The 71,723-nt window shown below is 43.0% G+C and overlaps 6 protein-coding genes and 2 pseudogenes across 6 annotated transcripts; 5 read left to right on the top strand and 3 right to left on the bottom strand.

Annotated features, from left to right (window-relative positions):
• The first annotated feature begins 312 nt into the window (after window positions 1-312).
• LOC134405444 (olfactory receptor 14A16-like) lies at window positions 313-1,293 on the top strand. The gene has a single exon (XM_063136689.1). The coding sequence runs from the start codon at window positions 313-315 to the stop codon at window positions 1,291-1,293; it is 981 nt and encodes a 326-aa protein (XP_062992759.1).
• Window positions 1,294-6,361: 5,068 nt separating this feature from the next.
• On the top strand, window positions 6,362-7,306 carry LOC134405234 (olfactory receptor 14A16-like). Its single transcript, XM_063136456.1, has one exon. The coding sequence runs from the start codon at window positions 6,362-6,364 to the stop codon at window positions 7,304-7,306; it is 945 nt and encodes a 314-aa protein (XP_062992526.1).
• A 3,889-nt stretch (window positions 7,307-11,195) lies between these two features.
• On the bottom strand, window positions 11,196-12,176 carry LOC134405443 (olfactory receptor 14A16-like; annotated as a pseudogene).
• A 4,697-nt stretch (window positions 12,177-16,873) lies between these two features.
• Window positions 16,874-22,462, bottom strand: LOC134405442 (olfactory receptor 14A16-like; annotated as a pseudogene).
• Window positions 22,463-31,982: 9,520 nt separating this feature from the next.
• LOC134406883 (olfactory receptor 14A16-like) lies at window positions 31,983-32,924 on the top strand. Its single transcript, XM_063138517.1, has one exon. The coding sequence runs from the start codon at window positions 31,983-31,985 to the stop codon at window positions 32,922-32,924; it is 942 nt and encodes a 313-aa protein (XP_062994587.1).
• Window positions 32,925-45,394: 12,470 nt separating this feature from the next.
• Window positions 45,395-46,336, bottom strand: LOC134405441 (olfactory receptor 14A16-like). The gene has a single exon (XM_063136687.1). It carries the CDS (start codon window positions 46,334-46,336, stop codon window positions 45,395-45,397), a length of 942 nt encoding a protein of 313 aa, XP_062992757.1.
• Window positions 46,337-53,134: 6,798 nt separating this feature from the next.
• Window positions 53,135-54,063, top strand: LOC134405440 (olfactory receptor 14A16-like). Its single transcript, XM_063136686.1, has one exon. The coding sequence runs from the start codon at window positions 53,146-53,148 to the stop codon at window positions 54,061-54,063; it is 918 nt and encodes a 305-aa protein (XP_062992756.1). The 5' UTR covers window positions 53,135-53,145.
• Window positions 54,064-68,696: 14,633 nt separating this feature from the next.
• Window positions 68,697-69,677, top strand: LOC134405439 (olfactory receptor 14C36-like). Its single transcript, XM_063136685.1, has one exon. The coding sequence runs from the start codon at window positions 68,697-68,699 to the stop codon at window positions 69,675-69,677; it is 981 nt and encodes a 326-aa protein (XP_062992755.1).
• Window positions 69,678-71,723: the final 2,046 nt, after the last annotated feature.

The raw sequence follows: 71,723 nt of genomic DNA, 5'->3' as shown, positions 1-71,723 counted from the left end.
CATCCACACAAAGTAATGAGTCTGCAAGTGAAATAGTAACAACAACAACAACAACAACAACAACAACAACAACAACACTTCGACTATTAATACTAGTAGTAGTACTCATCATTAGGGCTGTGCACTGCTTTGGATCCAAATCCTGAATCCGAAGCGAATCAGGGTGATTTGGACCGCCCTAAAACAGATCCGAAGTGAATTGGGGGCCCCACGCACAGCCCTACTCATCACCATCATCATCTAAAGTTCTACTTATGACAATACTAGGCTCTCATTTTAACAACAGCCTCTCTGCTTCCTTTCACAGGCAACATGGTTCTTAAGGAGCAAAGTCTCATTAACCAGTCTTCTCTGGAAGAGTTTCTTCTCATGGATTTCTCAGATGTTCGAGAACTGCAGCTTCTACACTTCATGGTATTCCTGGTTTGGTACCTGGTAGCTGCAACAGGGAACCTACTCATCATCTCTGCTGTAGCCTGGGACCACCACTTGCACACCCCCATGTACTTCTTTCTGATAAATTTGGCCATACAGGACATTGGACAAATTTCAGTGATTATCCCCAAATCTATATTTAATTATCTCTTAAATACCAGACACATTTCATATTTTGGATGTGTTGCTCAAGTCCTTCTGTTTGTCTTCTTTTTAGCGTCTGATTTCTCCCTTCTTACAGTCATGGCATATGATCGCTATGTTGCCATTTGCAATCCATTACAATATGAAAAAGTGATGAATAAACAAGCCTGCATTCATATGGTTATTGTTGTATGGATTTTCAGCTTTTTCTATGGAGTGTTACACACTGGAGGCACCTTTGCATCACCCTTTTGTTCCAACGTTATCAATCAATTTTTCTGTGAGATCCCACAGTTACTAAAGCTTGCCTGCTCTGACTTGTATTTGATTGAAATTGGTGTTCTTTCCTTCAGTGCCACAGTTGGCTTAGGCTGCTTTGTTTTCATTGTCGTGACTTATGTGCACATCTTCAATGCAGTGCTGAAAATCCCTTCAGTGCAGGGGAGGCAAAAAGCTTTCTCAACCTGCCTTCCCCACCTCATTGTTGTCTCCGTATTTTTATCCACTGGATATTTTGCTTACCTCAAGCCCACCTCTACTTCCCCCTCCCACCTGGGTTTGGCCCTAACCATGATGTATTCCATGGTCCCACCTTTGATGAATCCAGTAATCTACAGCATGAGAAACAAGGAGATAAAACATGCTCTGTCAAAACTACTGGGCTTGAGATACTCTCCTTGGAATACCTTCTCCATTCTTGGTCTGCAAAGATGAATTCTTGGTATGAACATCCCACATTGAAATCCTGTACTCTCTGTGAGGATTTACTCTGTGTGTGTGTGTGTGTGTGTGTGTGTGTGTGTGAGAGAGAGAGAGAGAGAGAGAGAGAGAGAGAGAGAGAGAGAGAGAGAGAGAGAGGCCCTCCCATCCCCACTGCATTAATGACCTTCAGATTTCATATTTTCACTCTACTAGAGGCAGGGCCATTTTTGTAGTGGGTCTGGTGCTCTGGCGTTTTCTCCCAAGATATTTTATTCAACCTTCTCCTGTCTGTCTGTCTGTCTTTCTCTCTCTCTTAGTGGAATGGTGGTGGAGATAGCTGAATGCTCTTTTTTCAGAGGGTCTATGACATTTTGATGCTGTCTGTCCTTGTGCTATTTGTTGTTCTGTTTATTTTGCTGCTTCAGCTGCTTTTTTATTAATTTGCTTTATGTCTGTTATTGGATTTTTTTTTACTGTTTTATAAATCCAACAATCTTCCTAATAAAATGAAATGAAAGCCATCCCTGCCTTCCTTCTTAATGATTTAATCGTAGGCCATTGCATCCTATGCTATGAAACTGCATGCAGAGCTGTGGAAATGTGCAGCTTGGTATTACTTGACTGGTTATGGAAGGGTGGTGTTCTTTACCTGCTCTTCCCTGCTGAGATTAGTGTTGCAACAATACAGCCTGGTGAAGGGAACTTTGGTCTCAGTCGATGTCACAACTAGGGGCTGCCTATACGGTGCCGGTTTGCTGCTATCTTAAGCAAACCCCCAAGTTTTCTCTTGAGCAGGGTGATGGCGACTGATCCGGAGGGATGAAGTGGGATTTTTTGGCAGCCATTAGCCTGTAGTGCCCAGCCTTTGCCCTTTGCCCAGCGGGATGGCAACCAGTCAGTGAATGTCATCTGCAGGGAATATATTTACTAAATCTAGCATTATTCTTGGTGTAATTTTCGATTGTAATTTTAAGTGTTTATATTTTATGTTGGTTTATGGTGTACTATTTGGTTTTCATTTTTGTGAACCACCCACAAAACTTTAGTTGTTGTGTGGAATGAAGGCATAATAAATAAATAAATAAATAAATTCCTGCCTGTGAGCAGGTTTGTAAAGTGCACATTTGGTGAATTCATATGAAAGTGTAAATGCAACTAATTTCTCACTCAGCCCTATCCATAACAGACACCAGGAAAAATACTGCCTATTTAAATGGACATAGAACTATTGCTGATGTAGGAGATGTTTACAAAAGCCAAGATCATATCTGCTCTTTTATTTCTCACATGAGAGTGTGGGCTTTGATAGACCTACCTTAAAATCCGGTGGTGAGGAGGGGCCAGCCCACGCTAGAAGTAGTGCGGGCTGTCGCTCCTATCCACACGTCAGACACAACAGGATAAAGGAAAGCCCTGTCATGTCCTCCATTTTGTTTCGCTCTTAAAGGGCCGGGTGTGCAGGAGCACACCAGTGGCAAAGATAGGTGGTTTTGTTTTTAAAAACAGGGTTCCCCTTTCCCCCCCCGCCTCCAATTCCCCCCCAATCTCCCCAACCTGCTCCGATGGCCCCAGCGCCCCAGCTACTCACGAGTAAATATATTTATCAAAGTGCATATAAAATGAGTACATTTATATAAATGCACATGAAAAAAATATTTTATGCAGGATGTAAGCACACACTGACAACAATTTCCCAAACTGATGCAGAAATGGAACAGAATGGATTTAATGTAGGAAGACTAAGAAACTGAACCAAGTTGAACTTGAAAGATTCATCCATACCTAGTTGTGGTGGACATTAACAAGCAATGTATATTCCACCTCAGTACTTTATCTGAGAATTGGTGGTCATAATATCTGGGCTATACCTGAAAGAACATTTGTAGAACATATATGGAAGGTCAAGAAAGGGATTATTTATTTATTCATTTATTTATTATTTTGCAAGACCAGCGTAATTCTTGATGGAGATTTTGTGTATCTCCATGCTACTTCCTAAGATTGCCTGTAGTGGAATTTCACGTGACTTTACAAGTTCCTTTGTTCAGTATTTCAAGGGGTTGTAGAGATGGTTTAGGAAGACCAGCAAAAATGATCTCAAGGGGTTCACACTTTATCTTCCCATATATTTCCATCTGCAGACTTTTTTTAATATAGCCAAGGGTGACTTTTTTTTGCAAAGGTGAATTTAAACATAAAGGGAAAACAGCTGGGGGGCACATTCTGACCTAGTGTTACATTAGCATGGATAATGGGTCCACCTTGAGTAGCTCTGTACATATGCAATTATTTGATGTTGCTCATTTGTAAGAGCATAATGATATGTGCTCTATAGAATGATTGGAAATAAATACATTTGAAATAGAAAGAGAAAAATAATTAGCTCTCTTTGAGTTCTGACGTTCTTATGTGCCCAAACAATAAATGTCTTACCTAATCACATTAGCAAAAGGAAAGGTTAGGAAACTGATGTACTTTCAGAATGCCTTTACTGCTAAGCTGCACTGACTCTTGTGGGAATAAATCTCTAGGAACTGAAAGGGACTATTAATAAATCTCCTTCCTGTCTTGACAAATGCTTACTGTTGCCATAGATACAAAAGAGCTTATATAAAAAGGTATGAATATGTGGGCAGATAAACACCCACCTAATGTCACTAGAGAGGATGGTGCATGTAAAGTTGGAATAAATCTGTGAGGAAGAACAAATACTAGGATACTTACATCTTTTAATTTCAGGTGTTCTTCAACTGTTCTCACAACCTAAGCTAAGCTTCCTGCCCATCCTCCCTGCCTATCGTATTTTCTCTTCCATTTTTTCCTGCAGTTCTCTCTACATTGATGACCCTGGCTTAAATCAGAGGACCCCCAATTATGTGAGCTTTTTTTCCTACCTGTTTGAATATTTTCTGAAATTTTCTCACAAAGATGTAAGTTCCAACGACAAGTGAGTAATTTGCATATCTCTAGTAAATGTTCTCTGAAATGATGGAGTAATGTACAAACTTTTATTCAGTTGCTTTGATATCACATTAACGAATGCATTACTGTATAGCCTGTCTGAGACTGAAAATGTATAAATATCCATATTTTCCTTTTGAAATAGGCTGGCCATTATATCACATAGAAATTAAAATGCTGTCTTACTCACTCAGTTACTTCTTTTGTGTGCCAGTCATTAATACTTGTTTTGCCACCTATATTTTTTTTCCTTTTCATATCCTTTACTGTCCTTTGGCTTTTCATTTAGAAGAATTCCCTTATCAACAAACTTCTGCCATCCCTTTTCCTCTCTAACCTTTCTCTTGTACTGAATGCATGGAATTACAATTTACTTCTTTGAGCAGAAAATGAAGTTTAAAAGTGCAAACTTTCCAAAGAAGTGATGAGGGAAATCTTATCAAGCCTCTGCACCTGTGCAGAAATTTGATAAATCGAGGATTTGAAAAGTACCAATATTCATATGGTTACATTTTAAAATTGGGGGACTCCTCAATGAGTTCTTTGAAGTCTCCTAAGGAAAGGGAGAACAGAGGGCAAACATTCATCTGTAATTGTGAAATATCTGAAATACGTTTTTTCAAGAACATTGAAAATGGAACTATTTATACTTTGTGTTTCTCATTCCAGCCTTTTCAAATTATAAATAACAAATGATTAATTCCTATTATAACTCATTTAAAATATAGTACAATTATATAAATCTAATATAAATGTAAAAATAAAACAATTCCATAAAAATTAAGGCCAGCACTACTTCTAGTAATGCAACAACTACTGCAACTGCTACTACTAAAGTAAGCTTAAAATTAATATTTAAGCACTATTTATTTATTTATTTATTTATTTTATATAACACCCCATAGCTGAAGCTCTTGTAGTTTACAAAAGATAAAAACAGTGAACATTTTAAAAAGTATACAAAATTTAAAACCATCAAAAATATAAAAAGCAACAGTGTAAAACAACAGTATTCATTTAAACTACAACAGTTCTGGAGTTCATTAAAAAACAAACAAACTTAGCATATGTTGTTAAATGCTGTTAAATGCCTGGGAGAAGAGAAAGGGTTTGACCTGATGCCGAAAAGATAACAATGTTGGTGCCAGGCAAGCCTCATTAGGGAGATCATTCCATAATTGGAGGGCCACCACTGAAAAGGCCCTCTCCCTTGTTGCAATCCTCCGAGCTTAGATGTCGGAGGATGGCAACAAGGAACTCGGAGGAGGACCTTAGATGTTGAGCACAGTGTACGGGTAGGTTCATGTCGGGAGAGGCATTCCATCAGGTATTGTGGTACCAAGCTGTGTAAGGCTTTATAGGTTAAAACCAGCACCTTGAATTAGGATCAGAAACATATAGGCAGCCAATGCAAGCAGGCCAGAATTGGTGTTATATGTCCCAACCTTCTGATTCCAGTTATCAATCTGGCTGCTGCATTTTGCACAAGCTGCAGCTTCTGAACCATCTTCAAAGGCTGCCCCACACAGAGGGCATTGCAGTAAACTAATTTGAAGGTTACCAGAGCATGGACGACTGAAGCTAGGTTATCCCTGTCCACCATGTACATTGATGTTGCTAAATAAATAAATAAATAAATAAATAAATAAATAATAATAATAATAATAATAATAGGGGCAAAGCTGGGCCACCAAACGGAGTTGGTAGAAGGCACTCCTTGCCACCGAGGCCACCTGAGCCTCAAGTGACAGAGATGGTTCAAGGAGAACCTCCAAGCTATGAACCAGCTCCATCAGGGGGAGTGCAACCCCATCCAGAACAGGTTGAACACCCACCATCCAGTCAGAAGTAGCACCAGCACCCACCAGCAGCATCTCAGTCTTGTCTGGACTGAGTTTCAGATTATTAGCCCTCATCCAGTCCATTGTCACAGCCAGGCCCTGGTTCAGCACATCCACAGCCTCACCTGATGAAGATAAAAAGGAGAAGTAGAGCTGCGTGTCATCAGCATACTGATGACAACACACTCCAAAACTCGGGATGACCGCACCCAACTCCACTTGTGATAATATTAAGCCCACATTCTAACAATTGTGTTTTTATTCCTTCTATTCACAGTATGTTTCTTTTGGAACAGCATCTAATGAATGGATCCTCTCTGACAGAGTTTCTTCTCCTGGAATTCTCAAATCTTCGAGAACTGCAGATTCTGCATTTCTTTGTATTCCTTGTGTTTTACCTGACAGCAGTGGCAGGAAATGTCCTCATCATCTCTGCAGTTGCCTCTGACTACCACTTACACACACCCATGTACTTCTTTTTGATGAACTTGGCTATACTGGATGTGGGCCAAGTTTCAGTCACTTTCCCCAAATCTATGATCAATTCTCTCTTAAATACCAGACACATTTCTTACTCTGGATGTGTTGCTCAAGTCCTCCTGTTTGTCTTATTTACAGCATCTGATTTCTTTCTTCTCACAGTTATGGCATTTGATCGGTATGTCGCCATTTGCAATCCACTACAATATGACATGACATTGAATAAACAAGCCTGCATTCGAATAATGACCACTGTATGGATCAGCAGCATTCTCTATGCGGTATTAAGCACTGGAAGTACCTTTGCATCACCCTTTTGCTCCAAACTTGTCAATCAGTTTTTCTGTGAAATTCCACAGTTACTTAAGCTTACTTGCTCTGACTTGTACCTAATTGAAGTAGGAGTTCTTTTCTTATTTTGCATCATTGGTTTATGCTGCTTTACTTTCATTGTTGTGACTTATGTGCACATTTTCAAAGCAGTGCTGAGAATCCCCTCAGTGCAGGGGAGGCAAAAAGCTTTCTCAACATGCCTTCCTCACCTCACTGTTGTCTCCATGTTTTTATCCACTGGATATTTTGCTTACCTCAAGCCCACCTCCAATTCTACCTCACATCTAGATTTGGCATTTACTATGATATATACCATGGTCCCACCCTTGATGAATCCAATAATCTACAGCATGAGAAACAAAGAGATAAAACATGCTCTGTCAAAGCTATTGGGTTTGATGCACTCTTAACTGAATATCTTCTCCAATACTGTTGGAGTAGTATTCAAAGGTGAATTCTGTGTATAAATCAAAGGTGAATTCTGTATATAAATGAATGCCAAAGTACACATTACTTTGGGCTTAGCTAGACTTAAGGTTTATCCAGGGATCGTCCCGGGGTCATCCCTGTTCATGTAAATGACACACAGTGGATTCCAGCAGCAGGCAGGGACGACCCCAGGATGATGCCAGGATACCTTAGGTCTAGCTAAGGCCTTAAAATATGTAGCTAATGTTAGACTTATACAGGCATTGCAGGCCTGTTTTGAAATAAGTACCCTGCTCTTGCTTGGGCCGGGTGAGAAGTGTGTGTAAAAACAGGTCTGCCAATGTCAGAACTATGGGTGATTTCCAAGAAGCAGAAGCAATGTTCAAGAAGCGAGGAGACACAAACAACATAAAAACAACATCTGTGTACCAACAGATAAAGAGAAATGTCCATGCGTGACCCATGATGCAGCAGACTTTGCAGCTCACTCCATGGAGGGCAAAGATGAGGGTTGATCTCCAGATGTCATCCTGACTGGCCAGACTGGCCAGACTTTGGGTGTGATGGATGGGAGTTGCTTGAAAGAGGAGTTCCCTGGGTGAAAAGTGAAGCAGGGCTGGACTTTTGGGCAGAGATTATAAAAGTTCTTCAACCTCAAGGAAAGCAGAAGAGGTGACAACATCACCACTAAGGGGGACTTCTGCTTGCATGTCGAACTGCTGCTGCTTCATCCCGTTCCACCCACGTAGCTTGGTTTTGTCTAACCCACCTTGTGTGTGTTAGTATGATTGAAATCTTGGGGCCTTGCTTGATGGCAGGTTAGCCCAGTGCGAGGCCCAGGCTCGTCCCTGTGCATCCAAATGACACACAGAGGATCCCAGGCTCAGGCAGGGCTCAGACCTCCCTCGCCCTGGGTTAACCTGCACCTCTCTTGGCCCATTTTTTCCCTCGGTCTCGGGCTCAGCCTGAGACCACAGGCATGCAGCCTATTCTGCCGCTTTTCCCAGCTACCGCATTTATGCCCAAGTAGCCGGGAAAAGTGGCAGATGGGCTGCAGCACTCCTGCCACCACCTATGTCCCCAGGCTCCGTTTCCCACCCCCATGTCCCCCAACCTGCCATGTCCCCAGCCTCTGTTTCCCACCCCCTGATGTCCCCAGTCTCTGTTTCCCACCCACACCATGTCCCCCGGCCTGTGATGCCTGCCCCCATGTCCCCAGCCTCCGATTCCTGCCCCCTGATGTCCCCAGCCTCCATTTCCCACCCTCATGTCCCCCCAGGCTCTGTTTCCCACCCCCGATGTCTCCAGCCTCCATTTCCACCCCCTGATGTCCCCAGCCTCTGTTTCCCGCCGCTGCTATCCCCTGGCCTGCAACATGGTGGCGGCGGGCATCGCAGGCCGGGGGAAATGGTGGCGGTAAGCATCACAGGCTGGGGGACATGGCAGCAGCAGGCATCACAGGCTGGGGGACATGGGGTGGGTGGGAAACAGAGGCTGGGGACATTGGGGATGGGAAATGGAGGCTGGGGACATTGGGGATGGGAAATGGAGGCTGGGGACATGGGAGTAGGTGGGCATTGCAGGCTGGGGGATGTGGTAGTGGTGAGAAATGAAGGACATGGGGAAATTGGGGGGGATTGGGGGCCAGAGGAGATCATGGATGGAGGAAATCAGTGGATTTCCTGAAGGGGGGAGCAGGGGACCCATTTTTTAAAACAACAACAACAACAACAACAACAGCTACCTTTAGCGGTGGTGTGCTCCTGTGCATGCAGCCCCTTTAAATGAAAATAAAAATGGCAGATGTGATGGGGCTTTCCTAGACCACATCGTGTCTGATGTATAGATGGGGCCGACAGGCAGCACTACTTCTAGCGCGGCCTGGCTCCTCCTCACCGCCGAATTTTAAGGTAGGTCCAGCAAGGGCCTTGCTCTGCTAAGAAGCCTTTCTTATAGTTGCTATGATTTATTGGAATGTCTAATGTATTGCTTTTGAATAAATGTTATAAACTTGATGCAAAACTCTCAATTCTTGTGCCAGTTTTTATTTAAATCCTGAAAAACAAACCCTGGTATTTTGAGGTCAGTAAAATCTGTCTAAATGTGGTGTTAGTGGATGTGTCCCCTGTGTGAACTGAGTCTTGAACAGAAGCTGTATGCAGCCACCTCAACTTCCTGCGAACCCCACCACTTCATGACCAGGGGCTGTTCAAATGCAAGTGTGTACAGTGGAAGGTCTAGGCTACAGAGTGTTGGACTTACCCCCTTATTCTCTGGTTCCATACTGGTCCATGAGCCAGCAAAGGTGTGAGTAAATGCCAATTGTGCCATCACTAGGCAGTCTTGTCTCTGAAATTAGGTAGGACATTGTTCCACAGCAGACCCCATGATCTAACTGGACTTTCTCAATGAGCCATCCTTGTGTGATTGTCCCATGTGACTTGAGGCCACTTTATAATAAACCACCACCTCCATCCATAAAGAGGGGACACTCGACATAGCGCCTGTGGCAAGCCCAAACTAACCCCTACTAGTGAGATAACATACTTTGATGAATGGGAGAAGAGAAGAAGGTGCACATTTCAAAAAATGCACAGAGCTGATGCTTATATTTGGGGGGAAATATGCATGAAAAAGCACACAGAATTTAATGTAAATAAGAAATAATAATAATAATAATAATAATAATAATAATAATAATAATAACGACTTGCAATCTGATACAGACTCCAGATGGAATGAGCTTGGAGATGGAATGTGGAGAATGCTGGCAAATTTGACTTTTGCTGATTCACGCATCCCTATGTTCCTTGCTAATGTGTGCAGCATAGGGTGCCACATAAGGATGTCATAAGTATCCAGTTGGGGCTCAGGACCAGCGATATCTCACTGGCTTGCCCACCCCTCTGTAAAGCCAGACCACAGATCCCTGCACTTGCCCAACTTAGCATTCGCCAAGCTTGGCAAATGTGGAAATCCTGGATCCCTTGCCAAGCCAAAATTTGGCATAAAAATGGCAGCTTGGCTTTTTTTCATTTTGCATAAAACATTTCTTTATAGCTGCCATTTGCATAATTGACAGCTATGAAGGAGACTTTTATGAAAAATGACAGCTGCCATTTATGCAAATTGTCCTTTATGAAAAAAAAAAAAAAAAAAAAAAGGAGGCTTGGCCAGAGCATGGGAAGTTGCATGCTGGGCTCCAGCGGACCACCTGGGAACTCACCACACATAATGAGCAGGGTCGGCCAGCTAGTGGTGGTCTAACAAGAGATGCATGAGGCCACAAACTGGGTGAGTTTGGCTATCCCTAGTACCATGGCTAAAAAAACTTGCTGAATAAAAACTTAAAATGATTTTTTTTTCCTTTTAGGCAGGTGCCAACACAATGCTGCTTCTGGTGCCTCCAGAAAACAACTCTATATGAGGAAGCCTTCTTGAACTGACCAGCCACTGTTTCTATTGTTCCTTTGTTTTAAATTGAACAATTGTAATTTGCTGTTTTATTTTTCTTTCTTTCTACTGTTATATCCCTATGTACAACACTCTAGAATCTGTTTTAGATATGGTGCAGTATATCAATACTGTAAATAAATAATAAATAAAATAAACTAGCCTGCAAATTAGATTGCCACATAGTGATCCCTTAAAGCAAAGGGATCACTAATCAGCAATCTATATTGCAGGCATGGGGAGATGAGTCTGGATCATCACATCAGTTTCAGGGAAGGGTTAAAACCTCACACTAGGGTTCTGATCCATACTGAGCTCCTGCACTTCATTTACAATAAAAAAGGAAAGTAAATAGCATACCTACTAGCTTTGCCTTTAATGTTAACATGTACTTTGGCTTTTATTTATACACAGAATTCACCTTAACAGAACAAGATTGGAGTAGGCATTCCTAGATTAGTACATCAAACCCAATAGCTTTGACAGTGCATGTTTTATCTCCCTGTTTCTCATGCTGTAGATTATTGGATTCATCAAGGGTGGAACCATAGAATATATCAGAGTAAAAGCCAAATCCAGATGTGAGGTAGAATTGGAGGAAGTCTTGAAGTAAGAAAAATAGCCAGTGGATACAAACAGAGAGACAACAATGAGGTGGGGAAGGCATGTGGAGAAAGCTTTTTGCCTTCCCTGCACAGAGGGGATTCTCAGCACTGCAGTGAAGATGTGCACATAAGTCACGACAATGAAAATAAAACAGCCCAATCCAATGATGCCACCAAAGAAAAGAACTCCTATTTCAATTAGATACAAGTCAGAGCAGGCAAGCTTAAGTAACTGTGGGATTTCACAGAAAAACTGATTCACAACATTGGAGCAAAAGGGGGGCGCAAAGGTTCCTCCGGTGTGTAACACAGCAAAGAGAATGCTGCTGATCCATACAGTAGTGACCATTTGAATGCACGCTTGCTTATTCATCAACATCTCATAATGTAATGGATTGCAAATGGCAACATATCGATCGTATGCCATGACTGTGAGAAGAAAATAATCCGATGACATAAAGAAAAGAAACAGGAGCATTTGAGCCACACATCCAGAATATGAAATGTGTCTGGTATTTAAGAGAGCATTGGTCATAGATTTGGGGTAAATGACTGAAACTTGGCCCACATCCTGTATGGCCAAGTTCATCAGAAAGAAGTACATGGGGGTGTGTAAGTGGTAGTCAGAGGCAACTGCAGAGATGATGAGGACATTTCCTGCCACTGCTGCCAGGTAAAACACAAGGAATGCAAAGAAATGCAGGATCTGCAGTTCCCGAACATTTGAGAATTCCAGGAGAAGAAACTCTGACAGAGAGGATTCATTCATGAGATGTTGCTCCTGAAGAAACATGCTGTCAATAGAAGGAGAGAAAAAGACAGTGGTTAGAATGAGGGCTTAACATTGTACCAAATGGTACTGAACTACTCAAATTATTAATTTTAAGGTGACATCAGTAGTAGTAGTAGTAGTAGTAGTAGTAATTCTAGTAATAGTGCTGGGCCTAAGTATTTGTGAAAAGAATTTCTTTTGGGAGGGGATTCTCACAGATTTTTCCCTACTTCATATGCATCATCTCCTCCAGTGATAATAGGTGATTGTGTATCTTTTCAGGCATCCACAACATTTACAGGGAACACAGTTGTATTCCCTGTAGTTAAGGACGGTCAGTAAAACTAGCATTCTGCCATGTTAAATGGGGTTACTGAGGGGAGGGTCAACCTAGCAGCCTAAAATGAAAAATATTTCAGCAATCTTTCTGAAATGCAGTACTGCCAGATAGAAATGCTGGCTTTACATGCCCTGCACGTTTCAGGAAGTTTGCTGCAATATTGAGGGCTGGATGGCAATTTAAAGCAGAAAAGGGGGGGGAAGCATGTCTGTTTCAAAGTGTTCAGGCATACTTCTGGGTTGGTGACCATTTTTTTGTGCACTTGTAGCGCTAAATTGGAAGTCTCCCCATGCAATCCATTAGTAGGATTGCATTGCCCTATCCAGCCCATTGATGGAATGGCCTTTCTTTTTCCAAAAGACCATTCCATCAATTTGTTATTAATTTTTTTAAATCTCCATGTTTCCCTATGGGGAATCTGATAAGCTAATGCATGCACGTCAGCTTCAGATTTCCCAGAGGGAGGGGGGAGAAGCAGGGAGAGCACGGCCTGCGCTCATCCCCGAGGGATAAGGTAAGTGGGGTGGGGGGGCTTCCCTGCGGCGTTGCTTTTGGATTGAGCCAGGCCGCTCAATTGAAACCCGGGACTGCCGCCGACTGACAAGATAAGTGAGGTGTGTGTGGGGGTTGGGCTTTCCTGGGGCCGCCGCTGCTGCCGCAGTTCATGTGGCAGCAATGGTGGGCCCAGGTGTGTGTGGGGGGGGAGCAGTGACTTACCTCCTCGTCCTCCGGCCAGCCTGGGTTGAAATGGAGGCCCCGGCTTCAACAGAAGTTAGGCTTCGGCCTAGCTTCTGGTGGAGCCAGGGGCTCGATTTCAACCCGGGCCTGCCGTCGGAGAGGTAGGTAAGTGATGTTGAGGGTGGGGGTTGGGCTTTCCTAGGGCTGCCGCTGTCGCTGCAGTTCGTGCGGTGGCAACGGTGGGCCCAGGCTGGGTTGGATGGGAGGGGAAGCTGGAGGGGAGGGGAGGGGGGAGGGGGAAGGGGAGAGATGGAGGGGGCTTGGGAGCCCTGCCAAGCGCTGGCTGCAGGTAGCGCAATGGGGCAGAGCGCTGTGTTGCCTTCCACCAGTAGCAGCTGCCGGCATGGCTCCCTGCCCCTTCTGTGCCTCCCCAGTCAACAAAGGCGGTGGAGGAGGAGAAGGAAGAGGATGGCCCGGAGGGTGGCGGCGGCTCCTTCTGGGGCTGGCGAGTGGGGCTCTGCGTTGGCCACTGGCCCTCCACTTCCTCTCCCCGTCTCCGTCTGCCAGTCCAAATGCTGCCAGTCCAAATTTAAAGTGAGTGCTTTCCCTCTTCCCTTACAGCACAATTCTAGACAGGTCTTCTCAGAAAGAAGCCCCATAGTTTTCAATGGCTTACTCCCAGGTAAGCGTGTATAGGATTGCACCTTAGACCTTTTCCTGGGAGCAAATCCCACTGAATACAATGAGGCTTACTTCTGAGTAGCATGCATAGGGTTGTGCTGTGGGTGTCTCATCTTCCATAAATGAATATTTCAGAAATTTTTACAAATTTTTACAAATATACAAAATACAGGCACAACAATTGTAAAAATTTCTGAAATATTCATTTATGCAAGCTATTTTGATATCCTTGTGGTTTGAGAGGTATCACTCTCATTATACTGTTGTTATTTTCAAACCACAGCCTTCCATTTTCCACATTTAAAGGAAGGCAGGGCTGTCAGTTCAAGCCCGGGCCCAGTGAGCACATAAGTGGGTTGGGGCTTACCTGGCAGCAGGGCCAGGCAGGAGGGGGGGTTTTCTTACCTGCTCCGTTGTCGCAGTCCAACACCTTTGGAGGGCACCAGGTTGGGGAAGGACTGCTCTAAACAAAAAAAGGAGTAGGTGGCTCTAAGTTGTTCGTCATCAGTTTTCCACAACCCCACAGTCATTTCTGCATATCCTATTCTCCACCCTGTCCTCATGGTTTATATTCTTTGGGAGAATGAGAATTTCACTGGTACTTTCTGCCTCCTTAGGGAGGACGTGGCGTTAAGGCTGGTGAGCTTTAACTCCCAATTTCGCCGCTTTTTGGTGCTTGGTGGAAAAGTGTACGTCCTTAACGTTGTTTTATAAACCATAGGTTTTTTGTTTATTGAATCTTACATTAGCTCTCTTGGATCTTTATGAAAATCAGCATTTGTCAAAGGAGGTGGGAAATTTATTAATATCTCCTTTTTGTTCATAGAGTCTTGCTCCCACAGGATTCAGTAGAGCTTAGCAGTAGAAGCATACCAAAAGTGCATTAACTTTCCAGCCTATCATTTTTCTTATATGATTAGGTAAAACTTTTAGCGTTTTGGCATATACAAAAGGTGCCAGAAAGAACTGTCTATTTTACACTACCTGAAAAATTCAGGAAGATAGTTTAAAGACTGAGGGAGAAAGAACAGTTAAAAATAAAAACAAACAGACAAAAAGCCACCTTGCTTATGCTAAATGTTCCAGAAAACATTGGTTCTGCACTAGCTCCAGCTTCCAGAGCAGCCTTAAAGGGCAGCCCCACATAGAGCACATTGCAGTAATCCAGTCTTGAGGGTACTAATGCCTATATCACTGTGGCCAAGCTATATAGAAGACTTGGGGGGGGGGGAACATAACTATCAGAACCAAAGTATCAGAACTTTATTAAAGGTCTCAGTGGTGTAATTTAGGGATGTCCATCATGGGGAAATTTGCTTTTGGCTCCTGACAACACGTGAGCTGCTGTGTTCTACACTAGCTTCAGTTTCTGAAACAACTAGCTCCAGCTCCTACAGCAGCCTTAAGGGCAACCCAACATAGAGGACATTGCAGTATTACAGCCTTGAAGGTACTAATGCCTGTACCACTGTGGCCAAGACTTTGGGATCATAACTATCAGAAAGTTGGGGGAAGGATTAAAGGCCTCAGTGGGTAAGTTTAGGGATGTCCGTCAAGGGAAATCCTATTAGCTTTTTGCTTGATGGAATTCCTGCAGTGCCTCCAACTTGGCCTGCATTTATGAGCTGAGTGGCTGGTCACTTTTCAAAACCTCTCTGCCTTGTTTAATATATGTGCATGATACAATTCACACAAAATCATGCCTATCACTGTTTGGGTAAATCATGATTTGTGCAAAAATTGCAGCTGTAAGTAATGCAAGTAGACTATTTACCCCTGACATTTTGTGAAAATTGCAGTATTTATGGCTGTAATTTTGCAAAAGGTGGTGACAATTGGACAGGATGGAGATTATGATATGTAGAGGACATACTGATTTGCAATGATGGGAGTTGTAGTCCAACACCCTTGGTTGGGACAGGGCTGCTCTAAACAAAACAAAAACAAAAAAAGAGAAGTACCGCCCAGAGAGCTTCAGCTATGGGGCGGTATATAAATGTAATAAATACAAATAAATAAATCATCAGTTTTCCACAACCCCACAGTCACCTCTGCATATCCTATTCTCCATTCTGTCCTCATGGTTTATCTGATTTGGGAAAATGAGAATTTCACTGGCACATTCTTCCTCCTTAGGGAGGATGTGGCGTTAAGGCTTGTGAGCCTTAACTCCCAATTTCCCTACTTTTTGGTGCTTGGTTGAAAACTGTAGAGCCTTAACATTGTTTTGTAAACTGTAGGGTTTTTTGTTTAATGAATTTCATGGCTTTGTGTAACAGATGACCAGATATTATACAGTTGACAACCAAGGCTGTGTCAGCCAGGATGCTACACAATGTTGACATCCGATATAAAAGCAAAGCTAGTGTTATGTGTTGAAATCATTTTTTAAATTAATAAGTTCTCAGTGTACTAGGAAAAATCTATTAAAATTTCATTGCAGAATTCACCTTTCCAATTCACACTAGCAAACGGGTGTTTTGCCGCCTGTTCTCCATTTGTTTAGGAGAACCCAGTGAACACATTGGGGAGTACCTATGGCTATGTGGGCTAGGCCTTCCCACTCCCAGAACCACATGTTATTTCCCCTTCAGCTGATGGGCAACGGTTGGACATTAGTCAGAAAGTGGTATCTGTACATAGAGATTTATTTGCAGTGAACTTGTCTGCTTGATAAGAGACACTAGTTCAGCAGGATCCCTCCTTGAGGTAGGAGATCACTGCATGTGGATCTGCAAGGATGACAAACTCTTATCATGAATGTCCAAAGGATTTTAATTGGGAAAGGAGGCCAATGTGCTTTTCTGTTTATGGGCAGGACTTATCTGCGCAACTGAAAGAAAGAAAGAAAAAGCGCTGCGCAGTCATTGACTGATTTTGTGTGAATCCCCTTACATTCAATATCTTTTGCAATGATTACAAGTGGCAGCAGGGCTTCTGAAACAAAGGCTCAAACATACAGTATACACTCATGAATGTGACCTTAAAGCAACTGAACAGCAATTTGTATTCTACTGCATCATTTCAGAGCACAATTACTCAAGATGTGCAAATTGCTCTCTCTATTTGCACCCATGCAAGTTCCGCACCTTCCTCGAATGTCTTACCTGAGCAGGAATATGCAGATGAATGACAAATGGCATTTAAAATTAAGTTCCAGTGGCACCTCTTGATGCTGATGCTGGATCTGTCTTAGAAATTATTCAACAGATTTTGCCCATCCATGTTGGAACTTCCATTGTGGTGTGAAAATTTCAGAAAATATTCCAGCAACCAGAAAAAACAGCTCCCATAAATGAGAGTTTCTTGATTTATGCCGGTTTCATCAAGGTAGAAAGAAGTGCAGCAAACAATGACTCCATTTAGAAGAGAAAATAAAATAGTGCGTAAATGGGCAGGAGGCTCATTTCATAGCTTATATTGTGAGAACAGTTGAGAAACCCCTGGAATGACAAGACTGAAATATCCTACTATTTCTTCTTTCTCAGAAATTTCCCCCAACTTCACATGCATCATAAGCTTCCTTGGATCTTTGGTGAGAGTAAGGATTTGTCAGTCTGGAGGGAGTATATTAATATTCCCTTTCTGTTCCTAGAGATTTGCTCCCATAGGATTCAGTAGAGTTTAGCAATAGAGGCATACTGAAAGTGCATTAATTTCCTAGCCTTTCCTTGTTCTAATATGATTAGGTAAAACTTTTAGTGTTTGGGCATATACAAAAGGTTTGAATTCTAAGATAGCTAATTTCTTTCTCTTGCTGTTTCAAATATATCTATTTATTAGCATTCATTAGATCACACATAGCTACAATTTCAAAAATGAGCAACACTACATAATAGGTACAGAGCTGCAGGGCTTGGTGGCAATATTCCTGATGCATTTGCAATTCACTCAGCTGTTTTACCTTCACATTTAATTCACCTTTGCAAAAGGAGTCACCCTTGGCTATATAAGGAACAGTTTGAGACTGAACATATATCAAGTGGGGAGGGGGGTAATTAACATATGTGTGCCCTCTCCCTGAATGATCTTTTTTTTTTTCTGGTCCTACTAAATCACATCTACAATCCCTTGAAATTCTCAGCAAAGGAACCTCCAAATTCAACTAAAATTCCACTGCTGGAAATTCTACAAAGGAGCTTGGATATATGCTAAACTTCCATGAAGCATTTTGCTGGTCTTCCTTTCCCTTCCTTGACATTCCTTGTATTAAGGGATGGATGAACCCTTTCCACCACCTTCTCAACACAGACCATATGCTATTCACTGAACCACCACTACTTACCATAACCCGGCAAGCAGCAAGGGGAAAGCTGCAAGGTGGTCCATGGGGTGATCGATATTGACACTAGGGCTGTGCACGGACCCCCCTATCCGCTTCGTGGCTTGATCCAGAAAAACTGGATCGGGCCTGATCCTCTTCATGCTGCTCTGCTGGTCCCCTCTCCGCTCCGCGGAGCGAGATCCAGCTTCACCGCCGTTGCCACATGCAGCAGCGCCAGTTAAGCCACACATCCCACTGCCTTACCTGTGTCCGTCGTTGCGGGCTTCATTTGAGGCCCTGGCTTGAAGGGGAAGAGAAAGCCACGGCCTCTTCCACCTGAAGCAGGGGCATCAATTGAAGCCCGCCATGGACACAGGTAAGGTTCCAGGTAGGCCAACCCCCCATCCCCTTACCTGTGTCTGTGGCAGGCTTCAATTGAGGCTACAGGCAGAAGAGAAGGCCACGGCCTCTTCCGCTTGAAGCTGGGGCCTCAATTGAAGCCCACCACGGACGTAGGTAAGGTTCCCTCCTCCCTGCCCTCTTACCTGGCACCTCCGCCACCGCTGCATGGATGCCGGCACCAGCGGCACTAGGTATGCCACCCCTCCCCCTTACCTGTGTCTGTCATCGTGGGCTTCATCGTAAGGTAACAAGTGAGGTGAAGTTTCACCTGAGGCGTTCTAAGACTGACCAAAAGGGCCATGGCGCTCATGTGGTTTTGTGTCTGCCTTACCTCGTGAAATTTGCCCAGTGGCTGCTATGAGAACATATTTATTTGCCAGGTGATGCACCCCTGGTTTCCTTTTTCGACACAGCGACAAGTCACCGGTGACCAAATATCAGTTTTGGGCGGTGGCTAAAAAAGCGCTGTTGGCAATGGGTATTGATGATTGTTTATTCGGTACGCATTCCTTCTGAATTGGGGCTGCTTCTGCAGCAGCCACGGCGGGGCTTGGTGAGACTAAGATCAGGGCCATCAGAAAATGGCGTTCATCAGCATTTAAGTCTTATGTGCATTGATTATTCCGTTCATTAGTTAATAGTTTTATTCTCTCAGCAGATCGTGTACTAAGGCCGGAGCTTTCCCAAGTTCTCATCTGTGGACATAGTGGAATGCATTTCTGTGGAATGCAGAAATGACCCGGGCGGTTGACAGGATTGCTCCCGAGCACCCTCTCCTGAGTAGAGCTCGTACAGCTCCGTGGTATACCCCAGAGCTGAGAGCGATGAAACAAAATAGGAGAAGGCTTGAGGGCAGGTGGAGACGAACTCCTAGTGGATGCAATCAGATATTGGTAAGTGCCTATAGTAAGGCATATTCATGGACACTGAGGGCAGCAAAAACACCAACACTTTGCTGCCACTATTAAATCTTCAATTTGCCGCCCAGCTGAGCTTTTTAGAGTTGTCCGGGGGCTATTACATGCTGGCCCCAAGGACATGGTAGAATCATCTGAGGCCCGCTGTAATGAATTTGCCAGGCACTTCCAGAATAAAATCTTCTGCATCTGCCAGGACTTAGACTCCAGTGTTATAGCAGGTGAATCTAGTGAGGTGTCCAGAGTACAGTCTTGTCCTGTAATCTTGGATGAGTTTCAGTTGGTACAGCTCAAGGATGTTGACAAGGTGCTTGGACAGGTCCGCGCAACCATCTCTGTACTGGATCCTTGCCCCTCTTGGCTAATAAAAGCTAGTAGGGATGGAACAGCCAGCTGGGCCAAGGAGGTGATTAATGCCTCTCTACGAGAGGGAGTGGTCCCAGACCGTCTGAAAGAGGCGGTAGTGAGACCACTCCTGAAGAAAGCTTCCTTGGTCCCGGAAAATCTTAGTAACTACAGGCCGGTAGCAAATGTTCTATTTCTGGGCAAGGTCCTTGAGCGGGTGGTGGCAGGCCAGCTCCAGACACTCTTGGATGAGACTGATTATCTGGATCCATTTCAGTCGGGTTTCAGGCCTGGCTTTGGCACAGAAACAGCCTTGGTCGCCCTGTATGATGACCTGTCGGGAGAAAGAGAGGGGGAGTGTGACTGTTGATTCTCCTTGATCTCTCAGCGGCTTTCGATACCATCGACCATGGTATCCTTCTGGAACGTCTGGCTGAGTTGGGAGTGGGGGGCACTGCATTGCAGTGGTTCCGCTCCTACTTAGCACAACAGCTCCAGAAGGTGGTGCTTGGGGGACAAAGCCCCACATGTCTTGGGACCACAATACCTGATGGAACGCCTCTCCTGATATGAACCTACCCTTACACTGCGCTCAACATCTAAGGTCCTCCTCCGAGTGCTTTCTCCGAGGGAAGCTCAGAGGATGGCAACAAGAGAGAGGGCCTTCTCAGTGGTTGCCCCCCGACTGTGGAATGATCTTCCCGATGAGGCTCGCCTGGTGTCAATGTTGTTATCTTTTCGGCGCCAGGTCAAGACTTTTCTCTTCTCCCAGGCATTTTAAGCAGCATTTAATAACGTTAAGTTTGTTTTTAATTGACCCTAGAATTGTTGTTTTAAATGGATACTGTTGTTTTTATACTGCTTTTATGTTTTTTAAAATTTTTTGTATATTTTTAATGTTTACTATTTTTAATTGTTGTAAACCGCCCAGAGAGCTTCGGCTGTGAGGCGGTATATAAATGTAATAAAATAAATAAATAAATAGTATGGTTTTTTGGGCCAACCGCAGAGCTTCAAGAACAACCATCGGTTCACAGTTGGGTATTGGTTTAGAGGCCTCAGTCCAATGGGTTGGACGGCGTGGTCTGCGTTGGGGCGGTCTCTGGCATACGTTGTTTCAAGCTGAGAGCAAGTTTGGCCCGCCACAGGTGCTAGTGATTCACCTTGGGGGCAATGATTTGGGGCTTCTTAAAGGGAAGGCCCTAATATTACAAGCTAGAATAGATTTTGAATTAATATGGAGACGATGGCCCATGACATGGATCGTCTGGTCAAATATGTTGCCCCGGCGCCTTTGGCGAAAAGGGCGTGACACCAAAGGTTTAAATAGGGCTGTTAAGAAAGTTAACTTGGGATTGCAGGATTTTTCCCCGGGTTGGTGAGGCAAGGGAATGTGTGGGAATTCACTGTATAAAGAGGCCCTAGTTAACCCAAGCTCTGTTGTCTGTGTCGTTTTTCCATGCTTTCACCTATACTCTCAAAGGGATCACTAATCAGCAATCTAAATTGCAGGCATGGGGAGATGAGTCCGGATCATCACATCAGTTTCAGGGAAGGGTTAAAGCCTCACACTACGGTTCTGATCCATACTGAGCTCCTGCACTTCATTTACAATAAAAAAGGAAAGAAAATAGCATACCTACTAGTAGCTTTACCTTTAATGTTAACATGTACTTTGGCTTTCATTTATACACAGAATTCACCTTAACAGAACAAGATTGGAGTAGGCATTCCTAGATTAGTACATCAAACCCAATAGCTTTGACAGTGCATGTTTTATCTCCCTGTTTCTCATGCTGTAGATTATTGGATTCATCAAGGGTGGAACCATAGAATATATCAGAGTAAATACCAAATCCAGATGTGAAGCAGAATTGGAGGAAGTCTTGAAGTAAGAAAAATAGCCAGTGGATACAAACAGAGAGACAACAATGAGGTGGGGAAGGCATGTGGAGAAAGCTTTTTGCCTTCCCTGCACAGAGGGGATTCTCAGCACTGCAGTGAAGATGTGCACATAAGTCACGACAATGAAAATAAAACAGCCCAATGCAATGATGCCACCAAAGAAAAGAACTCCTATTTCAATTAGATACAAGTCAGAGCAGGCAAGCTTAAGTAACTGTGGGATTTCACAGAAAAACTGATTCACAACATTGGAGCAAAAGGGGGGCGCAAAGGTTCCTCCGGTGTGTAACACAGCATAGAGAATGCTGCTGATCCATACAATAGTGACCATTTGAATGCACGCTTGCTTATTCATCAACATCTCATAATGTAATGGATTGCAAATGGCAACATACCGATCATATGCCATAACTGTGAGAAGAAAGTAATCCGATGACATAAAGAAAAGAAACAGGAGCATTTGAGCCACACATCCAGAATAAGAAATGTGTCTGGTATTTAAGAGAGCATTGGTCATAGATTTGGGGTAAATGACTGAAACTTGGCCCACATCCTGTATGGCCAAGTTCATCAAAAAGAAGTACATGGGGGTGTGTAAATGGTAGTCAGAGGCAACTGCAGAGATGATGAGGACATTTCCTGCCACTGCTGCCAGGTAAAACACAAGGAATGCAAAGAAATGCAGGATCTGCAGTTCCCGAACATTTGAGAATTCCAGGAGAAGAAACTCTGACAGAGAGGATTCATTCATGAGATGTTGCTCCTGAAGAAACATGCTGTCAATAGAAGGAGAGAAAAAGACAGTGGTTAGCATGAGGGCTTAACATTGTAACAAATGGTATTGAATTACTCAAATTATTAATTTTAAGGTGACATCAGTAGTAGTAGTAGTAGTAGTAGTAGTAGTAATACTAGTAATAGTGCTGGGACTAAGTATTTGTGAAAAGAGTTTCTTTTGAGAGGAGATTCTCACAGATTTTTCCCTACTTCATGTGCACCATCTCCTCCAGTGACAATAGGTGATTGTGTATCTTTTCAGGTATCCACAGCATTTTATATAAGCTCTCTCAGATCTTTATGAAAATCAGCATTTGTCAAAGGAGGTGGGAAATTTATTAATATCTCCTTTTTGTTCATAGAGTCTTGCTCCCACAGGATTCAGTAGAGCTTAGCAGTAGAAGCATAGCGAAAGTGCATTAACTTTCCATTTTTCTTATATGATTAGGTAAAACTTTTAGTGTTTTGGCATATACAAAAGGTGCCAGAAAGAACTGTCTATTTTACACTACCTGAAAAATTCAGGAAGATAGTTTAAAGACTGAGGGGGAAAGAACAGTTAAAAATAATAAAAATAATAATAAAAACCCACCTTGATTATGCTAAATGTTCCAGAAAACATTGGTTCTGCACCAGCTCCAGCTTCCAGGGCATCCTTAAAGGGCAGCCCCATATAAAGCAAAATGCAGTAATCCAGTCTTGAGGGTACTAATGCCTATATCACTGTGGCCAAGCTGTATAGAAGACTTGGGGGGGGACATAACTATCAGAACCAAAGTATCAGAACATTATTAAAGGTCTCAGTGATGTAATTTAGGGATGTCCATCATGGAGAAATTTGCTTTTGGCTCCTGACAACACATGAGCTGCTGTGTTCTACACTAGCTCCAGTTTCTGAAACAACTAGGTCCAGCTTCTACAGCAGCCTTAAGGGCAACCCAACATAGAGGACATTGCGGTATTCCAGTATTGAAGGTACTAATGCCTGTACCACTGCGGCCAAGACTTCAGGATCATAACTATCACAAAGTTGGGGGAAGGATTAAAGGCCTCAGTGGGTAAGTTTAGGGATGTCTGTCAAGGGGAAATCCTATTTGCTTTTTGCTTGATGGAATTCCTGCAGTGCCCCCAACTTGGCCTGCGTTTGTGAGCTGAGTGGCTGGTCAGTTCTCAAAACCTCACTGCCTTGTTTAATATATGTGCATAGTACAATTCACATAAAATCATGCATATCACTGTTTGGGTAAATCATGATTTGTGCAAAAATTGCAGCTGTAAATAATGCAAGTAGACTATTTACCCCTGACATTTTGTGAAAATTGCAGTATTTATGGCTGTAATTTTGCAAAAGGAGGTGACAATTGGACAGGATGGAGATTATGATATGTAGTTGAAATCACTTTTTAAATTAATAAATTCTCAGTGTACTAGGAAAAAATCTATTAAAATTTCATTGCAGAATTCACCTTACCAATTCACACTAGCAAACGGGTGGTTTGCCGCCTGTTCTCTATTTGTTTAGGAGAACCCAGTGAACACATTGGGGCTATGTAGGCTAGGCCTTCCTGCTCCCAGAACCACCTGCCATTTCCCCTTCAGCTGATGGGCAACGGTTGGACGTTTGTCAGAAAGTGGTATCTGTACATAGAGATTTATTGGCAGTGAACTTGTCTGCTTGATAAGAGACACTAGTTCAGCAGGATCCCTCCTTGAGGTAGGAGATCACTGCATGTGGATCTGCATGGATGACAAACTCTTATCATGAATGTCCAAAGGATTTTAATTGGGAAAGGAGGCCAGTGTGCTTTTCTGTTTATGGGCAGGACTTATCTGCGCAACTGAAAGAAAGAAAGAAAAAGCGCTGCGCAGTCATTGACTGATTTTGTGTGAATCCCCTTACATTCAATATCTTTTGCAATGATTACAAGTGGCAGCAGGGCTTCTGAAACAAAGGCTCAAACATACAGTATACACTCATGAATGTGACCTTAAAGCAACTGAACAGCAATTTGTATTTTACATTTACAAATGTCTTACCTGAGCAGGAATATGCAGATGAATGACAAATGGCATTTAAAATTAAGTTCCAGTGGCACCTCTTGATGCTGATGCTGGATCTGTGTCAGAAATTATTCAACAGATTTTGTCCATCCATGTTGGAACTTCCATTGTGGTGTGGAAATTTCAAAAAATATTCCAGCAACCAGAAAAAACAGCTCCCATAAATGGGAGTTTCTTGATTTATGCCAGTTTCATCAAGGTACAAAGAAGTGCAGCAAACAATGACTCCATTTATAAAAGAAACTATAATAGTGTGTAAATGGGCAAGAGGCTCGTTTCATAGCTTACGTTGTGAAAACAGTTGAGAAACCTCTGGAATGACAAGACTGAAATATCCTACTATTTCTTCTTTCTCAGAGATTTCCCCCAACTTCACATGCACCATCTCCTCCAGTGATGTTAGATGAATATGAATCTGTCTACATGTCCATGTATTTTATATAAGCTTCCTTGGATCTTTGGTGAGAGTAAGGATTTGTCAGTCCAGAGGGAGTATATTAATATTCCCTTTCTGTTCCTAGAGATTTGCTCCCACAGGATTCAGTAGAGTTTAGCAGTAGAGGCATACTGAAAGTGCATTAATTTCCTAGCCTTTCCTTTTTCTAATATGATTAGTTAAAACTTTTAGTGTTTGGTAATATACAAAAGGTTTGAAGTCTAAGACAGCTAATTTCTTTCTCTTGCTGTCTCAAATATATCTATTTATTAGCATTCATTAGATCACACATAGCTACAATTTCAAAAATGAGCAACACTACATAATAGGTACAGAGCTGCAGGGCTTGGTGGGAATATTCCTGATGCATTTACAATTCACTCAGCTGTTCTACCTTCACATTTAATTCACCTTTGCAAAAGGAGTCACCCTTGGCTATATAAGGAACAGTTTGAGACTGAACATATATAAAGTGGGGAGGGGGGTAATTAACATATGCGTACCCACTCCCTGTTTGATCTTTTTTTTCCCCCTGGTCCTACTAAATCACATCTACAATCCCTTGAAATTCTCAGCAAAGGAACCTCCAAATTCAACTAAAATTCCACTGCTGGAAATTCTACAAAGGAGCTTGGATATATGCTAAACTTCCATGAAGCATTTTGCTGGTCTTCCTTTCCCTTCCTTGACATTCCTTGTATTAAGGGATGAATGAACCCTTTCCACCACCCTTCCAACACATACCATACTTAAGATAATCTACAGGGGCCCTCCTCCGTGAGCCCCTGCCAAAGGAAGTGAGGCAGGTGGCTACTAGGAGGAGGGCTTTCTCCGCTGTGGCACCCCGGTTGTGGAACGAGCTCCCCAGAGAGGTCCGCCTGGCGCCTACACTGTACTGCTTTCGTCGCCAGCTGAAGACCTTTTTATTCACTCAGTATTTTAACACTTAATTTTAACTTAAATTTAAATTTTACTGTTTTAACTCTGTATTTTAATCTTATATCAACTTTGCTGTGTGGTTTTATCCTGGTTGCGTTTTTTATACTGTATTTCGTAATTGTGTTTTAACCTGTTGGGTGTTTTACTGTGGTTTTATTTTTTGTGAACCGCCCAGAGAGCTTCGGCTATTGGGCGGTATAAAAATGTAATAAATAAATAAATAAATAAATCTGCTATTCGCTGAACCACCACTACTTACCATAACCCGGCAAGCAGCAAGGGGAAAGCTGCAGGGTGGTGCATGGGGTGATCGATATTGACATGCAGCCACCACTTTCTGTAATCACGTTTGCGCAAATGGTGGCCTTAAAGGGGCCATTTCTTCAATGTTACATCCATTTGTGGTGGTATCTCCTCAATTGCGCACACATTTAGGATTGATGTTGGCTTTGTGTGAATGGGAAAAATGTGCAAAATGTGCATGAAAGTTGTGGAAACAATTCTCAAATTACAGAATTGCTCAAAGAAATTTGAGAAAGTTTAATGTTTTGAGAAAGACATTTTTAAAGTACACATTTTTCAACGGAGAAGGCAAGTTTAGAAATGTGCAAACATGTTCTAGTGATTTGTAAAGTGAAACAAACTTCTCATACATTGCAAATTAGGGGTGTGCACGGACCCCCCGATCCACTTCTCTTAAAGATCCTCAACTTCTGTATTGGGTCTGCTCCACTCCGCTCCGCCTATAGTCCGCTCCAGTTCGCTGCGAGGCTCCGGATCCGGATCGGAGCTCCGCTTTCCCCCCCATAGGCTTGCATTGAAATCCAAAAAAGCCTACAACTTTTTTTCTGTTAAGGTTAGAAACCTCAAATTCGGCACCATGACACCTCGTGCATGTATACACATGCATGCGAAGACTCAAGCCAATCCAAGCCTCCCCTGATTTTTTGGGAATTTTTGAAAATCGGACACCCTATTTTCAGAGATGGACTGTTCTCCAAGATTTTGACAGATAAAAACTTGGAAGCAGGCACATCCACATTCATGGCAAGTTTCAAGCAAATTCCATCATCCCCTGATTTTGGGGGGCCCTTTAACCTCCAACGCAGCACCCCTAACCCCAATTCAAACACCTCTTTTTATATCTCCGTCAATTTTTCACGTTAGAAACGTCAAGTTAGGCACCATGACACCTCATGCAGGTGTACACATGCATGCCAAGACTCAATCCAATCCAAGCCTCCCCTGATTTTTGGGGAATTTTTGAAAATCGGACATCCCAGTATCTCAGGGATTTAAAGCTGCAGACAGCTCAATGGGGCCATTTCAAAGGAAATCCCAACATGCAATGAATTGAGGAGTAGATAACCCTAAATATGAATCTTCATCCACAGTTGAAAAATTTATCTGGAACTTCAAAAAGTCTAAGTGAGCGCAGGAAGGACTTCTCCCCTGAGTCAAAGCAAGACACACACAAGCCATCCCTGTGAGGCTGGCAGGGGAAGAGGGAGGGAAGGCAGGAAGTGCGGCAAGGATGGCTTGTTGTTTCTTTCTAAGCCAGCAGTAACACATTGCAAACCAACCCTGCGAGGCGGGCGAAAGGAAGTGAGCCAAGGATGGCTTGTTTCTTTCTAAGCCAGCAGTAACACATTGCAAACCATCCCTGTGAGGCGGCCACAGAGGAGGAGGACAGGCAGGCAGAGAGCCAGGCAGAGATATGCCATAGATCTATATGTGAGGCGGCCACAGAGGAGGAGGACAGGCAGGCAGAGAGCCAGGCAGAGATATGCCATAGATCTAGTATGGGGGAGTCAGTCCCGGCAGATGCCCCACCACAGCAGCACCCCGGGGGGAAGGCAGGCAGGCAGGCAGCAGACATTTCTGCAGGCACAAGGAAGTGAGCCAAGGATAGTTTCAAAGCCAGTAATGCAAACCATCCCTGTGAGGCGGGAGCAGCACAGAGAGATGCCTTTTCTTTTGCATCCCATAACTAGGAGGCTAGGAGGATAAGAGTAAAGCTTTGTGATCCTTGCTTCAGTGTTGATTGACTGCACTGTGATCACAGCCATTATTAAACAACAACAACAACAACAATAGTAACGTTAATATAGCAGTGCTAATTAATATTAATAGCAATAATAATAACAACAATAAGGAGTTGAACCACAATGAAAGCCTGCCTGACTTCACTGAAGAGGAAAAGCCAAGAGAGCTTGGGCTATGGGGTGTAAATATAAAATGGAATAAATAAATAAATAGACAAAGGAGGGGTGGAATTAAAAGCAGCAGTGTTGCTGAATAAACAACAACAAGAATTTTTTTAAAAAAATTCTAAGTAAGTACCAGTCTTTAAGAAGCTACCTGTCACTTCAACTCATGAGAGGCATTAGCTTCTCCAGCCTCTCCACTGGGTTACTCTTTGGAGGGCTCTGTTGACCCTCCAAGGGCAGGAGTGCACTGGGCATGTCCACATGCCCTAGGGAACCTCATCCCCTTGCACCACATCTATTCAGTTGTTCACCAAGGTTAGGGTGGGTAGCAGTGCTGTGTTTCTTGTTATTTATTTGCTTAGTATATGATTTCAGGTTGTGTTTGTGCATTTGGTGGGGCTACTGTTTTAAACAACACTGGGAAAAGTCCGTTCAGGCTAAGAAAGAGAAGTTTTCCAGTATCCCAAGTTACTAAGTATCCCGTTTTGCCTATCCCCTCCTCCAACTTTGGAATTGGAGGATGCTTCATCAGGTGATCATGACTGGGAGTTGAATCTGCCTCTCAGCACTTCAAAAAGGTACCTCTCCCGCTTTTTTTACCCTATTTTTTAAAAAATTGTAGCAAGCGAACCGCACCATGCAGAGTGCTGAGAGTAGGCTCAAAATGACCCCCAGCCACGACTCTCTAAGCACACGAAATTTCAGAAAGATAGCTTTAAAAACAACAGTTATCCCCTAATCTTTTCCGTAATGCAATCCTATGGGAGAAATTATCCAAAATGGCGGGCAGATCGCTCCGTGAAAAGAGAAGCGCTTCGCCTTTGGCCACTTCTCTTCGCCATGCTTCTCCAGGACCCCGGTTCGCTTCTACTCCGCCTCTGGGCAAGGTGGAGCAGGCCAATTCACTCCTGATTCTCCGCTCCGAGGAGAAACGGAGCACATCCCTATTGCAAATCATGTTCATGGGTGGTTTCAAAACTACTTTCTGGAATTGTCTTTCTATACTAGGAAGACCTGTGGGTAAACAATACTTTTATTTAGTTTTCCCTTTTGCCTGTCCATGTTCTTTCCATGAAATAACTGACCACTGGATTTGTTGCACATCAGGGAATGGACAGAGATGTTTAGATCCTTGAACAATCAATCACTAAAGGGCTAAGGGTTCTTCTGCTTCCTTCTTAAATTTTGTCCCCCTCCTATTGACTAAGGCTAAAATCCATTCTATATCCAGGAGCTATAATTTCTTAACAATAGGTGAGTAGTTTTCTGGCCACCAACCAAGTTTAGAAATAAACAAAAGGAAGATTCAATTTTATTTTTTTAACTATTCTATCTTCTTGAATATTTAACCAATCTGCCTGAAATTTTCAGATTAGGGAAAACAAACATTTCTTTCTGGCAGGAGCAAATTTCAGGTACATTTGGTGACACACACCCCAACTTTATTATGGTTAGAACAACCAACCCCCCTGATTTGCATTTGCATTTAACATGTAGAATTATTTATTTCCTGATGGCCTTATCTAATTGGACACACAAATGAGCATCCAATAATAATGCAGTTTGTGCACTGCATTATTATGTGGACCATCCTGGGATAAACCTTAGGTCTAGCTAAGGCCTCGATTCACAGATATGGAGAAGAAACAGAAGAATGTGAAGGCAGATATGAAAGAACAAAAAATACACCTACAGGAAGTATTAACAGAACAACATGAACATAAGGCAGAACTAATAAAAATCCAGGCTAGAATGGATGGCCTAGATGATGACGTACACAAAGGCAATTTGAAGCTAAGAGGGGTGGTAGGTTAAGGAAAGTCTAGTTTCCTCTTCTTCTTCTTCTTCTTCTTCTTCTTTTCACTTAGAATGTTGTGTTATTTGAAAAAGATGCTTTTGAAGTATATAGTAGCATAGGTTCATTATTTTTTATTTTTTTATTTATTTTTTATTGTTTTTAGTCAATTGGGGAGGGGCAGAAAATAAGAAGGAAACACGAGAATCCTTTGCCCTTTACAGATTGATATGTTAACAGCCCCCCTCCCCACTTGACATGATTTCATTCTCAGTCGGTTCCAAATATAGCCAAGGGTGACTCCTTTTGCAAAGGTGAATTAAATGTGAAGGGAAAACAGCTGGGTGAATTGCAAAAGCATCAGGAATATTCTGACCTACTAGTGTTGCAAAATTAAGGCAATGAGTCTACTTTGAGAAGCTCTGTACCATTGCAATTATGTGGTGTTGCTCATTCTTCAAATGGTTGCTATGTGTGCTCTAAAATGCTTGTAAATAAGTATGTTTGAAAGAGCAAGAGAAAAAGAATTCACTGCCTTACAGTTCTGACATTTTAAGTGCCCAAACACTAAAAGTCTAACCTATTCTTATTAGCAAAATGAAAGGCTAGGGAGTTAATGTAAATTTTGTATGCTTCTACTGCTAAACTCTACTGAATCCTGTGGGAGCAAATCTCGAGGAACAGAAAGGAGAACTGCATAAATCTCCATCCTGCCTTCACAAATGCTGATCATCATCATAGATGCAAGAGACCTTATATAAAATGGCATGGTTATGTGGAGAGACACACATTCACATAACAACAACACTGAAGGAGATGGTGCATGTGGATAAAGAAATAAATTTGTGAGGAAGAAGATATACTAGGATATTTCAATTTTTTTGTTTGAGGTTTTTCTCAATTGTTCTCACAATCTAAGCTTTGAAACAATCCTCCTTCCTATCATGTTTTCTCTTTTACCTGGAGTCATTGTTTGCTGCAGTTCTCTCTACATTGATGAATCAGAGGAATCCCCACTTTCTGGATGCTGGTATATTATCTGAAATTTTCATGCAATGATGAATGTTCCACTGCCAACATGGATGGACAAAAACTGTTGACTAATCTCTGCCACAGATCCAGCATCAGCATCAAGAGGTGCTGCTGAAACGTGATTTTAAATGTCATTTGTCATTCATCTGTATATTCCTGCTCAGCTAAGACATTTGAAGCAGAGGAGGAATTTAAAGGGAAGCTTTAAGAGTTTTGATAAAGTTCTTCAGATTTTTAACTGGTGCAGGTAAACCGAGTGATTTGCAAATCTTGAGTAAATGTTCTCTGAAATGATGGAGTAATATACAAATTCCTATTCAGTTGCTTTGATAACTGATTGTGAGTGAATACCTTACTGTAAGTTAGAGACTGAAACTTTTTAACAACCTTCTCGAAGCCCTGATGGCACTTTTAATGATTGCAAAATATATTTAACATATGGGGGAGAGAGTCCTTGTAGACACAAAAGCTAGTCTTGCCCATGAGGAGAAAAGCACACTGCCCTCCTTTCCCGATTAACATCCTTTGGAAATTCATGAGAAGAGTTTGCCCTCTTCTCTGACACTGAAGGAGGGGTCCTGTGGAACCAGTGTCTCTCATCAAGCTGACGAGTTCACTGCAAATAAAATTCTATGTGCAGATGCCACTTTCGGTCTAAACGTTGCCTGTCAGCGGAGTGGGAAATGGCATGTGGTTCTGGTAGTGGGAAGGCCTGGCCCACATAGCCCCAATGTGTTCACTGGGTTTTCCTAAACAAATGGAGAACAGGAAGCAAACCACCCACCTGCAATTGTAAATTTGAAAGGTAAGTTCTGCAATGAAATTTTAATTGATTTTTCCTAGTTCACTGAATAACAACTGTTTTCACTTCTATTTTTCTCCTTCCAATATATTTTAAATATATATATTATTAATGATTAAAATAATACATGATCAGTATAATATATTTATAAAAAAAACTTCTTATCAAGAACTAAAGAAAAGAAACTCTTCTCACAAAGCCCTCATTCTAACAGCTGTCTTTTTCTCTCCTTCCATTGACAGCATGTTTCTTCGGGAGCAACATCTAATGAATGAATCCTCTCTGTCAGAGTTTCTTCTCCTGGAATTCTCAAAAGTTCGGGAACTGCAGATCCTGCATTTCTTTGCATTCCTTGTGTTTTACCTGGCAGCAGTGGCAGGAAATGTCCTCATCATCTCTGCAGTTGCCTCTGACTACCATTTACACACACCCATGTACTTCTTTCTGATGAACTTGGCCATACAGGATGTGGGCCAAGTTTCAGTCATTTACCCCAAATCTATGATCAATTCTCTCTTAAATGCCAGACACATTTCATATTCTGGATGTGTGGCTCAAATGCTCCTGTTTCTTTTCTTTATGTCATCCGATTACTTTCTTCTCACAGTCATGGCATACGATCGGTATGTTGCCATTTGCAATCCATTACATTATGAGATGTTGATGAATAAGCAAGCGTGCATTCAAATGGTCACTACTGTATGGATCAGCAGCATTCTCTTTGCTGTGTTACACACCGGAGGCACCTTTGCACCCCCCTTTTGCTCCAATGTTGTGAATCAGTTTTTCTGTGAAATCCCACAGTTACTTAAGCTTGCCTGCTCTGACTTGTATCTAATTGAAATTGGAGTTCTTTTCTTCAGTAGCCTCATTGCATTGGGGTGTTTTCTTTTCATAGTGGTGACTTATGTGCACATCTTCACTGCAGTGCTGAGAATCCCTTCTGTGCAGGGAAGGCAAAAAGCTTTCTCCACTTGCCTTCCCCATCTCATTGTTGTCTCTCTATTTACATCCACTGGATATTTTGCTTACCTCAAGCCCATCTCTAATTCTGCCTCACATCTGGATTTGGCTTTTACTCTGATATATTCTATGGTCCCACCCTTGATGAATCCAATAATCTACAGCATGAGAAACAGGGAGATAAAACATGCTCTGTCAAAGCTATTGGGTGTGAAGTACTAACCGAGGAATACCTTCTACAACCTTTGTTCTGCTAAGGTGAATTCTGTGTTTAAATAAAAGCCAAAGTACATGTTTACATTAAAGGTAAAGCTAGTAGATATGTCATTTTCTTCCTTTTGTAATTGTAATTTAAGTGCAGGGAGCTCAGTATGGATCAGAACCCTAGTGAGGGGCTTTAGCCCTTCCCTGCAACTGATGTGATGATCCAGACTGAGCTCCCCATGCTTGCAATTTAGACTACCAATTAGTGATCTCTTTGCTTTAATGGATCATTATTTGCCAGTCTTAATTTAATGCTTGTTTATTTATTATTTACTTACCATATCTAAAATAGATTCTTGAGTGTTGAACATATGGATAAAACAGTACAAAGAAAAAGGATTAAAAGAGCAAATTAAAGTTGTTCAATGTAAAACAAAGGACCAATAAAAACAGTGGCTGGACAGTTGAGGACGTCTTCCTGCTATACAGTTGTTTTCTGGAGGCACCAGAATGCGGATAGTGTTGGCGCTTCCCTGATCTCCAGGGGCAGGGAGTTCCAAAAAGAAGTTCTTTAATTTAACCCAAAGGATCAATAAAATTTATTTATTTATTTATTGCATTTCTACACTGCCCAATAGCTGAAGCTCTCTGGGCGGTTTACAAAATTAAGACAATTCAAGTATAAAACAGCAGTATAAAACCATAATATAAAATAAAATATAAAAGCACAACCAAGATAAAAACAGCAGCAATGCAAAAATACAAATTTAAAATACAAATTTAAAACAGCAAGTTCAAATTAATTTATAGACTGTTAAAATACTGGGAGAATATAAAAACCTGGCATCTAAAAGAATATAATGTAGGTGCCAAGCGAACCTCCTTAGGGAGCTCATTCCACAGCCCGGGTGCCATAGCAGAGAAGGCCCTCCTCCTGGTAGCCATCTGCCTCACTTCCTTTGGCAGGGGCTCATGGAGAAGGACCCCTGAGGATGACGTTAGGGTCCAGGCAGGTACATATGGGAGGAGGCATTCCTTCAGATAGCCTGGCCCCAAGCCGTTTAGGGTTTTAAATGTTAATACCAGCCCTTTGAATCAGGCCCGGATCTGGACTGGCAGCCAATGAAGCTGGAAAAGGACTAGCATGATGTGGTCTCGTCGGCCAGTCCCTGTTAGTAAACGGGCTGCCCTGTTTTGTACTAGCTGAAGTTTCTGGACCATTTTCAAATGCAGCCCCATGTATAATGCATTGCAGTAATCCAAACGAGAGGTTATTAGAGCATGGATAACTGTAGCTAGGGTATCTCTGTCCAGATAAGGGTGTAGTTGGTATATCAGCCTAAGCTGATAAAAGGTGCTCTTTGCCACTGACTTCACCTGTGCCTCAAGTGACAGTTCTGGATCCAAGAGCACCCCCAAACTATGGACCCTATCCTTTAGGAAGAGTGCAACCCAGTGCAGGACAGAGCAAACATCACCTCGCCGGACAGATGAACCACCCATTAACAGTACCTCCGTCTTGTCTGGATTGATCTCAGTTTGTTAGCCCTCATCCAGTCCATTACCATGCTCAGGCACTGGTTCAGAACAGCCACTGCCTCACCTGGGTTTGATGAAAAGGAAAGGCACCGTGGCTGGTCAGTTGAGGAAGACTTTCTTGTATAGAATTGTTTTCAGGAAGCAGCAGAAGCAGCGTAGTGTTCGCGTCTGCCTGAACTTCAGGGACAGGGAGTTTTACAGAGAAGGGGCCACCACACTAAAGGCTCTTCTTCTGGTAGACTCCAATTGGGCCAAAGGTCAAAGTGGAACCACCTGGAGCACGTCCTTGAATAACCTCAGTGATCAGGTAGGTTGGTAAGAAAGAAGGCATTCTCTCAGCTATCCTGGTCCCATGTTGTTTAGGGCTAGTATCCAAACCTGTAACCTAGCCCAGTAGCCAATAGGCGGCTAGTGCAATTCCCTCAGCAGAAGACTTTTATGCTGAAAGGAGGCAGCTCCTGACAACAGGTGAGCTGCTGTTTTCTACATTAGCTCCAGTTTCTGAAACAACTAGCTCCAGCTTCCACAGCAGCCTTAAAGGCAATCCCACATAGAGCACATTGCAGTAATCCAGTCTTGAAGGCACTATTGCCTGTACCACCGTGGCCAAGTATCTATTTCTCCTATAGATATAAATTCACAAATTGTAAAATTCTATACTGACTTTTACAGTAGGGGTAGTGAGATATTAGAGCAAGACATGGAGACTTTCCCTCTCACCCAAATATTAATCTCCCATGCTTGAATTCATCAAAATGATAGCTTCTTTTAGCTCCTTTGTGTCTGGACGAAAACATGATTGCAATAATGAATATGAACACTGAGAAATCATCTGGTCCAGACGGATTTTCGATTGAGTGGTATAATCATTTTCTAGCTTTCTAGTTTGAAGCTCTATAGCTTTTAGAATCATATTTTTTTTAATTAGGCTCTCTTTCTTAAACAGTAAGTTATGCTTATATTACCATGATTCCTACATCTGACAAGGACCATACCAATTGTATTAGTTATGGACCGGTATCATTTATTCATGCAGATATTAATATATTAACAGCAAGATTGTCTGATAGACTGCAGCAAGTTATTTCAGCATTGGTTCAACCAGACCAGGTGAAATTTAATAATAATAATAATAATAATAATAATAATAATAATAATAATAAATTTCTTACCTGCCTCTCCACTTGGATCTAAAACACATTTAAAAACTGATAGCATACAAGATTAAAATATCCTTAAAACATCTTAAAAACATTCTAAAATTTCAATGGATAGGGGGCAGATAACAACAGAAGAACATAAGAAGAGCCCTGCTGGATCAGACCAAGAGTCCACCTAGTCCAGCACTCTGTTCACATACTGGCCAACCAGGCATCGGCCAGAGACCAACAAAGCAGGACATGGTGCAACAGCACCCTCCCACCCATGTTCCCCAGCAACTGGTGCACACAGGCTTACTGCCTCGAATATTGGAGATAGCACACAACCATCAGGGCTTGTAGCCATCGATAGCCTTCACCTCCAGGGATTTATCCAACCTCCTTTTAAAGCCATCTAAATTGGTGGCAATCACTATGTCTTGTGGTAGTGAATTCCATATGTGCTGTGTGAAGAAGTACTTCCTTTTATTTGTCCTGAATCTCCCACCAATCAGCTTCATGTCATGACCTCGGGTTCTAGTGTTTTGAGAGAGGGAGAAAAATGTCTCCCTATCCACATTCTCCACAACATGCATAGTTTTGTGCACCTCTATCATGACTCCCCTCAGCCTCCTCTTCTCCAAGCTAAACAATCCCAGCTGTTGTAACCTTCTCTCATAGAGGAGATGCTCCAGCCACTTAGTCATTTTCGTTGCCCTTTACTGCACTTTTTCCAGCTCTATAATATCCTGTTTTTGGTGTGGTGTCCAGAACTGTACACAGTATTCTAAGTGTGGTCGCACCATAGATTTGTATAAGAGAAGTATGATACTGGCTGTTTTATTCTGAGCCATCAGCCATTATCTCTTTAAATACAGAAATGGCCTTTCACAAAATTCATTGGAAATTTATTTTTACTACTTTGATTAATTTTGATTTTCCTACTGAAATTTTGAAAGGGAAAAAATCTTATATTCACCCCAAGAGCTAGAGTAAGGATTCCAAAGGTGTATCTTGAGAAGTGGGTGGGACAACTTTTTAAAAAATTTCTCCTCAGAAATGCACACTAGCCCAAACACACAGCAACACAAGGGGGAATAGGTGCTGTGTCAAAAATGCACTCCTGCGCATCGATATGTTTGTGTTAAAAAAAATACATGCTGCGGGTGCCAAAAAAACCCAATCAAAATGTGCTGAAAATGGTGGGTGCTACTCCCACAAACATTCAAACCTTCTGGACACACCCCTGACAGTGGGTTGGCTGTTTGCTGTCAGCAACAGCTTGGGGAATGGGGGGCATACTAGCCACAGACTTCAGGATTGTAGTGAGAGAGCCGAAAAAAACATCACAAATCCACTCAGCGATATTCCTGAACAACAGAGGGGTCAACACAAGATCCCCACCGGAGTATGTGAACATCATGTGGCCCAGTAGGGATGAATGCAATATTATTCAGGAATAAACGGCTGATGTAGATATGGTACAAGACATATATCTCAAAACATTATGTTAAATCTAACTAAGGCCTTTGCTAGACCAACAGGATATCCTAGGATGGAGGAGGGATGATCTCGTGTTATAAATAACATGAGATTACGCCCACGTTTACATGTAACACAAGGCGACTCAAGTAGAGAACAGTTGCGCCTGCCATTTTTTTTTACTTTTAAAGGGAACGATGTGCACGAACGCTCGTGTGCAAAGGTAAGGATTTTATTTAAATAATAATAATTTTGATTTCCCCGCTCCCCCCACCCTGCCCCCGATGGGTGCAGTGCTCCTAGGGAGCGCTGTGTCACGTGCACGGCTCCCAGCTCCGTGCGAGTAATTGCGCGGAGCTGGATAAACCCGCAAAAATGGGCCACAAGCTCACATTCTCGGGCTCAGCCTGAAACTGCAGGAAAAAGTGGGGCCAAAGTGTAGAACTATGTCCTGGGGCCAGGCAAGGTTGATCCCTGCCTGAGCTCGGGATCCCCTGTGTGTCATCTGGATGCACAGGGGATCCTGGGTATCAGCCCAGGAGATAGGCTGGTCTAGCAAAGGCCTAACAGCTCATCTACACCATGAAAGTGGTATATAAAAGGCAGGAGCCACACTACTGCTTTATAGCAGTATTGAAGTGCACTGACAACTGTTGGGGCCATTGACACTTACCATATACCACTTCCATACCACTTTATCCTGCTTGGTGTGGCTCCTGTTTTTATATACCACTTTTGTGTTGCAATATTCTGCTTGGTGAAGATGAGGCCTAAGTTGATAAATGACAAATAAAATGAAATAGTTCTTTACACAGCACATAGTTAAATTATGGAACTCACTACCACAAGATGTAGTGAGTTTTTAGTAAATTTCACCTGGGCCATTGCTAGACAAGGGTTTAGCCTGGTGTGAGACCCTGGCTCCCTGCTGTGCGTGCAGACGACGCACAGGGGATCCCGGGGTCAGGCCAGGCTAAACCCTTCCTTGACCCGGGGTAACCGGATCTGCTTGTGGCCTGTTTTTTCCGCAGCCCCGGGCTGAGACTGGGGCTGCGGAAGGTCTAGCTAATTCTGTGGCTTTTCCCAGCTGCTCGCTTACTCGTGAGTAGCCGGGAGAAGCTGTGCACTGGGCTTCTGGAAAAAAACCCTACCTTTTTGTTGGTGCGCTACTGCGCACATGGGCCCTTTAACTTTTTTCTAAAAATGGCCGACGCGACGGGACTTTCCCTGCCCCATCACGTCTAATGTATAGCTAGGGGCGACGGCCCACTCTAGCTGCAGCGCGGCCTCGCCCCGACTCCCCACTGGATTATCAGGTAGGTCTAGCAAGGCCCCTGGTCTGGTTGAACCAATGCTGGAATAACTTGCTGCAATCTATCAGACAATCTTGCTGTTAATATTTTGATATCCTCATGAATTAATGATATAGGTCGATAACTAGTACAATTGGTATGGTCCTTGTCAGATTTAGGAATCACAGTAATAAGAGCATAATTTACTGATGAAGAAAGAGAGCCTAATCCAAAAATATGATTCTAAAAGCAATAGAGCTTCAAATTAGAAAGCTAGAAAATAATTATACCACTCAATTGAAAATCCATATTTCATATCACCAGGTGATTTCTTAGTAGGGGTGTGCACGGACCCCCCGCTCCGCTTCACTTGCAGATCCGCCATTTTCCGGAGCGGGTCGCTCCGCTCCGCCCCCGCTCCGCCCACTTCCGCTCCGCTCCGCTCGGAGCTTCGGATCCGGATCCGGAGCTCCGTTTTTGCCCCCCCATAGGCTTGCATTGAAAGCTAAAAAAGTAAACAACTTTTTTTCCGTTGAAGTTAGAAACCTCACGTTTGGCACCATGACACCTCATGGGCGTATACACACACACGCCAAGTTTCAAGGCAATCCCATCATCCCCTGATTTTTGGCGAATTTTTGAAAATCGGGCACCCCATTCACACCCCTTGGGATAGCTCCGTCAATTTGCATGTTAGAAACCTCAAACTCGGCACCAGGGCAGCTTATCCATGTGTCCACATGCACGCCAAGTTGCAAGCAAATCCCATCATCCCCTGATTTTTGGCGCGGCTCTACCCTCTAACGCACCACCCATAACCCTAATTCACACCCCTTTAGATAGCTCCGTCAATTTGCACGTTAGAAACCTCAAACTCAGCACCATGATAGCTTATCCACGTGTCCACATGCACGCCAAGTTTCAAGGCAATCCCATCATCCCCTGATTTTTGGCGAATTTATGAAAATCGGGCACCCCATTCACACCCCTTGGGATAGCTCCGTCAATTTGCATGTTAGAAACCTCAAACTCGGCACCATGAGAGCTTATCCATGTGTCCACATGCACGCCAAGTTGCAACCAAATCCCATCATCCCCTGATTTTTGGCATGGCTTAACTCACCCCAAATTGTCCCATTCTACAACTACGTCAATTTGCATGTTTGAAACCCCAAAGTTGGCACCATGATAGCTTATCCACGTGTCCATATGGACGCCAAGTTTCAAGGCAATCCCATCATCCCCTGATTTTTGGGGAATTTATGAAAATCGGGCACCCCATTCACACCCCTTGGGATAGCTCCGTCAATTTGCATGTTAGAAACCTCAAACTCGGCACCATGAGAGCTTATCCATGTGTCCACATGCACGCTAAGTTGCAAGCAAATCCCATCATCCCCTGATTTTTGGCGCGGCTTAAACTTTTTAACTCACCCCAAATCAAGTCCCATTCTACAACTACGTCAATTTGCACGTTAGAAACCTATCCTTTGGTTCCATGACAGCTTACCCATGTGTCCCCATGGACACCAAGTTTCAAGGCAATCCCATCATCCCCTGATGTTAGGGGAACTTTTGAAATTTGAACACTCCAGTATGTCAGGGATTTAAAGTTGCAATTGCAGACAGCTCAATGGGGCCAGTTCCAAGGCAATCCCAAAATGCCACAAGATAACCCTAAATCTTCTTGCACATTTGAAAAAGGGATTATTGAATTTGATAAAGTCTAAGTGAGCGCAGGAAGGACTTCTCCCCTTAGTCAAAGCAAGACACATACACCATCGCTGCAAGGCGGGAAGGGGAGAAGGGAGGGAAAGCAGGCAGGCAGCATGCATTGTAGTGCCGCAAGGATGGCTTGAGCACTAACGCATAGCAAACCAACCCATAAGTGGGCGCAAAGTGAGGCAAAGATGGCTGGTTCTTTCTTTCTAAGCCAGCAGTTACGCCTTGAGGGGCACAGAGGAGGACGATTGGAGCAAACCAGGCACCAGGCGGGCAGAGAGGCAGGCAGAGTAGGCGAGGAGTCAGTCCTGGCAGATGCCCCACCACAGCAGCACCCCGGGGGAGGCGGGCAGGCGGGCAGGCAGGCAGGCAGGCTGCGGGCATTTCTGGGGGCACAAGGAAGTGATGGCTGGTTTCTAAGCCAGCATTGCAGTTAGTCACGCATTGCAAACGCAAACCATCCCAGCGAGTCGGTCACCGAGGAGGACAGGCTAGCAGAGGGGCAGGCAGAGTGACATGTCATAGATCTAGTATTGGGGAGGAGTCAGTCCCGGCAGATGCCCCAACACAGTAGCACCCTGGGTGGGCATTGGAAAACGCCATCTTGTGGGTCAATACTTCCCCCACCCCATGTCCTGCAGGGTTGCCTGCCTAACCCTTGTGGGGATGGGAGATGGAGAGCTTAGAGTGGCAGTGCCAGCAGCAGCCTTCGGCTTTCCCCTGGAACCAGTCGCCTTGCCCGCCTCTTTCCCCAGCAAGATCGCCTGGTGCTGCCTATGAAGATGCATCTTCATGCTGCTGGTTCCATAATGCCCTGTCGATGAACCCCTGCTTAGGCTGAGTTTGCAGTGGCGACAGACAGCAAAGCGGGGATCCGCTCCCAACTCAAAGTGGTCCCACACGATGCTTGTCTTTCGTTTCCGTGGTGACACCACCAATTGCCCGCCTGAGCTCTCTGGTGTTGCCACAGAAACAGGGGTGTGGGATGAGACTGGGGAGAGAGCCTCGGCCTGCTGCTGCTCCTCCTCAGCCCCCACATCCTGGAGGCCCACCGCCTCCTCCTCCTCCCCCCCCCTCCACTGTGCTGAGGACCTCGTCTAGGTCCATCAGCGGGCTCGTGGGCTGAAAGGAGAATGAAGGAGTTGGGGATACTCCTCCTCCTCTAATGGCACTGCTGCCACGTGCCTCTTGCAAACGGGCACTTTTCCCATTCCCACCCTCAAAAAGAGAACGCCGGGCACAAGTTGCAGAAGAGAGTGGCTCTGCCTGCTGCTTGTCCTGCTTCTGTTTTGGAGCAGTCAGCCAAGGAGTTGCCCGTTTGAGTTTCACAGGAGGAGAGGAAGCCTGCTTACTGCTGGCAGACTGAGCCTTGCTGCTTTCAGCACGCCTGCTTCCTCTTTTCATGATGACTAACAAAATATTAATACTACTAATACTATGTATAAGGTACTACTAAGAATATGTATAAGAAGAATATAATATGTTTAAATGTAGGGAAATGGGACAAGAACAATAAAATATACTACTACTAATATGTATGAGAATATAATATATATATATATATATATATATATATTACTAAGAATATCTACAAGAATATAATAATATGTTTAAGAATATTACTAATAAATGTAGGGAAATGGGACAAGAAATGGGACAACCACTACTATAACAAGAACAAAATATGAATACTACTACTAATATGTATGAGAATGTATACTAATAGACTACTAAGACTATGTCAAAGAATATAATATAATATGTTTAAGAATAGGGAAATGGTGTGCGTATGCTTTCCCCAAAATGCTCAATCTGTGGCTGCCTGTTGAACTTGACAAAAGCAGCCCACTCTGTCCAATTTACACAGAGAAGAAAAAGAGAATCCAATTTTTTTGGTATATTTGGTATATAGAAGATAGAAGGAAACACAATCAGGATTTAAGAGAGGGGAGGGGGAAAAAGAACCAACCACTACTATAAGAAGAACAAAATATGAATACTAATATAATATGTATGAGAATATATACTAATGGACTATGTGAAAGAATATAATAAAATATGTTTAAGAATATAAATGTAGGGAAATGGGACAAAAAGTGTGTGTATGCTTTCAAAAGAAAGCTTTCACAAAAGCAGAACAGTCAGGCTTTAATACAGGGAAGGGGGGGGCAACCAACCCAACCACACACTCCAAAATTCAAAAATAAAGTTTATATTAAATCAAAGTAAGGGGAAAACACAGGGCAAACTAAGCTACAAGTCAGAAAGAAGCAAACAAACACACACACGCGCCAAACTAAACCTATCCTAATCTATCTCCAAAGTCCAAAGCAGGAGCACTAACTAACTAAGTGTTCCCTCCACGAACGCCAACCCACAAAGAGACACAAAACAGAAAGTTCTCAGGGTGGGTCTGCCTTAGTCCCCCCTCCAACGCTGGGATTGGAGGAGGATGCTTTCTGAGGAGATCAATTCTCATCAGGATTGGGAGTTGAATGTGCCTGTCATCGCTTCCAAAAAAATAAATAAATAAATAAAAAAAACCCAAACCCCGATTTTTAAAAAAATATTGCACGTGAACCACAGCACGCAGAAAGTTGAGAGTGGTCTCAAAATGACCCCCATCCACGACTCTCTGTGCACAAGAATTTTCAGAACGATAGCTTAAACCCCCCCCCAGTTATCCCCGATTCTTTCCCTCAATGCAATCCTATGGGCGAAAAGCCGAAACGCAGTTTGAGCCGCGCGGTTGACCCGATTTTTAAAAAAATATTGCACGTGAACCACAGCACGCAGAAAGTTGAGAGTGGTCTCAAAATGACCCCCATCCACGACTCTCTGTGCACAAGAATTTTCAGAATGATAGCTTAAACCCCCCCCCAGTTATCCCCGATTCTTTCCCTCAATGCAATCCTATGGGCGAAAAGCCGAAACGCAGTTTGAGCCGCGCGGTTGACCCGATTTTTTAAAAAATATTGCACGTGAACCACAGCACGCAGAGAGGTGAGAGTGGTCTCAAAATGACCCCCATCCACAACTCTCTGTGCACAAGAATTTCCAGAATGATAGCTTCAAAAACAATGTAGTTATGCGCGATTATTTGCCACAATGCAATCCTATGGCGAAATGTTTTCAAGATGGCGACCGGAGCGCTCCGACTGAACTCGGAGCTCCGAAAAATGGTCGCTTCTCTTCGCCTTGCTTCTAGGGGGTCCGCGGTCCGCTCCTACTCCGCCTCTGGGTAAGGCGGAGCAGGCCAATCCGCTACTGCTTCTACGCTCCTAATCGGAGCGGAGCACATCCCTATTTCTTAGTGTTCATATTCATTATTACAATCATGATTTTGTCCAGACACAAAGGATCTAAAAGAAGCTATCATTTTGATGAATCCAAGCATGGGAGATTAATATTAGGGTGAGAGGGAAAGCCTCCATGTCTTGCTCTGATTTCTCACTACCCCTACTGTAAAAGTCAGCATAGAATTCTACAATTTGTGAATTTATATCTATAGGAGAAGCATATACTTTTTCATTGCAGTCTTTGATGGCTGAAATCACATTTTGGTGTTTTTGCTGCTTAAGATGGATGTTAATAAGATGTTCACTGTTTTCTCAGTATACTTGTGGTAAGTGCGTCATTGCGCAGAAGGTTGCCTGCTGGGCTCCAGTGGACCACCTGGCAACTCAACACACATCATGAGCAGGGTCGGCCAGCCAGTGGCACTCTGACAAGAAGTGCATGAAGCCACAATGGGTGAGTTTGGCTATCCCAAGTACCATAGCAAAAAAAAATCTTGTCCAAGAAAAAAATTAAATGTTTTTTTTTTTTTTTTTTAGAAAAGACCCCCTGAAGTACACTAGGGATGATGGAGGAATCCATTTCGGGATGGGGAGTTGACCTAGGTGGTTTGTTTGTTTGCCAGGTTGGGGAACCTTGATTGACTCCAGTTCATGCATGAGATAAGTCAGGCAAGCTCACAGCTTCCTGCTTTTTTACGTATGTGCAAATCACTATTTGTAAAAAATTGCAGCTGTAACGATTGGTGGAAATCACAGTTTTTTGCAAAATCACAGCCACAAAATTCCAAGTGTAAATAGGCTTATTGCATTATTTACAGCTGTAATTTCTGTACAAATCATGAATTACCCCCAAACAGTGATACCCATAATTTTGTGTGAATTGTGCATACAGAGGAACATTTTTGAAACAGACCCACTGCTCAGTTCACAAATGCAGGCCAAGATGTCCCTGTGATGGACATCCCTAAACTTACCCCCTGAGGCCTTTAATCCTTTCACTAATTTGATTCTGATAGTTATGACCCCCAAGTCTTCTAGATAGCTGGGCCACAGTGGTACAGGCATTAGTGCCTTCAAGACTGGATTATTGCAATGTGCTCTATGTGTAATTGCCTTTAAGGCTGCTGTGGAAGCTGGAGCTAGTTGTTTCAGAAACTGGAGCTAATGTAGAACACAGCAGCACACCTGTTGTCAGGAGCTGCCTCCTTTCAGCATAAAAGTCTTTGCTGAGGGAATTGCACTAGCCGCCTATTGGCTACTGGGCCAGGTTTAAGGTTTTGTTACTAGCCCTAAACAACTTGGGACCAGGATACCTGACAGAATGCCTACTCTCTTACCAACCTGCCTGAACACTGAGGTCATTTGAGGACATGCTCCAGGTGGTTCGACATGGACCTTTGGCCCAATTGGAGTCCACCAGAATAAGAACAGTTAGCATGGTGGCCCCTTCTCTTTGGAACTCCCTGCCGCTGCAGGTCAGGGAAGCGCCAACAATATCCGCATTCTGGTGCCTACAGAAAACTTCTCTATACTGGGAAGACTTCCTCAACTGGCCAGCGACTGTTTTAATTGGCCCTTTGTTTTAAACTGAACAACTTTATTTTGCTGTTTTAATCTGTTTTCTTTGTACTGTTTTATCCATATGTTCACCACTCAAGAATCTATTTTATATATGGTGCAGTACATAAATATTGTAAATAAAAAATAAATGAACAAGCCTGTAATTAAGACTGGCAAATAGTGATCCAATAAAGCAAATAGATCACTAACTGGCAAACTAAATTGCAGGCATGGGGAGATGAGTCCGGATCATCACATCAGTTTCAGGGAAGGGTTAAACCCTCACACTAGGGTTCTGATCCATACTGAGCTCCTGGCATTTAAATTACAATTAAAAAAAGAAAGTAAACAGCATACCTACTAGCTTTACCTTTAATGTTAACATGTACTTTGGCTTTCGTTTATACACAGAATTCACTTTATCAGAAAAAGATTTAGGAGAAGGTATTCCTAGATTAGTACATCAAACCCAATAGCTTTGACAGTGCATGTTTTATCTCCCTGTTTCTCATGCTGTAGACTATTGGATTCATCAAGGGTGGAACCATAGAATATATCAGAGTAAAAGCCAGATCCAGATGTGAGGTAGAATTAGACATGGGACTGAGGTAAGAAAAATAGCTAGTGGATACAAACAGAGAGACAACAATGAAGTGGGGAAGGCATGTGGAGAAAGCTTTTTGCCTTCCCTGCACAGAGGGAATTCTCAGCACTGCAGTGAAGATGTGCACATAAGTCACCACTATGAAAATAAAACAGCCCAATGCAATGATGCCACCACAGAAAATAATTCCTATTTCAATTTGATACAAGTCAGAGCAGGCAAGCTTAAGTAACTGTGGGATTTCACAGAAAAACTGATGGACAACATTGGAGCAAAAGGAGGGTGCAAAGGTGCCGCCTGTGTGTAACACAGCATAGAGAATGCTGCTGATCCATACAGTAGTGACCATTTGAATGCACGCTTTCTTATTCATCAACATCTCATAATGTAATGGATTGCAAATGGCAACATATCGATCGTATGCCATGACTGTGAGAAGTAAATAATCCGATACCATAAAGAAGAGAAACAGGAGGACTTGAGCAACACATCCAGAGTAAGTAATGTGTCTGGTATTTAAGAAAGAATTGATCATTGATTTGGGGTAAATGACTGAAACTTGGCCCACATCCAGGATGGCCAAGTTCATCAGAAAGAAGTACATGGGTGTGTGTAAATGGTAGTCAGAGGCAACTGCAGAGATTATGAGGACATTTCCCGCCACTGCTGCCAGGTAAAACACAAGGAATGCAAAGAAATGCAGGATCTGCAGTTCCCGGACATTTGAGAATTCCAGGAGAAGAAACTCTGACAGAGAGGATTCATTCATTAGATGTTGCTCCTGAAGAAACATGCTGTCAGTAGAAGGAGAGAAAAAGACAGTGGTTAGAATGAGGGCTTTGTGAGAAGAGTTTCTTTTCTTTAGTTCTTGATAAGAAATTATTTATATAATTATATTATATTAATATGTATTATTTTTATCATTAATAATATATAATTTAAAAGTATCTAGGGAGGAGAAAAACAGAAGCAAAAACAGTTCTGTTTCTCAGTGAACTAGGAAAAATCAATTAAAATTTCATTGCAGAACTTACCTTTCCAATTCACAATTGCAGGTGGGTGGTTTGCTTCCTGTTCTCCATTTGTTTAGGAAAACCCAGTGAACACATTGGGGAGTCCACAGGGCAATGTGGGCCAGGCCTTCCCACTACCAGAACCACATGCCATTTCCCACTTTGCTGACAGGCAACGTTTAGACAGAAAGTGGCACCTGCACATAGAGATTTATTTGCAGTGAACTCGTCAGCTTGATGAGAGACACTGGTTCCACAGGACCCCTCCTTCAGTGTCAGAGAACACTACATGTGCCTCTGTATTGAGGGCAAACTCTTCTCATGAATGTCCAAAGGATGTTAATCAGTAAAAGAGGGCAGTGTGCTTTTCTGCTCATGGGCAAGACTAGCTTGTGTGTCTACAAGGACCCTCTCCCCCATATGTTAAATATATTTTGCAATCATTAAAAGTGGCATCAGGGCTTCTACAAGGTTGTTAAAAAGTTTCAGTCTCTAACTTACAGTAAGGTATTCACTCTCAATGTGATATCAAAGCAACTGAATAGGAATTTGTATATTACTCCTTCATTTCAGAGAACATTTACTCAAGATTTGCAAATCACTCGCTCTACCTGCTCCAGTTAAAAATCTGAAGAACTTTATCAAAACTCATAATGCTTCCCTTTAAATTCTTCCCCTGCTTCAAATGTCTTAGCTGAGCAGGAATATACAGATGAATGACAAATGACATTTAAAATAAACTTTCAGTGGCACCTCTTGGTACTGATGCTGGATCTGTGACACAGATTAGTCAACAGTTTTTGTCCATACATGTTGGCATATGAACTTTCATAGTTGCATGAAAATTTCAGAAAATATTCCAGCATCCATAAAAATGGTGTTTCCTCTGATTTATGCCAGGTTCATCAAGGTAGAGAGAAGTGCAGCAAACAATGACTCCAGGTAGAAGAGAAAACATGATAGGAAGGAGGATCGTTTCATAGCTTAGATTGTGAGAACAAATGAGAAAAACCTCAAATGAAAAATTGAAATATCCTAGTATATCTTCTTCCTCACAAATTTATTTCTTTATCCACATGCACCATCTCCTCCAGTGTTGTTGTTATGTGAATGTGTGTCTCTCCACATAAACATGCCATTTTATATAAGCCCATTTGCATCTATGATGATGATCAGCATTTGTCAAGGCATGATGGAGATTCTTTCAGCTCTCCTTTTTGTTCCTAGAGATTTGCTCCCACAGGATTCAGTACAGTTTAGCAGTAGAGGCATACAGAAATTACATTAACTCCCTAGCCTTTCATTTTGCTAATAAGATTAGGTTAGACTTTTAGTGTTTGGGCACTTAAAAATGTCAGAACTGTAAGGCAGTGAATTCCTTTTCTCTTGCCCTTTGAAACGTATTTATTTACAAGCATTTTAGAGCACACATAGGTACAATTTGAAGAATGAGCAACACCACATAATTGCAATGGTACAGAGCTTCTCAAAGTATTTATTTATTTATTTATTTTATTACATTTATATACCGCCCCACAGCCGAAGCTCTCTGGGAGGTTTACAACAATTAAAAATACTAACATTAAAAGTATACATTTTTTTTTAAAAAAACCATAAAAACAGTATAAAAACAACAGTATCCATTTAAAAACAACCATTCTGGGGTCCATTAAAAACAAACTTAACATTGTTAAATGCTGTTAAAAAGCCTGGGAGAAGAGAAAAGTCTTGACCTGGCGCCGAAAAGATAACAACGTTGGCGCCAGGCGAGCCTCATTGGGAAGATCATTCCACAGTCGGGGGGCAACCACTGAAAAGGCCCTCTCCCTTGTTGCCATCCTCCGAGCTTCCCTTGGAGTAGGCACTCGGAGGAGGACCTTAGATGTTGAGCACAGTGTACGGGTTGGTTACTGTCGGGAGAGGCGTTCCATCAGGTATTGTGGTCCCAAGCCATGTAGGGCTTTATAGGTTAAGACCAGCACCTTGAATTGGGCTCGGAAACATATAGGCAGCCAATGCAAGCGGGCCAGAATCGGTGTTATATGCTCAAATCCCCCTGTTCCAGCTATCAATCTGGCCACCACATTTTGCACAAGCTTGCCATGGGGAGGGGGAAGAAGAGACGTGCTTGCTCCCCATTGGGTGTGCAGTTGACGCAGCAGCTGGGGGATGGGGTGGCCTCACCCAGGCCTCTAGGCTCTTCAAATTGCAGCTCCCTCCTTCCCTGTATGCACTGTGGGTTTCCCTGGTCCTCCTTTTGGGGGGCGAGAAGGAATTTTTGGCACATATTCTGATTGCCCTGATCTACGTGTCCTTTTGCCTACTTCACACTGTAAGTGGGGAGAGGAATTATAATATTTCAATTCAGCTTAATTTGGTCTCATTTGGCTTAAGCCAGAAGAGCAGGGCATGCTTAGAAGAAAGGGATGATGGTCTTTGGTAACAGGTTATTCCTGAGACCTTCTGCTGAGGGTTCCTTGGCCCCAGTGGGAGGATAAGGCCACCTGTTAGGCCAACTTTCATCATTCCAACTGGTATTGTATGGCCTGGGGGTGAGTGGCATGGGTTGGTCTCCCCTCCCCAGAAGGGGTATGGCCTGGGAGTGGCGATCATCTGACGCCACTCACCAGATATAGAATCCTTCACCCGATATAACCCCTAGCTAGTGACTGTTGTAGATTAGGGCCTGCCCAGTTTCCCTTTGCAGAACTTTAATAAATGTGGCCCAAATTTTATAACATATACAGTTGTCTCATCTAATTATTTTCCACCTCCTTTGCCTGCAATCAGAACCAAAACTATAAAGAAAATGGATGAATCTTTCAAGTTCAATTCTGTTCAGTTTCTTATTTTTGCTACATTAAATCCATGCTGTCCCATTTCTGCATCACTTTGGGGCATTCTTGGGATTTGTGTGAGTTTTTGTTTGGTTGTTTGCTTTTCCATTCTGGACACAAAATCAAATTTCAAGTGACTCTGGAAATTCCATAGCTGACAATTTCAACAGATTAGTAAGACTTGTAGAATTATCAAGTCAGGAGCGGCAGCACAGTGTGGTGTAGTGTTAGGAAGGCAGCCACAAGCGGTATCTGCTTTTAAGTGTTTTATTAGGCAATTCCCATTAACCGACTAATAAATCTCTTAGCCAGTACAACAATGAGATAAGCGAGTAGCAGGGTCAGGTTTCAGAGTCTCGGTGTGTGAGAGCTCAGGTCAGCAGCATCTGGAACAGGAGCTTAGCAAGGGTTGTCAGGTCCGAGTCCAAGATAATCAACTGGATCAGAAGCCAGGAAGCGTGGTCAGCCGGTCTGGGGTCACAGGGAGGCAGGAGCAGGATGGAGAAGCAATGTCAGTACAGTCCGAAGTCGAGGGCAGGAGCGAGATGGAGAAGCGATGTAAATCAGGCCAAGGTCGAGAGCTGGATCCACACGGAAGAAGCAAGGTCCGGTGATGCAGGGTCAGAGCACGGCACAGGCTGGCCATTAGAAATTATCCCAGGTGTCTGCCAGGAAGCGCAAGGCATCCCGCTTCCTCCTTTTCTAATCCAGGCAGATGACCTCCACCCTCTCCACTAGCTGTGCCTTATCACATCAGCCTGCTATCTAAGCATCGCATTCCTCTCCTGCCGATTGTGCACGCGCACACTCCTTCTAACTGACTGCAACTGTACCACTCGCTTGTGCCATCGGTGTTCCCGAGGCCTGGGCGGCTCTACCTTCACCTCCCTAGGAACTTCAGGTAAAGCCAGGTCCTGGTCAACCTGTGCCTCTGGCACCTCCTCTGTTCTGAAGTCTTCCTCCCTCTGCGAGCCCATCTCTGGCTCGATTGTGGGAGCAGACACTCCCTCTCCTGCAGGAGTGCTCTCCTCCTCCTCCTCATCTGAGGAGGCCTCCCCGAGTACATTCCTAACATGTAGTGGCTGAAGTGTTGGACTGGGAATTGGGAGATCCAGGTCCTAGTCCCCACTCAACCATGGAAACCCACTGGGTGACTCTGGGCCAGTCACATAATCTCAGCCCAACCTACTTCACAGGGTTGTTGTTGTGAGGATAAAAAGGAGAGAAGGAGGGTTATTTTTGCTGCCTTGGATTCCTTGGAGGGAAAAAGGCAGGATATAAATGCAATAAATAAATAAATAAATAAATTAAAATAAAACAACTGGCCGCTTCCCCACTTGTTATATTTTTCATTCTTAGACTGTTCCTTATATAGCCAAGGGTGACTCCTTTTGCAAAGGTGAATGCAATGTGATGGGGAACCAGCTGAGTGAAGTGCAAAAGCATCACGAACATTCTCACCTAGCTCTGTAGCTCTGGACCTATTATGTGGTTTTGCTCATTCTTAAAATTATAGTTACGTGTGCGCTAAAGAATGATTGCAAATAAGTCTATTTGAAATAGCAAGAGATAGAAATTAGCTTTCTTAACATTCAAACTTTTTATGTATGCCCAAACAATAAATGTCATACCTAATCATATTAGAAAAAAGGAAAGGCTAGGGAGTTAGTGTACTTTCTGTATGCCTCTACTGCTATGCTCCACTGACTCCTATGGGAGCAAATCTCTAGGAATAAAAAGGGAATATTAATAAACTCCCTCCAGACTTGACAAATCCTTACTGTCGTCATAGATCCAAGAGAGCTTATATAAAATGGCATGGGTATCTAGGCAGGATCTACACTACTGCTTTAAAATGTTTTATCACAGTAGTGATAACTGTTGGGGCCTATGACACACTCCATATAGAGTGTCAAACCATTTCCAAAGTGTCATATCCTGCTTGGTGTAGATCTGGCCATAGACAGATACACAATCACCAAACATCACTGGAGGAGATGATGCATGTGAAGTTGAGATAAATCTCTGAGGTAAATCACATTCTAGGATATATAGATCTTTTCATTTCAGCTGTTTGTCAACTTCTTTCACAGTCTAAGATATGAAATGATCCTCCTGCCCTCCCTCTCTATCATATTTTCTCTTCCTTATAGAGTCATTGTTTGCTGCAGTTCTCTCTACCTTGATGAACCTGGCAACAATCAGAGTACTCCCATTTATATGAGCTGTCTTTCTGGATGCTGGAATATTTTCTGAAATTTTCATGCAACAATGCAAGGTCCAATGCCAACATGCACGGACAAAATTTGTTGAGTACCGTCCAATATAGATCCATCATAAGCATCAAGATTTGCTACTGAAGCCTAGTTCTAAATGTAGTCTAACATTAATTTGGAGAATCTGCCTCAGGTAAAACATTAGGAGGAGTTAAGGGGAATAAATTTAAGAGAACTAGTAGGAATTGTGGTAAGATTATTCTGAACTCTCATGAGTGCAGGTGAAATAAGTGATTTCTACATCTCAAATATTTTTTCTCTGAATTGATGGAGTAATATACAAACTAGTATTCAATTACTTTGATATCACATTGCTGAGTAACTTACTGTATCCCCTGTCAGCACCCCAAAATTTATAATTATCCCTCTTTTCCTTTTGAACCAGTCTAGTCTTTATATCACATCACATATTAATTTAAATGTTGTCTTTCTCACTCAATGATTTCTTTTGTCTGCCAGCCATAAGTACTTCATTTACAATAATTTCCTTGCCACCAATATGTAGCTAGCTCCCTGTCTCTCTAACTGTTCTCTCATATGGAATGAATGGATATATATATATATATATATATATATATATATATTGACCAGGTAAACAAGTTTAAAATCTAGATGTGTATAATTTCTGGTGCAGTTGTGAGGATTTTTTGTTTTTATTTTTTAAACATGCTCTGCAGACACTTGATAATTCCAGAGAGAAAAAATGAGTACTTAATTTTCCTCAGGACTTTACACAATGTGAATGATGTATCAATATGGTTACATATGCCTATTGAAATTGGGGTGGGGAGAGAGTTACACTTTGAATTCATGTGAACCACCCAGTAAGCTTCGGCTATTGGGTGGTATAGAAATGCAATAAATAAATAAAATAAATAAATGATATCATAGTAGTCCCTTCCCTTTTCTCTTTTTAAATGGCTGCAGGGAAATGGATGCTTGCATTGCCCCCTGGCATAACATCTTAACACTGATGTGTTGAGGTGCAAAAATGGGCCAGGACTTACAATAATTGCAATTTTTTTTTTTTAACATGGGCAGGGTGGGGGAGCACTCATGACTATGGAAATTAAAATGGATTGTTTGCCAGTACAATCAAGAATGGAACCATTCTCACAAATATTTCAGCCAGGCACTTGTATTACAACTACTGCCACTGCTACTACTGTTAGATTAAAATTAATATTTTAAGTATTACAGTTCTGTTTGTTAGAAAGTTAAGTTCATTTCTTTCCTTCTATTGACAGAGTTCTAACTCTAAAGACAGAGTTCACCTCTGAAATTTAAATGGATAGTTTGCCAGCACAATGAACAATGGAACCATTCTCACAAATATTTCAGCCTGCCACTAGTATTACAATGACTGCTACTACTATTACTACTACTGTCTGGATAAAGTTAACAGCTCCATTTGTTAGTATGTTTAGTCCTTTTCTTTCCTTCTATTGACAGAATGTTTCTCAAGGAGCAAATTTAATGAATGAATCCTTGCTGTCAGAGTTTCTTCTCCTGGAATTCTCAAATGTTCGAGAACTGCAGATTCTGCATTTCATTGCATTCCTTGTTTTCTACCTGGCAGCAGTGGCAGGAAATGTCCTCATCATCTCTGCAATTGTCTCTGACCAGCGCTTACACACCCCCATGTACTTTCTTCTGATGAATCTGGCCATCCTGGATGTCGGCCAAGTTTCAGTCATTTTCCCCCAAACCATTTTGAATTCTCTCTTTAACACCCGACATATTTCTTATTCTGGATGTGTTGCTCAAGTTCTCCTGTTCGTCTTATTTTCGATTTCTGATTTCTCTCTTCTCACCGCCATGGCATATGATAGGTATGTTGCCATTTGCAATCCATTACAATATGAGTTGTTGATGAATAAGCAAGCCTGCATTAAAATGGTCACTACTGTATGGATTGTGAGCTTTCTCTATGCTGTGTTACACACTGGAGGCACCTTTGCACCCCCCTTTTGCTCCAATGTTGTCAATCAGTTTTTCTGTGAAATCCCACAGTTACTTAAGCTTGCCTGCTCTGACTTGTATCAAATTGAAACTGGAGCTCTTTTCTTAAGCGCTATCATTTTGCTATGCTGCTTCACTTACATTGTTGTGACTTACGTGCACATTTTCACTGCAGTGCTGAGAATCCCCTCAGTGCAGGGGAGGCAAAAAGCTTTCTCAACTTGTCTTCCTCACCTCATTGTTGTCTCCATATTTGTATCCACTGGCTCTGTTTCTCACCTCAAAGCCACCTCTAATTCTACTTCACATATGGATTTGGTGTTTACTATGGTATATACTATGGTCCCACCCTTGATGAATCCAGTAATCTACAGCATGAGAAACAAGGAGATAAAACATGCTCTGTCAAAGCTATTGGGTTTGATGTACTAATCTAGGAAGCCGTTCTCCACTTCTGTTCCACAAATGTGAATTCTGTGTATAGATGAGAGCTGAAGAACAAGTTACTTCAAAGTTGTAGCTCATAGGTATGTCTCCATTCTCTTTTTTTACTTTAGTGTAAGTGCAGGGAGTGTGACGGTTTGTGGGGCTTTAAAAGGAGTTATTAAAATATATTTCTATTGTGAAATTTCAAAAACATGAAAGAAAAAAGAAAAGAAAAACGTATGGCTACATAAATTTGAATGTATAAATTTCATTCATGGACTTTTCCTAATATAGCCAGGGAGATTGTGGACAGAGAAGGAAGCTAAGAAATAATTACACAGACACCAGAGCTTGGGATAAGTAGGGTCTCTTTATTTAATAGGGTAATTTACCCCTCCCTGGATCTGTATGTGAAAGTGCAGGAATCTAATTTATCCATTCTCCAGGCAACTAGCCTGCTTTATGGGTGAGCCACTCTGCCAAGCCAGGAGTTGGGTAAACCCAGGGTCCTTCTTAAGCTATACTTGCATGCTTGGGGGGAACCACCCCATGTCACCTCCACCCGAGCTGCACAACTCCGAGCATTTGAGATAGAGAGGTCCCCAAAGGCAACACATAGATTCTGAATCATGAGACACACAGCCCTTGAGGATCTGGCTTCAGAACTTGCCAATCACCATAAGATGCCAACAATTGGTCACCAAACCCCTTCTGATGTCCTAAGATTCTCACACAACCTGCCATTGGAGGGTGCCAAACCTCAGCTTTGGCGCTGTACCCCCAACAGCCCAGGGGGAATCCTGCAGGTCCACATGCAGATCTTGCAGGAAAATAGTATTACCTGCATTAGACAGGTAAACACATCTGCCCTGAATGTTTCCCCCTCTGGATAGCAATCTTTTGGGGGTGCGTGGGTGGGTGGCAGATCACACATCCCTACCCATCCTTGCAAACAGACAAATTTACCTATTTACTTTAATCATTGCCCTATTTAAACTATGGGCTTCCACGCCCTCATGCCTGTAGTGCAGAGGGAGCATCTTCAATCACCCAATAGAAATGTCTGCCATCACATCTAGATGTCCTCCAGGTCTACCCTAGCCTGTAAAGTTGGGGCCTTCCACTCCAGGAACTACATCAGTACTCCTAGGTATGCAGCAACACCTGCAGCAGGGAAACCACCAGCCAGACTGGACCATTTATGGAGGAGACCCCACCACACATGCGTCACCTGCCACCCCACTGGATGGAGGCCAACTGACTGAGCTGAAACTGCCTGCCAACAGTTGCTTGCATTATACAGTTACTACATCTGGCCCAGATGCCAGCTGGTCTCCTCTGCCAATCTGTCAAAAGAACACAAGTATCAACACTGAATCAAATACACACATGCTCATTAATGAGTGTATGCTTATGTATGGCCAAGACTGCCATCTCTTGGATGGCCTAGATCTTGGCATCTCCCAGCCATACTGCAGCAGAGATAGCCCCATTCTGAATGAGTATATCCAAAATTGAATAATTCCACAAGCCCAAAATCTGAAGGGTCTTCTCAGCTACTGTCTAAATGGTACCCGGTAAGGGGCATCCCCCTCTTGTGATAAAACAGAAATGAATTTCTGTGCCCTGGAGGGCAGAGTAGGAGGGCAGAACTGCTACTGGGCATATCCCTTCACTTGAAGCTGCCACCAGTGTTACCATGGTGCCTCGGCCCCTCTGGCCACTTTTGACCTATGGAGGTATAGGCCTGCTCTGACTGTGATAGACTGAGCTACAAAAATGAAAGGTCCTTCCAGCTCTGATGGACTGGCCAGCTTACATCCCAAGGTTCATGTGGAGTAATATTACCCAAAACTCCAGCAGTTAGTTGACGAGGATGGACCACAAGGTCTGAAGCTCCTCTCTCAGCTCTGAAAATGCTGAATTCCCTACCTATTCCCTGGTATAATGCCCACTTGCCAGGAGCCATGGGTTGCATGGCTTCCATTGCTCACCTCTTCCAAATCCCAAACCATGCCAGGAATAAGGTCTTGGCACTACATGGCTGTAAGAGACAACTCCAGGAACCTGGACACCAGATTGTTTGAAAAAGCATTGGCAACTTCATTATCCAGCTCAGGTATATGGCAGGCACAAGTGAGATTAATTGAGGGCAACCAGGACCCCTTAGATGGGTCCTGAGGGTCCTTAGATGGCAAGAGATATCTATGTGAATAGAGGCCAGTGGTCAGGCCCAAATGAACAATGGCTGATAAGAACCTGGCCCGAAGACCGATCACTACTGCAATAGGAAAGAGCTCCAGAAATGTCGGATCTCAGTAACTGGGGAAGAGCCTTCAGCATGGTAGCCCCCCCCTATGGAATTCCCTGCCTCTGGAGGTCAGTCAGGCACCAACCTTTTATTTATTTCTGCACCTCCTGAAAACGTCATTATTCCAGGAAGCCTTTCCTTAATCACTAGCCACAGTTTTCTGTACATTTTGCTTCTTTTAAAATCTATTTTAAAGTGTTTTATTGTGTTTTTATTTTATTTTATAATGTATGCAACTCCAAAATTTTCAATGGGGAGCAGTATATAAGTATTATAAATAAATAAATAAAATATCTGCTACTGAACACACTAATATTCCCAAAACATAAATCTGAGAGTATTTGAATCTCAGCCTCCAGTAATCCATCCTGCCACCAAATTGATATGGTTATACTGTTTCGAGATGTGTCCCAGATCTGGACTGGTCTAATTTCAGCATAAATGTGCAGTAAGGAATGAGGGAGACTGGCCCCATCATGGCATCATTTAGATATCGGAAAAAGGGCCAACCCAGTGCTAACCCCCCAACAAGGATTAAGTGTGCTCACTGGGGGATATACCAATGGGGCAATCTAAGATAAATTTGTAACCTGCCCAGAGAGCTCTGGCTATTGGGTGGTATAGAAATGCAATTAATTAATTAATTAATTAATTAGACGTGCAAAGGGGATATTGGAATGGACCTAAAACATGGCCTGCCTTTACATCCTTAATCTTGTTCTGGTCTCTGTGCTCCATACAGGGATGGAGGCCCGGTTCCAGGTGAAATGGAGCACTGGGACCTTCAAAAAGGATTCCAAACTGTGGAGGAAACAATTGAACAAATAATGTGTCCTCCCTAAATGGGTAATCTGGAAGAAATGAGGGCTAAGCATCACCTTAATTTGGCAGGAGTCCTTTTTGTGAAGGGGCCAGGTTGTCTGGCTTATACTCTGACTGTGACTTCTTGGACCCCTAACTCCTTTAACCTGGGGCATCCTGATGGATGGGAGTCACAATATATGGAATGCATATGCCAGAGTTTGCACAGATCCCTGGTGCAAACACCCCAATAGCTCAACTCCCAGCAAAACAGAGGAGAAACTGCCTCCCTGATGTGAGCCTACACTGGCAAAGTCCCAGCTGAATGGGACAGAATGAGGCTGCTGTCCACATACTCTCCCAGGCATCATGAATTGAAGGCAGGCTCTGACCCCTTCACATCCAACTCTAATTCAGAATTCAAACCTGCCTTGTGTTTAAAAGCCTCATTCTACCCCAGAGAGGTAGGCATCAGATATTTTGAATAGCACCATCCCTTTGTCTGCGTGCATTTGCTGGGCCACCCATAAATTATGGAGCTACCTGTTGATGAGCCATGCTGGTTGGGATCAAGCGGCCACCCAATCTATTACTGCTCAGCCTGTTGCTAGGGCCAGATACATTTGGCAAGTTTAATTGCTATTTCAACCTGTCATTATGTCACTCCAGTGCTACAATAAGCTTACTCGTCAGAAGAGCAAAACAGTTGTTGAGTGGGCACTTTGTGGGGAGGCATTGGGACCTGTCCTTGCCAGCCATGGGTTTGAATTAGGGGTGTGTACGGACCCCCCGCTCCGCTTCACTTCCAGATCCGCAATTTGCAGATTGGGCCGCTTCGCTCCGCCCCCGCTTCGCCTATGTCCGCTCCGCTCCGCTGCAGATCTCTGGATCCGGATCGGAGCTCCGTTTCCCCCCCCCCATAGGCTTGCATTAAGCTTAAAAAGTATGCAACTTTTTTTCTGTGAAAGTTAGAAATCTCACGTTTGGCACCATGACACCTCATGGAGGTATACACACACACGCCAAGACTCAAGGCAATCCCATCATCCCCTGAATTTTGGGGAATTTATGAAAATCCAACACCCCATTCATACCCCTTTCGATAGCTCCGTCAATTTGCACGTTAGAAACCTCAAACTCGCCACCATGAAAGCTTATCCAGGGATACACACGCACGCCGAGACTCAAGGCAGTCCCATCATCCCCTGTTTTTTGGCGGGGCTTAAACCTGCAGACATCTCAATGGGGCCATTTCAAAGGAAATCCCAACATGCCATGAATTGGGGAGTAGAGATACACCTATATGAATCTTCTTCCACACTTGAAAAATGGATTTGGAACTTCCAAAACTCCAAGTGAGCGCAGGAAGGACTTCTCCCCGAGTCAAAGCCAGACACACACAACATCCCTGCAAGGCGGGCAGGGGAGGAGAGAGGGAAGGCAGGCAGGCAGCAGACATTTCTGGGGGCATAAGGAAGTGAGCCAAGGATAAGCCAGTAATGCATATAAAATGGAATAAATAAATAAATAAATAAACAAAGGAGGGGTGGAAATAAAAGCAGCAGTGTTGCTGAATAAACAGCAAGAAGAACTTTTTTAAAAAGGCTATAGCTGTCTTTTACCAGCAATAGGGGGACGTGCCTAGGGAAGGGGGAAGCAGCTGCCAGTTCAACTCATGAAAGCCATTGCTTCACCACGAGAGCTGAGGAGTAGAACTCTCACTTCAACTCATTGCTCCACCGGGTTACTCTCTTTGGAGGGCTCTGATTGCCCTCCAAGTACAGGAGAGAGCGGGGGCATGCCCACATGGGATGCCCTAGGGGAGCTCATCCCCTTGCACCACATCTTTTCAGTTGTTCCCCAAAGTTAGGGTGGGTAGCAGTGCTCTCTTATTATTGGCTTAGTATATGATTTCAGGTTGTGTTTGTGCATTTGGTGGGGCTACTGTTTTAAAAAACACTGGGAAAAGTCCGTTCAGACTAAGAAAGAGAAGTTCCCAGAATCCCAAGTTACCCGTTTTGCCTATCCCCTCCTCCAACTTTGGGATCATGTGATCATGACCGGGAGTTGACTCTGCCCCTCAGCCCTTCGGAAAAGGTATTTTCCCGCCGTTTTTTAAAAAAATTCTAGCACATGAACCACAGCATGCAGAGAGCTGAGAGTAGGCTCAAAATGACCCCCATCTACGACTCTCCAAGCACAAGAATTTTCAGAAAGATAGCTTAAAAACAACACAGTTATCCCCATTTCTTTTCCACAATGCAATCCTATGGGCGAAATGTTTCAAGATGGCGATCGGATCGGACCGTGGAAACCGGAGCGCTCCGAAAATGGGCGCTTCTCTTCGCCTTGCTTCTAGGGGTCCGCGGTCCGCTTCTACTCCACCTCTGGGCAAGGCGGAGCAGGCCAATTCGCTCCTGCTTCTGCGCTTCTAATCAGAGCGGAGCACATGCCTAGTTTGAATTCTCTGCCTGGGAACCAGTAGAAGGCCTTCCCACAACCACCATTCTATGTCAGCAGGCAGTAATGGGGGAAGGGGGCTTGAAAGGAGACATGCCCAAATAGGAGTCCAGCAACTCAATTCATTTGTTTCTAGCAATGAAGGCTCTCAGTGGCTGCTAATCCTGAAGACTATGTGCCACATCCAGGATCAGAGGCTGCAAGCCTATGTATGCCAGTTTCTGGGGAACATGGGTGGGAGGGTGCTGTTGCACTTGTGTCTTGTTTGTGGGTCCCTGGTCGACAGCTGGTTGGCCGCTGTGTGAAAAGAACACTGGACCAGATGGACCCTTATTCCGATACAGCATAGCTCTTACGTTGACAGGGATCAAGCACCTGGCCTTTTTTTAAAAAAAGGCTGGCCCTGAGAGACCCTTAACTCTAGGATCAAAAATAACTTACCTGCATCACCAGTGCTGGGGATAGGAACTGGGACTTTTACATACCAGGTGAGCCATTGAGCACCAGGTCCTACAATGCTTGCATAGGAGAGGGCTGTGCACTACCCACTAAACCTGAGCCCTTCCGGGGGAAGTTTCAACCAACCCTATCCCCCAGGAGGTAATCATGGCTGGGCACAAGTCCATGTCAGTCCAGCAACCACATCTGAGGACTTGCATGTGCAGACTGCTCATGTGGGTTGGGGCTTCAGCAGGACCCAGAGAAAAAGGAAAAGTGGCTGGCTGTGAAATGGAGTGGGCCTCTGGTATGGTGGAGAGGTACCACCACAGTGCCCCCCTTGTCACTAGATGCTGAGGCCTGGGAGTGGGGATGTGATCCAGGAACAAGAGAGGGGGGTGCCATGAAAGAAAAGTTCCATGTGAGAGGCTAAATGCCTGTTGGATGGCTCAGACCTGAGCTGAAACCTGTAGGGCCATGAGGAATAGGCATGTGGGTGGAAGGCTGGGGATACACTGACCAGATGCAAGGAGGAGACACCATCCACACTCCTGAGCTGCACATCCATTGGGAAAGATTTGGCAGCCACTGAACCTGATGCACCACACAAAGGTTTCAAGGAAGGGTCCCCTTCCAAACTTGAAGTCCTCACGGGAAGGCTGCAGCACCACATGGGTGAGTGCAGTGGTCAAGGCCCAGCCTCAAGAGATGCTGAGCCAGTGTCACTGGCTGGATGGCTGGGGAAGCAGGTGCTCCACTACCACCTGCATGAGGAGGCACCAATCCCACTCTTTCTAGGCAGAGGGAAATTATGCAGTCAGGTACCCCGCATTTGGGAAAATTACAGGGGTTAGCACAGCCGGAGTGCAGTGGATCAGCCTCACCATGGGGAAACCACCTGCGTGATCATGGTGTAGTGGAATGTGAAGAGAAACAAAGTGGCTGTAATCCAAAAGCATCATGAAAATTCTGGCAGTATAATACTGCCACCGTTAATGGTTTTACATAGAGTAGATAGATAATGAATGAGAGACTAGCTCTGGTGCTGCTGAAAATGGTTGAAGTCTTTAATAGTTCTTATTTGTATGCAAAAATGCTCGACATTTCGGATTTGTTATCATCCTTCCTCAGGAGCTACAATAAATGCAATTTATACAGTTTAAAATATATTTAAAAGAAGAAACAGACATAGAGCAAAACACCCTTATCAATCCAAACTTTTGAACAGAGGTTTATTGCTTTTATAATGACGATTTGTTTTTTTTTATAAAATTCGACAAGTATTGAACTTTGGCTACAGAAATTATCATGTAGAAATTTTTACAAGGTGTAAATTGTAAGGCCTCCTAGAGAATTATTTTGTATAGGCTCTACTGGCCTATGCTGCAAATAGTAGAGCAAACCATGTAGCAAAGTAGTCATGTACCTGTGCAATTATATGGTATTGCTATCCATGTTATCCATACCCAAACACTGCCAGTCTTTCCTAATCATATTAGCCAAAGGTCAGAAGCTTAATTTCTTCTTTGTATGCTGCTATTGCTGAGCTGTATTGGATTCCTCTGAGAACAAATCTCTAGGAACAGACACAGATATTAATAAATCTCCTTTCACTGACAAATTCTTATTAGGATCATAGACCTTAGCTAGACCTAAGGTTTATCCCAGGATTATCCCTGCCTGCTCCCGGGATATCCTGTGTGTCATTTACATGTACAGGGATGACCCCGGGACGATCCCGGGATAAACCTTAGGTCTAGCTAAGGCCATAGATCCCAGAGTGTAATGGCTTGTATAAAATGGCAGTTCATACAGCAGGAGAGATACAAAGTCATCTAACATCGCTGGAGGAGAAAATACATCTGAAACTAAAAGAACTCTGTGACACAAAAATCGTAAGCTATGTAAAACATTTCTTATCATTTCAGGAGTGTCTCAATGGTTTTCAAAATGAAAACAAGGAATATGCTTCCCTTTCCTTTCTGGAAATTTTTCTCTTCCACATATAGTCACCCTTTCCTTCCGTTTTCTTTATGTTGATGAACCTAGAATAAAGCAGAGTAATTCAGTCTATATAATTGAATCTATATGATTTGATTGCTGATGGAATATTATTGATGGATTATTGATGGAATATTTTCTCTGTCTGCACATGCGAATTGCAAGATAAAAGTAGCCTGTTCCATAATTTGATCCACATTGATCCACCTTGCTACTGAAATGTAACTTAATTGCAACCTTATACCAACTTACCCAGGAGTATCTGAGGGGCATGCCATGAACAGGATTTTACTCTTGAGTGAAATTTGAAGTTTATTTATTTATTTATTTATTTTATTACATTTCTATACTGCCCAATAGCCAAAGCTCTCTGGGCGGTTCACAAAAATTAAAACCATTCAAAGTATAAAACAACAGTTTAAAAACATGATATAAAATGCAATATAAAAGCACAACCAGGATAAAATCAGCAGCAGCGCAGAAATACACATTTAAAATACAAATTTAAAACAGCAAAGTGAAAAGGCTTTCTTTTCTATCAGACCACTTGGTGCTTAACGTAGGTTTATTCTGTTTGGTTTTTTTTTCATTTGCTGTCTAAGGCTTGGCAAATAGGCTGCTGGAAGTGTTTTAGTTTGTGGTGATTTAGGCCATAGCTAGACCTAAGGTTTATCCTGGGATCATCCAGGGTTTGCCCTTGCCTGAGCACTGGATCCCCTGTGTGTCACCTAGATGAACAGGTTTGACCCCTGGACAATCCAGGGATAAACCTTAGGTCTAGCTATGGCCTTAGTCTGGGGTGCCTGCTTACCCTACCCTGTACCTGTTTGCATTCTCTTCCCCTCCTTATTGTTTTACTATGATTTTATTAGATTGTAAGCCTATGCGGCAGGGTCTTGCTATTTACTGTTTTACTCTGTACAGCACCATGTACATTGATGGTGCTATATAAATAAATAATAATAATAATAATAATAATCAGTTTTATCTGCAACTTAGTGCTGTGTTGTTCCACCCCCCACCCTCTGTTGATTCTCTCAAACTTCCTTCTAATAACTTCTTGTTAGTTGCCTTATGTATCATTCAGGTGGGTGGGTGGGTGGGTGAGGATCTGCACTCATTTGTGGTTTGTATTCCTAATGTGGATTTTCCTTCTCAGGAAGAACATCACAGGAATTTTAAAGAAAGCCAAACATGTTTCAATAAGAGAATTTTCAAGAGGAAGAGATACACACATTGCCGGTAAGTATTTTCTCTTTGTTGATGAACAACTATAAATCAAAGAACTTCATTTTATGCAAGTTCATCTGGAATCTAGAATATTTTCTGAAATTTCACAAAACGATGTGACGGGAAAGCAAATTTGCAAACTAAATGCAATCTGAATTATTGCAAACTGTTGCATGATCTCTCCAGCACATATCAACTGTTAGCATCAAGAGCAATCACTGAAATTTGAAAATACAATACAATGTTAATCTGTAGATACCTCCTCAAACAAGATATTTGAGGAAGTTAAGGGAGTCAAGTTTTGATTTTAAAAATATTCAAATTTCTCATGGGTATGACAAATTATTTGCACGTCCCTAGTAAATAGCATATACTAATTGTCATTTTGTAGCTTTGAAAATCATATTGATGAACAACATTGTATTCGGCTTCGGCTATTGGGCGGTATAAAAATGCAATAAATAAATAAAATAAATATGCCCTGTCTGAGCTTGATAATTCATAAATATCATTATTTTCTCTTTGAAACAGGATGTTCTTTATATACGTAGCATCTCACTCAATAACTTATTATTATTATTATTATTATTATTATTATTATTATTATTTATATAGCACCATCAATGTACATGGTGCTGTACAGAGTAAAACAGTAAATAGCAAGGCCCTGCCGCGTAGGCTTACAATCTAATAAAGTCATAGTATCTTTTAAGTATTAAACTTCTTTTAAGTATCAGTCATGGTAACTTTTTATTTAATATGTTCTTCCCCCCTCCCTTTCATTCAATACTCTCCTTTGGCTTTTCATTAATGATAATTCCTTTTTCATCTGGTATGTAACCATTTACACATCTTTCTAACATTTCTTTCTGGAGCAACTATAATTTGCTCCTTTGACTATGTAATTAGAGCCAGATCTACACCAAGCAGGCTATGACATTTCCAAAATGGTTTGAAAACTGTATATGGATTTTGTTCTGGGCCACAACAGTTGTCACTACTGTTATAAACTGTTTTAAAGCAGTAGTGTAGATCCTGACAAAGTTGGAAAACTAGTTGCCTCTAATTTTCAGCAAAGTAGTGAGAAATGTTTACCAAAACTCTGCACCTATACAGAAATCCAGAGAAACAAAGCAATAGTAACATGCAACTCACCACTCAGCAGAATATGAAATAGGGCTGTGCAGGGACCTTCTGATCTACCTCGGAGGCCTATCTGGACCCCCGAAGCAGCCCTGATCCTGCTTTGGTGCCAAAGCGAAATTCAGACCCTCCAAGGTGACTCAGAGTTTTCTGGGGAGTTTTCTTACAACCCCTTCACAGCCTCCTACATTCCTCTGAAGTACTACCTCTCCAAAAGGAGACACTTGACTTAGGAAATTCTTTCTCTATGGCCTTAGTTAGACCAGGCTATATCCCAGGCTGATACGCAGGATCGCCCTTGTGCGTCCAGATGACGCAAAGGGGATCCCAGGCTCAGGGTGGGATCAACCCTCCTTGGCCCTGGGATATAGCCTACTCCTTTAAGCCCATTTTTTCTCACAGTCTCTGGCTGAGCCCGAGACCACAAGCGTGTAGCCCGTTTCACTGCTTTTCCTGGCTCCATGCAATTACTCGTGCGTAGCCAGGAGAAGCTGTGCATGGGGCGCAGCGCTCCCCAGGAGCACTGCACCCATTGGGTCAGGGTGGGGGGAGCGGGGAAATCAAATTAACTTTTTAAAAAACCCTTACCTGAGTGCACGAGCATTCATGCACATCACCCCTTTAAAATTGAAAAAAAATGGTGGACGCAACGGGTCTTTCCTTCAGCTCGTTACGTCTGACGTCTAGACTAGGGCAACAGCCCGCGAAAGTTGCATCGCGGGCTGTCCCCAGCTCCATCGCAGATTTTAAGGTAGGTCTAGCAAAGGCCTACCTCTCTATTTCCAATCACCATTCATCTCCTCCTCCTCCTCCTCCTCCTCCTCCTCCTCTTCTTTTTTCCTTCTCTCTCCTATCCTGGTATTTCTTGTTTTTCCTCCTAAACCTTCTCCTCACCTCTCATTCTCTCTTACTGTCAACGATGTCACGCTTACTCCGGTCAAGGAAGCTCGTAGTCTTGGCTTTATATTTGATTCCTCTCTCTCCTTTATTCCTCATATCGAGGCAGTAGCTAAATCTTGTCGTTTCTTCCTGTATAATATTGCCAGGATTCGACCATTTTTGTCTGTCTCTTCTGCCAAGACTCTCGTTCACGCACTGGTTATCTCTCGGTTGGACTACTGCAACCTCTTTCTCTCTGGCCTCCCCTCATCTCACATCAGTCCGCTGGTCTCTGTCCACCACTCTGCCGCTAAGATCATCTTCCTGGCCCGACGCTCTGACCATGTCGCTCCACTTCTGAAATCTCTTCATTGGCTCCCAATTCACTCCAGAATCCAATATAAACTTCTCCTGTTGACCTTCAAAGCTTTTCACGGTCTAGCTCCTGCCTATCTCTCCTCTCTCATCTCACACTATTGCCCCGCTCGTGCTCTTCGCTCCTCTGATGCCATGCTTCTCGCCTGCCCAAGGGTCTCTACTTCCCTTGCTCGGCTTCGTCCATTTTCCTCTGTTGCCCCTCATGCCTGGAACGCTCTTCCAGAACACTTGAGAACTACCAACTCAATCACAGCTTTTAAAACTCAGCTAAAAACTTTTCTTTTCCCTATAGCTTTTAAACTTTGAGTTTGTTCTGACTCTATACTGTTAGCTTCACCCTTCCCGGTGCCTGTTTACACTTCCCTGTGCCTGTTTGCATTCTCTTTCCCTCCTTATTGTTTACTACAACTTTATTAGATTGTAAGCCTATGCGGCAGGGTCTTGCTATTTACTGTGTAATCTGTACATCACCATGTACATCGATGGTGCTATATAAATAAATAAATAATAATAATAATAGTTTTCTTTGTTCCACCCAGAGCACATATCTGTGGAATTCTCAAAGAGAATTCTCTTTGGTAGGCAAGAGAAGTTCTGAACTGTATTGACTTCATACAAACAGAAGTGAGGGTTTGTTTGTTTGTTTTCTTCTCCTATTCATCAAAGTCTTTGAGAAAAGGTGCTACACATGGTTACAGAGGAATGTATCTGGGGTGCCTTTGTTTGTCAGCTGTCATGCTAACTTCCATATCAGGGGGAGTATGCCTAAGCACACCACTTGCTGGTGGAAGGGTGTTGTTGTTGCACTCATGTCCTGCCTGTGGGTTCCTGTTTGACAGCTGGCTGGCCACTGTGTTAATAGAATGCTGGGCTTGATGGACCCTTGGTCTGATCCATCTTGGCTCTTCTTATGTTCTTATGTCATTAACCAGGAGCAGGAAGGGCTGTAACTCCTTGGCATGCAGATGGCCCCAGATTCAATCCCTCATTATCTCGGGTAGGGGTAAGAAAGATTGCTGTTTGAAACCCTAGAAAGCTGCTGCCATTCAATGTTGACAATCTTTTTTTTTTTTTTTTTTTTACATTTTTATACCGCCCAATAGCCGAAGCTCTCTGGGCGGTTCACAAGCTCTCTGGGCGGTTCACAAAGCTCTCTGGGCGGTTCACATCTTTGACTTGGTGGTCCAATATTTTGACTCTGTATAAGACAGTTCCCTATGCTCCTGTGAACAGAAAGCTTTAATAGAAAAAAAGGAGTTATTTGGGGGAGGGTAGTGGAGTGGTGGAGAGATAAATATACTGCTTACTCCTACAATGCTGTATATCCCTAATCAGAGGTCAGCCCCATTATGTTTAATGAGGCTTAGATCCAGGGATGTGTGCGTAACATTCCAGTAGAAGTTTCTTTTGCAGGGAGGTTTGCAGCCTGATTTTCTGCATATTTACTGAGAAATAAATCTGTAGTCATGAGCTTAATACATTGCACAGCCATTGCCAGTGTAATGAATTGACTACACTTTCAGACCACTCCTATGCATGTTTTGTCATTTGAGTTCAGGTGTTTTTCCCATTTTGCATGAACTCTAGCTTCAGTGGCGAGTGAAAGGCGTTTAGTACATGCTCAGAGTTTCTCCATAACTTACTTTTGAAGAAGAAAAACCCTAGTTTTTCAAACAGACTCCTTGGCTGAACTCTGGTGAAGTCTTGGCACACAGGAAGTTATGGGAAGATGATAAATGACAGCTTGTGTATAATAAGCAGGAAATAGAGGAGACATCTGGGCCATAGCTAGACCTAGGGTTTATCCTGGGATCATCCTGGGTTCATCCCTGCCTGAGCGCTGGATGCCCTGTGTGGCACTTAGATGAACAGGTTTGACCCCAGGACAATCCTGGGATAAACCTTAGGTCTAGCTATGGCCCTGGGTTTTTTTGCTGTTTGTTTTTATGAAGTGGGAGCATCATAATTCTGTAGCCCCTGCTCCTATCTGCCTGAACCTCTGGAGGGTTTTTTTTTTTTTTTTTGGTCCGGGGACACACTAATGACCTGTGCATTTTGATACAATTTAACCGAAAAACCATGAGCAGGTGTGAAAGGAAGGGAAAGCAAATTATTCCCTCCCCCAAATTGGAGAACTCTCCTTCTACATGAACATAGGCACCTATCCTTCTGAAACTTTTATGGTTTCTTACTTAAGGGCAGGATCTACAATACTGCTTTAAAGTGCTTTATAACAGTTTCGACAACTGTTGGGGCCCAGGACACAGTTGTCAAAACTTTTATAAAGTGCTTTAAAGTGCTTTAAAGCTGTAGTGTAGGACATCGCTAGACTGTCTGTTATTTTCAGGCCAATAGGCCAGTACCGCTATAAAGCAGTAGTGTGGCTCTTGCCTCTTTATTTATTTTAAATCCCATGGTTTTTCCACCAGTGAGGGAGGAAGCAGCAGCCAGGCACCTCTCCACCGTGCCTGGGTCCAGCTCCAGCTGAAAGCCCCCTCCCTCCTGCTGCCAACTGTCTCTGCAGAGGCCACCAGTGAGGGAGGAAGCAGCAGCCAGGCACCTCTCCACCGTGCCTGGGTCCAGCTCCAGCTGAGAGCCCCCTCCCTCCTGCTGTCACCTGTAACTGCTGAACTTTCCAACTAAGATTGTAGTGCCTGAGTTTGCTTTCCTTTCCCCGCTCCTCCTCCTCCCTCCCAATCCCCTTTCCTTTTGTGTCATGTCTTTTAGATTGTAAGCCTGTGGGCAGGGACTGTCAAGAAATACTTTTGTAAGCTGCCGTGAGAGCCTTTTTTGGCTGAATGGCGGCATAAAAATCCTTAAATAAATAAATAAATAAATAAAACAGTGACTAATGACATTGACACAAAATAACAAGTCTGTAATTTTTATCAGCATTAGCATCTGATGATGATGATGATGACTGATAACAGTTTAAAACATTTTATACAATATTAACCCCTCTTTCTAACCACTGTCTTTGTTTCATTCTCTAGGCAAGATGCTTTTGAATGAGCAAAATTTAATGAATGAATCCTCTGTGTCTGACTTTCTTCTCCTGGAATTCTCAAAAATTCGAGAACTGCAGATTCTGCACTTCCTTGCCTTTCTTGTTTTCTACCTGGCAGCAGTGGCAGGAAATGTCCTCATCATCTCTGCAGTTGTCTCTAATCACCGCTTACATACCCCCATGTACTTTTTTCTGATGAACTTGGCCATGCAGGATGTGGGCCAAGTTTCAGTCATTTTCCCCAAATCCATGTTCAATGCTCTCTTAAATTCGAGACATATTTCTTATTCTGGATGTGTTGCTCAAGTCTTCCTGTTTCTCTTTTTTTTAGCAGCTGATTTCTCTCTTCTGACAGTCATGGCGTACGATCGGTACATTGCTATTTGCAAACCATTACAATATGAGATGTTGATGAATAAGCAAGCCTGCATTCAAATGATGTGTGCTGTATGGATTGTCAGCATTTTCTATGGTGTGTTACACACTGGAGGCACCTTTGCATCCCCCTTTTGCTCAAATGTTGTCAATCAGTTTTTCTGTGAAATCCCAGAGTTACTTAAGCTTGCCTGCTCTGACTTGTACCTAATAGAAATTGGTGCTGTTGTGTTAAGCGCTAGTGTTGGGTTAGGCTGTTTTGTTTTTATTGTTGTGAGTTATGTACACATCTTCATGGCAGTGCTGAGAATCCCCTCTGTGCAGGGAAGGCAAAAAGCTTTCTCCACATGCCTTCCCCATCTCGTTGTTTTCTCCATATTTGCATCCACGGGATATTTTTCTTACCTCAAGCCCACTTCTAATTCCACCTCACATCTGGATTTGGCATTTACTCTGATATATTCCATGGTCCCACCATTGATGAATCCAATAATCTACAGCATGAGGAACAAGGAGATAAAACGTTCGCTATCTAAGCTATTGGTTTTGAGATACTTTTCTAGGAATAACTTCTCTATTCTTGTTCTGCAAAGATGAATTCTGTGTATAACCATAAGGAGGCTGCAATACTATATTTCCCTGTAGGGTTTTCTGTGGGTCATAGAATGTTTTGATCTGCTGCATTGAGAGGCAAAATAAAAACATTCTTCACACACACACACACACACACACACACACACACACACACTCACAACAGAGAGAGGCCTTAGCTAGACCTAAGGTTTATCCTGGGAGCATCCCGGGGTCATCCCTGTTCGTGTAAATGACACACGGATATCTCAGGAGCAGGCAGAGTTGACCCCAGGACGATCCCGGGATAAACCTTAGGTCTAGCTAAGGCCACACCCCCCCCCCACACTTACGATCTTCTGAGGTGAAAGATTTATACAATCTGAAGAGAAACCAGAGTATCTTTATATTCCATTTGTGTTCACTATTTTCATTTTATTTTATATTATAATTTTTTATTTATTTAACTTATTTATTTTAGCTTATCTCTTTACTTGTTTTTATTATGTCAAATTGTGATGGCTTATTGCTTTTAGCAATAAAGATTTCATTCATTCCTTCTGAGGAAGTCCTGCTCTTGTTTGTCCCTCATCTAAATTCATTTCAAGAGGGTGCAGGGCCTTCTTTGTGGCAGCCCAGTGCTTTGGAACTTCCTTCCAAGAGAGGTGTATTCAGCATCCTGCTGGTTGTCTTTTTGGATATTTCTAACAACCCCCCAGGGAGTCTGTAATTATGAATGCTACATATCCTTTTTCTGTTTCTTGTGCTGATATTGAGGGCGTTTTCTTGATTTCCCCCTCTTCTGTTGACTATTAATTTGCTGTTTTTTAAAACACCAATGAAATTTAATAAATACTGGAATAAGGATGTTTGTAATAAAATAAAATAAAATAAAATGCAGCCCTGTCTCCCGTCCTTCCTATTTCACAGCAGCCATAGCACACCATATTGTGGCATCACAGACACAACAGTACGAATATCGAGAATGGAACTCCCTTATCAATTGTAGGCAAATGATCATAGAGTCATAGAATAGTAGATTTGGAAGGGGCCTATAAGGACATCAAGTCCAACCCCCTGCTCAATGCTCTTTTGCCTACTCTGCTCTGCTGCATTTGGGGTTACAATTGGCAGAAATCAATGATGTGCTCAGTCCTCCACTGATTCTCTGATGCCCCATCAATTCCCATCCAGAAGAGGCACTCATTGCTCATGAAAGGAAGATTTAGCACTTCTGGTGCAACTAGAAATGTGTGAAAATGCTGATTCCTGGAAAGGGACTGGTCAGCAGACCTCATATAAGGGAGCTCTGCCAACCTGTTCCAATCAAGAATTAAGTGTTTCTGCTTATTCTAGGGCTTTAACTGAGAAAGACTATCTCTGTTGCTCAAGCAGAATCAGTGGGGCCCACAGTTTGTGCAACAGAATCAACAGGGAACAAGAGACTCAGTAGTGGTATAAGCATCCTGTTGGATTCCACCCAATGATTTGGCAGGACCAAGACAACTTTGGCCTCACTTGATGTCCCATCTAATATGTATGCTGTGGACATTTTACAGGCTTAAATGTGGGATGTGTGGAGTAGGGGAATGATTTTCTGTGCAGAAATTACAGGGCAAAAGCATTGAATAGACCCCACCTCCAAACCAAGATTGCTTAGACATGCTGCCATAGTGCTGAGATTCCTGACAGCAGAAATAAGTGAATAGGGTAGGCACCATTCCTTGGCCAGCTGGGGCTGAGTGATGGATCAACATAGTAGTGAAGGAAACTGCCCCTTTAGCACTGAAAGTATATGTGCTTCCTCTGAGGCCAGTTCTCCCTTTACCCCCAAAGTTTTTGTTTTTTTTCATGTCACAGCTTCTACTACGATTACTGCAAACAGTGTAAGTTAGTGTAGCAGCATGGTTAAAGTATTGAAGGAGCTTTGAATCCACATGCTATTTATTTATTTATTTATTTAATATTGCATTTATATCCTGCCTTCTTTCTTCTTAAGGAACCCAAGGCAGTGTACATAATCCTACTCCTCTCCATTGAGCCATAAGTTGTACTGTATGACCTTTGATCCAA

The sequence above is a fragment of the Elgaria multicarinata genome, chromosome 11 (genome assembly GCF_023053635.1).
Source record: "Elgaria multicarinata webbii isolate HBS135686 ecotype San Diego chromosome 11, rElgMul1.1.pri, whole genome shotgun sequence".
In the NCBI taxonomy this organism is placed as follows: Eukaryota; Metazoa; Chordata; class Lepidosauria; order Squamata; family Anguidae; genus Elgaria; species Elgaria multicarinata.
This window is presented reverse-complemented; position numbering and strand designations above follow the sequence as displayed.

Bases quoted from the DNA above. Each gene is read 5' to 3' on its own strand.
- LOC134405234 (XM_063136456.1), top strand. From the start codon at position 6,362: ATGTTTCTTTTGGAACAGCATCTAATGAATGGATCCTCTCTGACAGAG.
- LOC134405440 (XM_063136686.1), top strand. From the start codon at position 53,146: ATGAATGAATCCTTGCTGTCAGAGTTTCTTCTCCTGGAATTCTCAAAT.
- LOC134405444 (XM_063136689.1), top strand. From the start codon at position 313: ATGGTTCTTAAGGAGCAAAGTCTCATTAACCAGTCTTCTCTGGAAGAG.
- LOC134405441 (XM_063136687.1), bottom strand. From the start codon at position 46,336: ATGTTTCTTCAGGAGCAACATCTAATGAATGAATCCTCTCTGTCAGAG.
- LOC134405439 (XM_063136685.1), top strand. From the start codon at position 68,697: ATGCTTTTGAATGAGCAAAATTTAATGAATGAATCCTCTGTGTCTGAC.
- LOC134406883 (XM_063138517.1), top strand. From the start codon at position 31,983: ATGTTTCTTCGGGAGCAACATCTAATGAATGAATCCTCTCTGTCAGAG.